This window comes from Theobroma cacao, chromosome 5, assembly GCF_053813885.1.
Source record: "Theobroma cacao isolate CCN51 chromosome 5, ASM5381388v1, whole genome shotgun sequence".
Lineage (NCBI taxonomy): Eukaryota > Viridiplantae > Streptophyta > Magnoliopsida > Malvales > Malvaceae > Theobroma > Theobroma cacao.
The window spans coordinates 36,275,021-36,335,968 of NC_142643.1; the positions used below are offsets into that span (position 1 = coordinate 36,275,021).

General features: G+C 33.5%; 8 protein-coding genes and 1 non-coding gene across 9 annotated transcripts; 8 read left to right on the forward strand and 1 right to left on the reverse strand.

The window, feature by feature from the left end:
• The first annotated feature begins 17,606 nt into the window (after positions 1-17,606).
• On the forward strand, positions 17,607-21,031 carry FBH4 (basic helix-loop-helix (bHLH) DNA-binding superfamily protein). Its single transcript, XM_018121125.2, has 6 exons — positions 17,607-18,676; positions 19,445-19,782; positions 19,901-20,071; positions 20,343-20,408; positions 20,487-20,555; positions 20,644-21,031. The coding sequence occupies exons 1-6, from the start codon at positions 18,244-18,246 to the stop codon at positions 20,713-20,715; spliced, it is 1,149 nt and encodes a 382-aa protein (XP_017976614.2). The 5' UTR covers positions 17,607-18,243; the 3' UTR covers positions 20,716-21,031.
• A 725-nt stretch (positions 21,032-21,756) lies between these two features.
• RABA4D (RAB GTPase homolog A4D) lies at positions 21,757-26,700 on the forward strand. The gene is made up of 2 exons (XM_018121132.2): positions 21,757-22,413; positions 26,073-26,700. The coding sequence occupies exons 1-2, from the start codon at positions 22,187-22,189 to the stop codon at positions 26,512-26,514; spliced, it is 669 nt and encodes a 222-aa protein (XP_017976621.2). The 5' UTR covers positions 21,757-22,186; the 3' UTR covers positions 26,515-26,700.
• Positions 26,701-27,647: 947 nt separating this feature from the next.
• Positions 27,648-30,383, forward strand: LOC18599054 (protein POLYCHOME). Its single transcript, XM_007028862.3, has 3 exons — positions 27,648-27,756; positions 27,883-28,285; positions 29,532-30,383. The coding sequence occupies exons 2-3, from the start codon at positions 27,902-27,904 to the stop codon at positions 29,907-29,909; spliced, it is 762 nt and encodes a 253-aa protein (XP_007028924.1). The 5' UTR covers positions 27,648-27,756; positions 27,883-27,901; the 3' UTR covers positions 29,910-30,383.
• A 2,898-nt stretch (positions 30,384-33,281) lies between these two features.
• Positions 33,282-36,138, forward strand: CYP712A1 (cytochrome P450, family 712, subfamily A, polypeptide 1). Its single transcript, XM_018121117.2, has 2 exons — positions 33,282-34,246; positions 35,267-36,138. The coding sequence occupies exons 1-2, from the start codon at positions 33,326-33,328 to the stop codon at positions 35,894-35,896; spliced, it is 1,551 nt and encodes a 516-aa protein (XP_017976606.2). The 5' UTR covers positions 33,282-33,325; the 3' UTR covers positions 35,897-36,138.
• Positions 36,139-36,260: 122 nt separating this feature from the next.
• On the reverse strand, positions 36,261-36,343 carry TRNAL-UAA (transfer RNA leucine (anticodon UAA)). Its single transcript has one exon. It is a non-coding gene; the product is annotated as a tRNA-Leu (tRNA).
• Positions 36,344-37,872: 1,529 nt separating this feature from the next.
• Positions 37,873-40,588, forward strand: LOC18599056 (beta-amyrin 24-hydroxylase-like). Its single transcript, XM_007028864.3, has 2 exons — positions 37,873-38,786; positions 39,620-40,588. The coding sequence occupies exons 1-2, from the start codon at positions 37,875-37,877 to the stop codon at positions 40,256-40,258; spliced, it is 1,551 nt and encodes a 516-aa protein (XP_007028926.3). The 5' UTR covers positions 37,873-37,874; the 3' UTR covers positions 40,259-40,588.
• A 402-nt stretch (positions 40,589-40,990) lies between these two features.
• On the forward strand, positions 40,991-43,286 carry CYP712A2 (cytochrome P450, family 712, subfamily A, polypeptide 2). The gene is made up of 2 exons (XM_007028865.3): positions 40,991-41,925; positions 42,519-43,286. Exons 1-2 carry the CDS (start codon positions 41,014-41,016, stop codon positions 43,128-43,130), a joined length of 1,524 nt encoding a protein of 507 aa, XP_007028927.2. The 5' UTR covers positions 40,991-41,013; the 3' UTR covers positions 43,131-43,286.
• A 4,925-nt stretch (positions 43,287-48,211) lies between these two features.
• LOC18599058 (3,9-dihydroxypterocarpan 6A-monooxygenase-like) lies at positions 48,212-50,356 on the forward strand. Its single transcript, XM_007028866.3, has 2 exons — positions 48,212-49,180; positions 49,362-50,356. Exons 1-2 carry the CDS (start codon positions 48,269-48,271, stop codon positions 50,010-50,012), a joined length of 1,563 nt encoding a protein of 520 aa, XP_007028928.3. The 5' UTR covers positions 48,212-48,268; the 3' UTR covers positions 50,013-50,356.
• Positions 50,357-58,158: 7,802 nt separating this feature from the next.
• LOC18599060 (3,9-dihydroxypterocarpan 6A-monooxygenase-like) lies at positions 58,159-60,566 on the forward strand. The gene is made up of 2 exons (XM_018121118.2): positions 58,159-59,161; positions 59,533-60,566. The coding sequence occupies exons 1-2, from the start codon at positions 58,259-58,261 to the stop codon at positions 60,172-60,174; spliced, it is 1,545 nt and encodes a 514-aa protein (XP_017976607.2). The 5' UTR covers positions 58,159-58,258; the 3' UTR covers positions 60,175-60,566.
• The last annotated feature ends 382 nt before the right edge of the window (positions 60,567-60,948 follow it).

Here is a 60,948-nt window from a genome sequence, read left to right on the forward strand (position 1 = left end):
ATTTTTATTCCTCTAATAATTTTTGCATCTGAGCATTCGGCTAGAATGTAGGTGTACACATCTATTTGAACTATATTTTCTTTTTAAAAGATTTTAATATATTTTTACATTATTACAATATATTCTTTTGTACATGTATAGGCAAACACTCTCTCTACATAAATTTTGTTTCTATTCAATATAAAGCAGAAAAATTTAGATCCACTTATAATTTTTTAGAGTTTACATTTGATGCACTGACAATTTATATTTTTTATACACTAATGATGCTACGTCATTATAAAAATAAATTTAAAATTTTAAAAAATTTAAAACTAAATATTGATATTTTTAAAAAATTGCATAAAACATAAATACGAATTTCTTTTTTTCTCTCTCTTTAACTCCCTTCCAACTATGTTTTTTTTCTCTATCCAACTCCATCTTCTTCTTCCATTAAGAAGAGATTTGACAAAATTGTGTAATTTCAAAAACACTAAGATAGTCAAGATTTCAAAGTAATTTTTATTTGTTGGTTCCAGTGATATATTTTTCAAATGATTTTTACATTAAACTTAGGATTACAGTATGATATTATTGTCTCCTTTCCAACAATGTGATATAATTCTCTCCTTCCCAACTAGAAGCTTTCATATTGAAATTCCAGATTTTAATCATCCAGAATTCTCTTATACATTTGAAATCCAGTAATTCCCACTTGAAAGATGTATTATCAATGCATGGTTAAACAATGAAGGAAAGTTGCTTCTTACCCGTTGTCCTGCAATGGACATTTGATGTAATTGTTTTTCAAAATACTAATATTTAATTTTAAGTCTTTAAAAGTTTTAATTTTATTTTTATAATGGCGTGACATCATTTGATGGATTTAAATGACTCTTATAATATGGCTCAAAGTCAAATTCTTTTGATGGATCTATTTCCCGCGTGACTCGTGACCCGTATTTTTAGATTTCAAGCTGACCTCCCCTCCCTTCAAAAAATTTTAAAGAGAGGATTCATGTTGTTGCTCATTTAATTAATCATACTCCCACCGAAGCTTTACATGGTCAATCCCCACATGAGATTCTATTGCATAAAACAATTCATCATCGTATTTTTGGTTGCTTATGTTATGGACATAATATCAAGATTAAATACAAATTTAATCAACGTGTCAACCCTAGTATATTTATTGGTTACCCCTTTGCTTAAAAATACTATATATAAAATTTATGATCCTAATGGCAAAAAGGTTTATGTTAATGGGGATATAAACTTTTCATCAAGACATCTTTTCCTTTTATCTTCCCCTGATCTTGACTTCTCTTACCCTAAACAATACCAACCTCCAACCTTATTGCAAGCATCACCCTCGGACACAATTGTCCCATCAGCATCCGTTTCCAATGACAACATTAACACTACAACCCCAACACCTCAATCACTTACTTTTCCTCAATATCTTTTTCCTTGCCGATCTCAACGACAACACCACCAGCCTTCCCACTTACAAGACAATCAGTGCTCTATTGCCATGTCGGCGCCATCTTCTTTGCCATTATGCTATTGCCATGTCTTCTCCATCTTCTTCGCTTATGCCTAGAGGTACTCTTTTTCCTCTTTCTTAGTTCTTTAGCTGTTGCCCATTAACTGCACACAGTTTCAGTCAAGCAATTAAGTTTCCCAATTGGAGAGATGCCACGCATGAGGAGGTCAAAACTCTTGAGGCTAAATACCAAACATGCTGTTTCGTTCCTTTTCCTACTGGTAGGAAAACTATTAGTGCTAAATGGGTCTTTAAAATTAAGAGACACTCTGATGATACCATAGAACGATATAAAGCTCGTTTGGTTACTTAAAGACTATAGCCAAATGTGAAGGTGTGGATTATCATGATACTTTTACTCCTATAGCAACTATTTGTGTGCTACTCACTGTTGTTGTTGTTGCATGTCATTGGCCTCTTCATCAGTTAGACATTCAAAATGCATTTCTTCATGGTAATTTAAATGAAGAAGTTTATATGCAATTACCTCTTGGGTATTGACGTAGAAGGGAGAATCTTCACAAGTCTTTATATATATGGACTTAAGCCAGTATCTAGGAAATGGTTTGCCAAGTTCTCTGCTACTCTTCTAAATATTATTTATGTCTCATCCCATGCTATTGACTCATTATTCTAGGAGTATCAAGGTACCTCTTCTATATTTGTGCTTCTATACTATGGGAGTGTGTAATTTTTCTTCCTACATCAAATGTATGCTGTTGTGTCAAATGTTAATAGATCTATCAGAAGAGACATATTTACTAGTGTAGCAGCGATATGTTACTTGGCAACTCAACTCAAGGTTGCCAAATGTGCATGAAACGCACTTGGGAACTTATCGTACAATCTAATCAGAGCAAGTCTAGCTTTAATGCTTCAATTATGGATGAAGACAAGCAATGGGGGTTAGAGGAACTTGTAAGACAAAAAGAAGTGTGACAGGCATCGAACGTGCTCCATCCAATAGGGCCACTTCAATGATTGAATTAGCAAGAACAACCAAAAAGAAATGTTTAAGAGCTGCGATGTCGTAGAGAGGGTGCTTGGTACCAAGGGCCGAATGACTTATTTTCATTGTCCCCATTCCTTGGTGTCAGAGACTGTCGCCAATAATTGACAGAGATCATCGGGGTACACTTCCTAGTGCTCTCTTCATCTATAGATATGAATTGTCCAAAATAAGGAAAGGAACGTATGGCTATGGAGGGCCTAAAGTTGTTGGTGATTGAAGGATTTTGTGGCAAAGATTGAAGTGGTAGTAAAATTGGAGAGACTTTGCACCTAAGCATTATATCGGATTTGGAGATCCAAAGTTATCCAAGTATGAAGAATGGATACTGTAGTAGTACTTTGGTAATCCAAATGAAGAGCCATAAAACCTAAACAGCACTTTCATCATCACCAAAACCAAAAGGCCCATTGACTAAGCACATCATGATAGTTTAATGTTGTTCTAATATAATATAAAAGTTTCTCTTTCAAGCTTTTATGGCACAATAATACTAATTTTAAACATTATTTTTAAAGAAATATTCTAATGATTATGAATTTAAGATTTCAATATAAAATTCTTCAAATTTGAATTTTAAAAAAAAAATGAAAGAGTGAGATTTATAAGATAAGAAACAGTTACCTCTTTCATTATATTATAAAAATCATAAATTTTTGCGATAAAATTATTTATGTTTTTAAACAAGAGGAGGTTGATACATAGTTAGTCATCCTTGCAGATCCTAACAAAAAGTTGTAGTCCTCTTCTTCGTTTTAATTGCTCTCAATATTTAGAATGTTTACAAGTTGTTTTTTTTTTCTCTCCTTTTCAATGAATTAACTTATTAACTCAAAGGCACATTTTCAATACTTGGACCCAAATTACACTTGTAGAGGTAATTACTTCAACTATTAAATTATAAGCGTTTTTTCAAAACGCCTACTATTAAACAATTCGAGCAAGAAACAATTAGAGTTGCCTTTGAGTTAGGTGTGCAATTCCCTGAATCTATCTGAAATAAGTACAACCCAATAATCTTTGAATACATAAATAATGTATTATTATTCATATATGTAATTTAAAAATAAAATTTTAATGCTGTTATTTTGTTATAATACTATTACAAAAGACAATTTAAACTCTATGAACTTTCAGATATGCCAAAATAAGTAATAAAATATACTACATTAAGTTCACATTTATGGGTATGCCAAAGCAAGCTTTCTAATGTCGAAGACTAAAGACAGCCATCTAAGCCTAATCTGAAGACGATTGTAAATGTCAAAAAAAAAAAAAAACAAAGGAAATTAAAATTAGTACAAACTTATTCTGAAAAGGCTAAAAAAACACTACCCTAAACTTAAAAATTAAAAAAAAATGTGAAAGTGTAATTTATATGATTCCAACATAATGCTTGTGAAGATGTATTAGATTAATACGCTCAATATGGATAAATCCAAGATGAGGTGAATTAGGTTATTTTGAAATTTTTGAAAAACCTTTTTAAATTTTTAACAAGGTAAAATCTCCTTTTTAATTCAAGTGCTCAATTTGAAGATAAACAAAGTAATTGACCTCTTAATCAATAAGAAAAAATTAAATTTCAAGTAAAAGTAAGAGTTAAAAAATCGACACGAGTATTTTATAAATGTTCGACCTCTTTGCTTATGTTCTCTCCTTTAGATTCACTAAGAAGTTTAAAATCCACTATTTGATCAAAGTTTAATACAATGCCTTTTATGGATCAAGCATAACCTTTCAATACAATGTTTTTTTATGGTTAAAGCACAACCATTTTACCTTTTCTATTGGTTAAGACATAACCATTTAAGCAAGTACAATAAGAGGAATATAAGTGCAACTAATATGCCTCTTAAAGGTTGAATAGAGAATTTGGTACAATGTTTAATGAAAATGTGAGAACTCAATAAATGTTGAGCTATAAGACTTTAAGGATTCAAGAAGAGTACAATGAGTTTAGAATGAGTTTTGGTTGATTCTTCTCTCTTGAGCTATGTTTTAAAGTCTTTCAACCTTCGTAAATGCTGAGGAGGCTTGTGTTTATAGTTGTTGAAGCTTCACATGAAAGTAGCCGTCCTTTTCTTCATTCAAGGCTCCAATGGTCATATTATATCGATATATATGTGGATGTATCGATCCATTCCTTTTTATTTTTGAATTTATGTTGAGATGTATCGATACATTTGTATATGTATCGATACATTTGAACTTTTCTGCAAAGGTTTTGATATTTTACTTAAAATTTATCGATACATTTATTCATGTATCAATACTTTTGACGCAGTGGTTTTCTATTGCATTTCTATTGATATATTTGTCAATGTATTGATAGAATGAGTTTGACTTTTTAGTTTTTGACTTTCTTCAAGAACATGTATCGATAGACTTTGAAATCTATCGATACTTGTCCAAAACCATCGATACATGAAGAATATGTATTGATAGATTTGGACTAGAATGCGTTTTTCAAAGCCTTTTTCATTGTTTTTCTTTTTCAAACTCATTAGACATCATTTGGAGATTTAAGAACTTGACATTCGAAGACTTGGATGAATTTTGATCATTTCAAAACATAAAATTAATTTGAATACTATTGAGCTAACAATCTCCTCCTTTTTCATATAACGAAAGCAATGAACAAAATTTGTTAACAGAAATCGATTTTCTTGACTTTTGAAGATCTAAGGATTATTTGTAATTTTGAGTCCTCCCCCTTAATTTAAGCCTTAAAAAAAATTGAAAAGTGATTAGATTTGGTAAAAAAAATTTGCTTTCTATTCTCCCCCTTTTTGTTATATAAAAAAGAATGACAAAAAAACGAACATAGGTAGAGAATGGGAAGGGAGATGTGCAAGATAACATATGAAGATATCAAATATAAATAAAGAGGTAGCATATAAAAACAGTAATAACAATGCATCAAAAGGAGTCACTCAAAAAATATAAAAAAGCAAAAATATGAATTGATTAAAATAGAAAGGTACGCATGTGTCCATAAGGCAATAGAAAGCAAATTACAAGCCAAAATCAATAGTCAAAGACCAAGTAACATCAAAAAATAAAATCTGAAATGACATAGAATAAAATGTTAGGAATCAGCAATGATGAAAATGAATGGAATATGGTCGTCTAGTCTAATAAGGCCAGGGAAGGTGAAGAGAGATAGGCCAATGTCCCTTGGGAGAGGCGCAAAGAGGTGGAGGAAAGTGAGCGCAAAATGCACTGAATTGCTTCTCGAGCAGTTGCTGACGATGAATTAACTCCTGGTTTTGTGCCTCCAAAGCATCTAGCATGTGAATGACACAAGCGACACTAGGCTCAGGAAAGGTATCCTCATTGCCTTCATCCCCAACAAACTTAAGTTCATGGATAGTTTCTTTCCAGACTCATGAGTTATTGACATACACAAAACCAAGCTTATTGATGTCTTGCTCATTGATCTTCATGTGCATTGCATGTTGCTTAGGGGGATCACACCTAGTGTTGATGCCCACGGAGTCGATGCTAGCACTAATGGCCATGCCATAGAGAAGGGTCTTCCTAAACTTGGTGATGATTTTTAACATGTCATCAAGTATGAATTTGGCTAGGTTGACACGTTGATTGGTTTTAATGCGATACAAAAACTTAAAATCCTTACTTTTGATGGTTGAGTAATTTGTGCCATGAAGGCAAAAATATGGGACATTATGAGGTGAAGAATGTGATCACAGAATGAAAGACGTTTGACATTCGTCGTATTTTTCTCACTAGTGGGTGGATAGGTATAGACAGTGGATAGGACCTCATTAGACATGACTCCCTCAACATAGTTCAAATCACCCTGACGGATATTGAGATCTAAGACAGTGTCCAAGGTGTGCTATGCAACTATGATTTTCTTGCCTATAACATAGGTACTGAACCTATCATTGTGATCTATGGGTTTGCTATTCTCATAGTCTTGAAATTTGGTGGCTGCATTAAAGTAAAAGACTCGAATGAGGTCGGTATAATAAGTGTTATTCATCAACAGATAATTTAGCCAATCTAATTCTCGAAGATTATCTATATATGAAAAATTAATGCTGGCAAGATATTGAAATCAATTACCCGACTTGGCTTGACATCGCGCTTAGGGTAGTCTTTGTCAAATTTGCACTCTAGGGAAGGATGTGAGAAGTTCGCTTGAAGAAACCATTATCCGGGTGTAATGTTGGAGACTGTGGGGCTGAGAGAAGGGAGACGCCCTAAAAGTGGAAGCCCGATTTCGATTGGCAGTGGACTTGGTGTGTTTGGGTTGGGATGCCATCAATTGAGGAATTTGGAGCAAAAAAGAATCAGTGAAGGGTGAAAATCAAGCTTGAGAAGACGTTTAATTGGCCAATTTAGCCAAAAAATCAACCAATTTACAGAATTCAGAGAAAGAGGAAGTTAGGGTTGGAAATGGGGAATTTGGGATTTTGGGCAAAGTATGGAGATTTGGAGAGAAAAAAAAGGGTGTTCGGATCAAAGGGAGGATGGAATAAACAATGCAACCGGTTTATATTTTGAAAGAAAAACAAAAAGTTACGGAGAGTTGAGAGAATTTAGAAAAACGGAAACTAAGAAATAGGGTGAATATGAACTGCAACTCTTAAAACCCCAGGATGTATCGATACATGTGGTTGTATATCAATACATTCGAGGTAGAATATTTTATTTTTAGCCACTAGACGAAATGTATCGATACATATGGGGATGTATCGATGCATGTTCTTGCATGTATCGATACATGTAACACAGGATTGTAATTTTGGCTACTAAACGAAATGTATCGATACAATTAAGAGATGTATTGATACATGTTCTTCATGTATCAATACACGAGTGCATGAATTGATAAATGGAGCTTGGTAGCCTTGAACAAATCGAATTTGACAAAAAAAATTGTGTTTTGGTCTAGACACTTCGTACAAACAAAATAATTTAAGGTTTTGAGTTGAAAACATTTGAAAAGAAGGCTTGGAATCCATGCAAGTGAATTTTGAACATTAAATCGACAGTTTTTGGAAGGAAAAACTTGGTTCACTCAACAACACTCCCACAAACTCGAAAAAATAGATGCTCATGGAATGAAATGCAAATGTGGTTGTATAGTAACATATAGATATGTAACTTAGTGATAAACAGATATGGCAATGTCATGAACATGTGAGTTTGTCGATGCACAAAGAGTATGCAAGTGTTATATGTGAGAACATTTCAACCATCTTCCTTAACTAGCACAATGTATGCTGAGAGGAAAAAAAATGGATTGATACATGCTTGTTGCACTGATCATTAGTCAAAAAAGGTCAAGAATCAAAAGTAGCTACCAATTAGTTTTTTTTTAATTTATATTGGGTTTATTAGAATGGTTCCTTATCAAGTGCTTTTGTGAATAAATCAACGAATTAATCTTTTGTACCTATATATTCAAGGATAATATCTCCTATTTGAATATGATCTCTAATGAAGTGATGCCTTATTTCTATGTGTTTAGTCCTAAAGTGATGAATAAGATTCTTTGTGATGTTTACGGATTTAGTTTTGTCACATTTTATGGAATCCATAGCTAGTCTATAATCTTCTAGCTGTTGTTTCATCCATAGTACTTGAGCATAGCAACTTTCGATGGCCACATATTTAGCTTTTGTAGTGGATTAAGCTACACTATTTTGTTTTTTTTAAAACCATGAGATCAGCATACTACCTAGAAATTGACATGTATTGGATGTGCTCTTTCTATTTATCTTACACCCACCAAAGTTGGCGTCCAAGTATGAATGGAGATCAAAGGCAAAACTCTTTGGATACCACATTCCTAGATTAGATGTGGCTTTTTAAATATCTAAAAATTCTTTTGACAACACTTAAGTGTGGTATGATTGAAATCTAACACATAGACCTACACTAAAGCTTATGTCCGATCTATTAGTAGTGAGATAAAGCAAAAACCAATAATAGAACTATAGAGTTTTTTGTCAACAGACATACCTTTCTCATCCTTGTCAAACATTGTTGAAGTACTCATTGGTGTGTGATATGTTCTTGTGCTATCCATACCAAACTTCTTGAGTATATCTTTTAGTATATTTAGCTTGACTTATGAATGCCTCATATTCTTTTTGTTTGATTTGTAGTCCAAAGAAGTAATTTAGTTCACCTATCATACTCATCTCAAATTCTCTTTGTATAGTTTTAGCAAACTCTTGATAAAGAATCTCATTAATAGCTCTAAAAATGATATCATCAACGCAAACTTGTACAATTAATATGTCTTTGCCTTTCCTTTTAATGAAAAGAGTTTTATCAACTTTCCCTTTATTAAATTCGTTGTTGATCAAGAATTTAGATAGTGTCTCACACCAAGCTCCAAGAGCTTGTTTTAAACCATACAGGGCTTTTCTTAATCTAAAAACATGATTTGAAAAAGTTAGGCTTTAAAGCTGGGTGGCTGTTCAACATATACTTCCTCATTAATTAACCTATTTAGAAAAACACTTTTAACATCCATTTGATATAGTTTAAAGTTCATATAGCATGCAAAGGCTAATAACATTCTAATCGCCTCTAATCTAGCTACCGAAGCATAGGTTTCATCATAATCTATTCTTTCCTCTTGACTATATCCTTTGGAAACTAACCTAGTTTTGTTTCTAGCTATGATTCCATTCTCATCCATTTTGTTTTTAAAGACCCATTTTGTACCTACAATTATATAATCATTTTGATTAGGAACTAGCTCCCACACTTGACATCTTTCAAATTGATTTAATTCTTCTTGCATAGCTAATATCCAATAGTCATCATTTAACGCTTCATCAATGTTCTTGGGTTCAATTTGTGAGATAAAGATAATATATTTACAAACATTTTGAACTTTAGATCTAGTTCTTACCCCTTGATTAGGATCAATAATGATTTTGTTCTCATCAACTTCTTTTCTTACCATTGGATAACTAGGCTCACCTTGTTCAATCATCAGTTCAATGTTTTGCTCCTCATTTTATGATGTCTTTTCATTTACTTTGGATCCTTCAATATTGAGATCAAGCTCTTTAACTTGTTCTTGAAGGATACCTACATCATCATCATAATGTTCTTTTCTAAAATGAGGATTGAAATCATCAAACAACACATTTTATTCTTCAACAACTAATATCCTCTTATTGAATATTTTATATGCTTTTGAGGTTAAGGAATATCCTAGGAAAATTTCTTTTAGTATCAAACTTACCTAAATTATCATTTCCATTGTTTAAAACATAGCATTTGCTACCAAAAGGATGGAAGTAATTAATATTAGGTTTCTTTCTTTTTTAAAGTTCATACGGAGTCTTCATTAAGATTGGTTTAACCATTGCTCTATTTATGATATAACAAGAAGTATTAACGGCTTCGGCCCAAAAGTATCTAAGTAAGTTGTTTTCATATAACATAGTTCTAGCAATTTCTTCTAAAGTCTTATTTTTTCTTTCCACTACTTCATTTTGTTATGGTGTCTTAGGAGCTGAAAAGTTATGACAATATCCACTTTCATTACAAAGTTGTTCAAAACCTAGATTTTCAAACTCTTTTCAATGGTCACTCCCAACATTTGTTATTTTATACCCTTTCTCATTTTCAACTCTTTTGCAGAAAGAAATAAAGGTTTTTAAAGCTTCATCCCTGTGAACAAGAAATAAAACCCAAAAAAATCTAGTATAGTCATCCACAATACTAAGCCATAACTCTTTCCACCTAAACTAGTAGTTCTAGTTGGTCTAAAAAGATATAAGTGAAGTAATTGCAAGGCTCTAATGATGGTTACATCCTTTTTAGATTTAAATGAGTTTCTTCTATGTTTGCCTTTGGCATAAGCATCACAAAGTTGATCATTTTCAAAATTTAGCTTGGGGAGTCTTATTACAAGATCTAAATATAGCAATTTTGAAATTGTGTTCATGCTAGCATATCGTAGTTTTCTATGCTATAGCAAACTATCCTCATTCTTTTTAGCAATGAAACATACATTGTTAGAAGATAAATTATCTAAACAAACAACATATATGTTACCTTGTCTATTGCTAACAAATAGAGTTTTATTTGTTTTAATATAAAAAAATGACATATTAATGATTCAAAGATGACTCTAAAGCCTTTATCGCAAAGTTGACTCACGCTTAACAAATTATGTTTAAGGCCATTTACAAATAGAGCATTTTCAATTTGAGAGGAGGAATTTTTACCAATTGTGTTAATACCTTCTATGTGACCTTTTGAGTTGTCTCCAAAGGTTACATTTTGTCCTTTCTTTGGTTTTAATTCCTTGAAGAACTCTTTGGTTCCAGTCATGTGTCTAAAGCACTCACTATCGAGAAACCACTTTCCTTTTTCTTGTGCTCTTGACTTTAAGCAAGTAAGCTCGTCCTATAAAGACAAAATCAAACTTTTGACTTTGGTATCCAAATTTTCTTGCGTCCATATGAGTTAATGTCTTTGGTTCCTTTTGGAACCCACTCCAATTTTACTACCTTACCATGTAGAGGCTTTGTTCCTTTTGGAACCTATATGCTTTTTATTTTCTTACCTCTAAAAGTGGTAGTTCTTAAGGGACAAGTATAGGTAGAGTGTCCTACTTTTATGACAATAAATGCATTTGATGGAAAACCCAAATTCTACATTTTCTTTAACAAAGAAGTTTTTAAAATGAGTTTTCTTTTGAGTCCCACCATAGCCTATTCTTTCTTTATCAAAAATGGCTCTTTATGTTTATAACATATCGTTTAATTTTTGTTGACTCGTGTTCAACTTTAAAAATGTAGCATACAAATTCTCATTCTTCCTTTTCAACTCATTTTTTTCAATTTTCAAGTCTTTGACTATGGTTTCTAGTTCTAATTTTGCCTTGATTAAGAACTCATTTTCTACTTTAAGCTTAGATATGATGTTCTTGTATTTCAATATCTTTTCTTTAAATTCAAATACTAAGTCATCATATGCATCTTATAGTTCATCAAATAAGTATAAGTCTTGATTTAAGGTGCATGAATTTAAACAATAAGAAATAGAGCATACCTTGGAATCCTCAAGTGCCATGAAGCAAAAGTTAGCAACTTCGTCTTCTTCATCTTGAGAGTCGTCACTATTGCTTCAAGTGGCCACCATGGCTTTCTTCTTTAAGTTTTTTGGGGCACTCTTCTTATTTGGACATTCATATTTAATGTGTCTCGTTTTCCTGCACTCATAACATATTAAGTGGTTTTTGCTATGTTTCTCTTTTGGCATGTCTCTTCTAGGAAGTCTCTTACCTTTATAGTTCTTTCTCATAAACTTGCTAAACCTCTTGGCTAGTATGGCTATGTCCTCATCTTCTTCATTCTTATCTCTTATGTTTCTCTCATCTTCTTCAATTTTAGACTTTAGAGCTATTTTTTTTATTGGCTTTCTTCTTTTCATCATCTAAAGTATTCTCATGTTTTATTGTTATCTCATAGGTAAGTAGAGATTTTATAAGTTCCTTTAGTTTGAAATCATTTAGATTTCTTGCTTTATCTATGGCTGTCACTTTTGGTCTCCATGACTTGAAAAGATTATAAAGTATCTTTTTGACTAATAGAGCATTTGGGAAGTCTTTTCCTAAGGCTTTCAATCTTGCAACTATGTTTGTGAATCTCTCATACATTTGATTTATGGTCTCATTTTCTTTCATCATAAATAGCTCGTAATCATGTGTGTAAAGTCCTATCTTGGTACAGTGTTTTTAAGCTGTGTTTTGAATGAGTTTTGGTTGATTCTTTCATCCTAAATAGCTCGTAATCATGTGTGTGAAGAGTATAATGAGTTTTGAATGAGTTTTGGCTGATTATTCTCTCTTGAGCTGTGTTTTTAAGTCTTCCAACCTTCATAAATGCTGAGGAGGCTTGTATTTATAGTTGTTAAAGCTTCAAAGGTAGTTGAGAGTGCATTTAATGTGAAAGTAGCCATTCTTTTCTCCATTCAAGGCTCCAACGGTTATATTGTATCGATACATATGTGAATGAATCGATACATTCATTTTTATTTTTGAAATTTCGCTGAGATGTATCGATACATTTGTATATGTATTAATACATTTGAACTTTCCTACAAGGGTTTTGACATTCTGCTTAAAATGTATCGATACATTTATTCATGTATCGATACTTTTAAGGCAGTGGGCAATCTGCTACATTTCTATCAATAAATGTATCGATAGAATGAGTTGGACTTTTTAGTTTTTGACTTTTTTCAAGAACATGTATCGATAGACTTTGACATCTATCGATACTTGTCCAAATGAATCAATACATGAAAAACATATATCGATAGATTTAGATCAAAATGCATTTTTTAAAGCCTTTTTCATTATTTTTCTTTTTCAGACTCATTTGACATCATTTGGAGATTGGAGAACTTGACATTCGAAGACTTGGATAAATTTTGATCATTTCTTTTTGTCATTTCAAAATATAAAATTGATTTGAATTCTATTGAGCTAACAACATGTTTGAAATAATTTATATAAATGGAAAGAAATAGATACCAAATCAAATTCCACCTTCTCTCTTAACATTTTGATTTATTATAAAATAGAATAAATAATAGATAAATATTCACGTGTAATTCCACTAAACAAAAACAATAGATGAGGATGTACTCAAATTTACTTAAGTATTAAAATAAGTTTGTGGTGAATAAAACAATTAGGATAGAAAACATGAGAAGATCCTAAAAAGAAGGAGAAAATGAAAGAGGCAAGTGGGCATTGGAGTGTGGTTGAATTGGTGCCCAGGTATCTCTCTCTCAAAAGTAGAAAAAGGAGAGTTGAAGCCAAAGACCATAAAACCAAGAGATATTTGCTTAAATTAGAACAACTTTTTATAATCCTGTTTGGGAGATATAAAGCCCCAAAAGTAGAAACGAGTCTGGTCTTTTAGAAATGGCATTGAAGCAAATGCCATCTCACGTGTCTTTGTTTCCCTCCCCTCAAACACTACCCTTTTACTTAACTTTAATGGGGGGCCTTCCTTCAATGTCCCCCCGAGCTTTGTCTTTTTTTTTTTTTTTTTTTCTTTTCGCTTTATAACGCAACTGGGGACCACATTGAACTCATTCTCATTTCCTTAATGACGCTTAGATCAGATTCTAAGATTATTCAAGTGATGCAATTACTTCATTTACATTCTCATTAAGTTTTACTCCTTTTTATTTTTTGACCCATTATTACTCTCTACTTTATTAGGAGATCGTTTAAAAAATGTTAGCTCTCTCCTAATCTCGTTTTTTCTTTAAAAGGAGAAATAACCATAGGATAATAAGCTAATGCTAACATCCTTTGATATATTAACAGCAGGTTTGGAAGTGCCACACATTTTGGTGGAAGCCTTTCCTCATCGTACTTGTTACAAATCTTATATTAGTAAAAAATGAAATGAGTCTTGAAAATATAAAAATGAATTTTTTATTATTTATTAGATATATTTTTTGAGTTGAAAATATAGACCTCATGATTTATAAGTTTACTTAAACTATAATTTTAGAATTTAAAGTCGTACAAATTAGACTTAAGTTTCGGCCCATGATAGTACTCCCCTCCCTAAATGAGTCTAATGCCACTGCAATTACGAGTGTTTTCGGCCCGTGACAATACTACCCTCCCTAAATGGGTTTAATGCCACTACAATTACATAATATTTGATAGGAGAAAAATAAGAGTACATTTCCTATAATATACCTAATTAAATTACATTACACTGTTTGTTTTATAACAAACCACAATAATAAAAAATTACAATGCAATCACATTACAACTAATGGATCTAATGTGATTGCAATCCAAAACTAATGTACTTAGATTGCATTGCACTCTATAATATTATTAAAAACATTTTTACTTTTTAAATTTGTTACTTTGTTAAAAATATTTTGCAATATTATATTTTTTTTATATATATAGATTTTAAGGGATGTCTTTTTATTATTCTCATTAGTCATAGTGACTATCAAAAAAATTTATATTATCTTTTAAAAAAATTAAAATAAAACATATAATATAAAAAATTATATTAAGAAATGAAAATAAAATATAAAAGATTATAATAAAAATAAAAATAAAATATATGACATTAAAAATATATTTAAGAGATGATATTATATAAAAATTAATAATAAAAAAATACAAGTATATTAAACTTATATTTTAATAAATAAAGGTAATTTTAAAAATTAATATTATATTTTCAATAAAGTACTTGTAAACAAAACATTGTAATATTACCTTCTTTGTATTTTAATCATTACTTTGCTTATATACCAAACACTATAATATTATCTTCCCTACAATTACATGGCTTATAATCACTTTACTTGCAATCACATTAAGGTAGTGTTTGATACTTTACAATGTAATGTGATTAGAAATAATGTGATTGCAAGTAATATGATTGTAGGGAACATAACATTGTAGTATTTGATATATAAGCAAAGCAATGATTAAAATGCATAAAAGATAACATTGCAACGTTTGGTTTACAAGTACTTTATTAGGAATGTAATATCAATTTTCAAAATTATCTCTATTTATTAAAATGCAAGTTTAATATACTTGTATTTTTTATTGTTAATTTTTATATAATATCATCTTTTAAATATATTGTAAATATCATATATTTTATTTTTATTATAATTTTGTATATTTTATTTTCATTTTTTAATATAATATTTTATATTTTATTTTAATTTTTTAAAAAGATAAAATAAATTTTATTTACAATCACCATGACTACTAAGAATAATAAAAAAGCCATCCTCGAAATCTATATAAAGAAAATAAATTATAACATTATAAAATATTTTTAACAAAGTAACAAAGTTAAAGAGTAAAAATGTCTTTGAAATATTGTAAAGTGCACTGCAATCTGATTGCGTTAGTTTTAGATTACAATTACATTACATCCATTGACTATAATGTGATGGTATTGTAATTTTATATTGCAATAGTTTGTTGCAAAACAAATACTGCACACCTATAATCATGTTGCATTATAAAGTACTAAACGTCACCTTCACTTTAATTTATTTTCTATAGAGATGAGAAATTGTTAATTTTTTCATTTGTTTAATCATAATAAATTTGAAAAACAAAAAATGAAAGAAATTCTCTTGCAATTTCTCTAGTAAATCCTATCTTTTTAAAAACAAAAATTTTGATTTTTTTTTCAGAATACAATTAAAATAATGTAATGACGTACAAACACATATGTACAATGAACATACAAAATTAAGTAATTTACTAATTCAATGATTATACTTTAAAGTTTTACATTATAACCAAACTTTCTAGTTCATATAAGATCTTTTTTGTTTTCTAAATTTCTATCATACTTAGATGCTTCCCTTACCCTTTCTTTTTTCCATCCAAAATTCTAATTTTCTTCAGGGATTCTTGCATTTAAGAAAGCAAAAAAAATCTTTCTCACACCTTTGACCTTCAAATTTTAAGCAAAGACAATTAGGCACCTCTAAAGAAGATTAAGATCTATCACTCCCCATTAATGTCCAAAGTAGTTGTAATTGATGTTTTAATACTATAAGAAATATATAAAAAGAATACTTGACTTTTGTCTGATTTTATTTTATTATTTTACTCTGAAAAGATATTATTTTGTCCATCCACCTATATACAGTTGTGGAACAAGCATAAAGGCATGAAGGATTGACCAATCACATGCACAATAATAAAGAAATATTTTTATATATAAATATATAAAAAATAGGATCCAACATCCATGTCTAATACAACTGAAATAAAATTTTTATGCTTTTTACCCTCTTCTTGGTCAAAAAATACTTTGATTCTAGATTATATACCAAAGTACCTATCTATTAAACACATGGTAGATGAATCTCTGGCCATTTAAGTGTTTTAACTTCCTAGTTTAAGCTGAAAGTTGCCTTCTTTTTTTTTTTTTCTTTTTTGAGAAAGGGAAAAAGCAACAAGAAAGACAAAAACAAAATGGAATGGCAAGTTGGTAAATCGAAGAGCAAATGAGTGGTGATGATGGAAGCTGAGAGTGGAAAGACGGCGCTTGTTTATAAAAGTTGTGATGGGATGGGATGGGAAGGAAGGAAGGAAAAAGGTGAAAGGGAAGGGAGGAGGGGGAATCAGATACGGCATAAATCAGGCGCTCACGGGTGACGTCAAGGCGTTGTCACGGACCAATAGCTTTCCTTTCTCGTGTGGCTTCCGCCTTATCCCCGTGGTTTCTGTTCCACCGCGCAACACTATGCCCGATGTTTAACACTCCCTTCCACCCTTTTCCCATTATTTTATTCCCCGCTGTAACGACTCCTACGACTCCTATTTGTTCGGGGTCCTTTCTCTTTTTCACTCCCTAATGTTTAATCCTTTCATGCTTATACATTTAACTGCATTTCATTTCAAACAATACTGTAGTAATTTTATAATTTTACCCAAAGTATTGAAACAATATTCTTCAAAGTCTGGGGGCCTCCTCTGTAATTCTCTTGTGACAATGGCATCTTATGATTAGGTCAAGTCATTTTATGTTGCACTTTGCTTGTTAATAATGTATAGTCCGAGGGTAGGACAGAGAAAAAAAAAAAAAGAAGAGAAGAGGAAATTCCTTACACCAAATTGTTGTTTCTTTCCTAACAAACGGTGGGTATTACATTGAGACTTTGATTAGTATTGAACAATTTAGAATTTGAAAAAAAAATTCATAGTTATGTTGAATAAAATGCTCAAGCTCAACTATAAAATGATTTTGAGTTTAATTCATTAATCTTAAATAGATTATACATAATTATATATATATATATATTTAAATTTAAAGAAAGACGGATTCGAACATGTTCAATTTCATTTATCAAATTAAAATATGTTATATATATTGTGTAAACCTAAAATAGTAAATAACATATGTAATTTCAAATTTTTACAAGATAAAAAAAAGAGAAGTTTTAAAATGAAAAAAAGAGAGATTAATTTGGTAAATGGAAAGGGCCAAATACTAAAACAAAAAAAAGAGTAGGTGTAGATGAAGGGAGAAGCTTGGGTGTGATAGCGCTCCCTGTACTTTTCCATTGTCTGCATTCAACCCAAAAGCGAAGAAGAAGATAAATATCGCCTCCTTTCTTCTCTCTCTTCCCTATTGCTATCAACACCGCTCTCTCTCTCACACGCACACATTAGATCTTCCTTGCTTTTGGTGCTGTGAAAAGCAAATCTGAGGCTCTTGTTAATCTTCGTTCCTTCTCTTTCTCTCTCTTTCTCTTTCGCTCTTCTTTCACAAAATCTATCTTTTTTTTTATCTGATCCAAATCTTCAAAAACCTTCAAGTTCCATTTATTTACGCTTTCATTTTCTCTTTATTGGGTTTTTTTTTCCTTTCGCTTGTTAACTTCTTATATTGGGAGCTTGGGATTTAAAGGGCTTGAAAAAAAAAGCTGCTTCTTTTAGTTGCTTCTTCTTCAAGATCTTATCTCTCTCTGCTTACAAATCAAGCTGAAAATTTTCTCCCTGGAAATTGATGCTAAAATTCCCTCAGAATTTTCCTCTTGGTTTTAAAGGACGTCGACTTGAGCTACGTAGAATGGTTCTCTAGCTTAAAGTTCTTTGCAGAAAAAGATATAACAGAGTAAAACAGCGCAGAACAGGGGAAATATAAAGGAAGTTTCAATGGATTCAAGTACCCATCAAAGCTATCAAAACCAAAACAACCAGCCCAATTCAGGGTTATTACGTTTTCGTTCAGCTCCAAGCTCTCTTCTCGCTAATTTCACCAATAACCTTGATTGTGGGGTCAATAAAGGCAGTTTCGAGTCAGACAGATTGATATCCAGATTCATGAATTCAAGCAGCGGCAACAGCGAAATCGAGGATAAATCTGGGACAGAGGTCGGTGTTAACTATGCGAATTCGCAGCAGAGTTATTCAGGGTTACCGCCTCATTATCCGAGGCAGAGCTCTGCCGCGAGCTCCTCTGCTATGGATAGCTCATACGAGTTGTTGGGAATGGATCATCACAGTCAAGGGAAACCGATTACTTCAAGTCTAATGAGACAAAGTAGCTCGCCTCCAGGGCTTTTTACCAACTTGTCTGTTCAAAATGGTGTTGTTCTTGTTCTCATTTATGATTATCAGTTTTTTTTGTTGAGGTTTTTAATGCTTTTTCTGGGACATTTTTGGTTGGTAGTTTAGACTTAGTTTTACTATTTTGGCAGTTGTCTTTCTTATCATTTACGATTAGAGAACGACCTATGCCCATTAAACTTTTAAAGTTAGCATTTTGGTTGTGCTAGATAGATTTGGTGTTGAAATATGGATCTAGCAGCTGATAATAATTAAGCTTTTTGTAAATTAAAATATAGACCACTCAGTTAATTTGGTTGCTTAGTCTTTACTAATAGTTAGATTGAGTTTATACTAATATTTGATTGGGGAATTTTATTTCACGTATATAAATCAATAATTTTTTTTTCTTTTCTTTTCCCCACCTTATGTGGTTGCATATAAGCTAACCAGTGAAGCTCTTATTGGTAAGAGAGGAGATTTAAAGAATTCTTTGATAATTGTTTTTGAATTTCTGGTTGGTTATGGAGGAACCAGAACCAGAGGTAAAAGAGAAGAAAATATAATCCATTCTTCTAAGAAAATGGATTTAAAATCCTATAGGTCATGTAGAGTTAGAATAGCATGGGATTGGCGACTTAGATTCCATTAATGCTAAATTACTGTCCAACTTTTAAAATTTCGCATAAATTTTCTCACAAACAAAATATTTAATGGAACCTGGACATTTGAGGTTGTATTGTGAATCCATTGTTTGTAATGTGAATCCAGAAAACTTAGTACTGAAAATGTCTTCAGTAAATTGCAGGCTATGCCAGCATGAAAGGTCTGGGAAACTACTGTGGGGTTAACGGTACTAATGGAGAATTAAGTCCATCTTCAAACAGATTGAAGAATCAGATTTGCTTCTCATCAAGACTACCTTCTTCCTTGGGCATGTTGTCGCAGATTTCTGAAATTGGCAATGAAAGCATTAGGACTGATGGTCCTGATGATGGCAAACTTGGAAATAGCAACAGTGATGCTCGATTCTATGGCACTGGATACCAATATGGTTCTTGGAATGATTCTGCACACCTCACAAAGAATTTTTCTGGCTTGAAAAGGGCACAAGATAATGACCGGAAGTTCTTTTCCACTAACCAGGTATAGATTTGCCTATCAACTCTAGCTTTTCTTAAATTCCTCAAAAAAGTTATAGCTTTCTTAATTAATTCTCTGTTGCTACATCGATTTTAACTTTTGAGTGCTTCTTTATCAATAGAATGGAGATCTTGGAAATTGTGTTCATGTATTATCTCACCACTTGAGTCTGCCGAAGACTTCAAATGAGATGGTTGCCATGGAGAAGTTTCTACATTTTCAAGATTCAGTCCCTTGTAAGATTAGAGCTAAGCGTGGTTGTGCTACTCATCCTCGAAGCATTGCAGAAAGGGTAAAAATCCCTACATTTCAAACCTGTTATATTCCTGCTCTTACTAATTGCCTCCTGATCGGATATCAAGCGATAATTTCAAATTTCACTGTATTTTATATGATAAGAGACCAAATTAGAAATTATCAAATTATTCTAATACATATGCAAAAGCAAACGAATATAGAAGTATGCTTACACACACAGGCAACTTGAGATTTTTGTAGCTACATTGTTTGTACAAAATTTGTCCATTTCATAAAGTGGAATATAAAGGGTAAATTACTTTCAGGTGAGAAGAACCCGGATCAGTGAACGGATGAGAAAGCTACAAGAGCTTGTCCCAAACATGGACAAGGTATGATTTTTTCCTTGCGGTTTTGGACAGAAAATTCCTGTCTGTGAAACTGATTGTTTCAGGGTTTCATGTTGGCAGCAAACAAATACAGCAGACATGTTAGATTTGGCAGTGGAGTACATCAAGGACCTTCAAAAACAGTTCAAGGTACCAGAGGAGAGCCTAATCTTCGAACTAAACATTCTTTTCTGGTACTCTTTTTTCATCTTACAGTTGCAATGATATTCTTTTGCAGACGCTTAGCGACAATCGTGCAAACTGCAAGTGCTTACATATACAGAAGCCGGTCCCTAATCAAATTGTATGATTTGCTTTGGCGTCTGTACAAAGAATAGGGAAAGTAACGGAGAGAAGGGGACAGAATTTTGATCTGAATCGTTTATCTTTCTGATGTGCTGAACCAAGTATAAAGGAAGTTTTAGGTTTTTCTTTTTGCCCTTTTGTGATGTAAAAAGTATGGTTGCATTTCCACCACAAGATTCCAAAATCCCGTAAGCTAACAAAGCTTCCCACTTGAAGATATATGGAATAAAGAGAAAGTTGTATAGGACATGTTTTTGTATTGCATTCCCCATTATCATTTCTCACTTTGAAATGTGATTCGGTTAGTTTTCAAGAGTCAATGATTTTTAGTTGAAATTCCCTTTTTAAGGTGTGGCTAGCTTCTATATGTTGATCATCCCACGTTGGGTAAGGCATTAGTATGGCCCTGGAACCAACCTTATCCTCAAAGGACGCTATTGAATGCAAAACCAGTTGCCCGATCTGACGAATTCCCTTTCTTTATGTTGCGGAAAGAGAGTCATGCAAGGAAATAGTCAAGGAAATAGATTCTGTCAAAAACGATGAGCTCGGAAACCAATCAAATACTGTTTAATTTTTCAATGTATGCGCATATATATTGATTTCTATATAGTACTATATATTTCCTAGTTGTGTGTTTGAGTTTTACTAGTCATTTCCGTATAGTAATATCGTATTGATTTTTATGTATCATTTAATTTTAAAAGTTGTGTTAAAATTCTTTAGTTTTTATTTTCTACTTTCATCTTCTACTCATTTTATCTTTAGTTTCAAATTTTGAACTTAATATTCTGTAGGAGAAAAATAGTTTTCTTTCATCTTTTAATTTTTTTAATCTTTAATCTCAAATTTAAACTCTTCTTTATCATTTTTTAAAATAAAAACCAGGATTTTAAGATCATTGGCAATAAATAGTTAATATTAATATTTTTTATTGGCCAAAGAGAAAATTTACATTAAAGACAAAAAAGAAAAAAGAAAGGTAGGCTCATGACATGAAGTTTAAAAAGGATCCGCACCAAAATTGGGTGTCCATGCAACACACCAAAACATTTCTTCTAAAGTCGCAATAGGCAAAAACCGTTAAATGGGTCCCGCACTGACCGTTGGTGTTGGCTTTCTCCTTCACCTCTTAACAGAAAGCCTTTCAATAAATCCACCATGAACAGAAGCCTCTGATCTTTCTTCCTCTTCCTCCTCCTTCCTCAAACCCTAACCCTAACCCTAATTTCCTGTTTTCCATCGTCACCTCTTCCCACTGCCCCACAATTCGCCCTTTTTCCCTCCTCCACATTTTTGTCTTGATCTTATGATAGTGCCATGCAAAGCTTCATTTCTTATGTTTACCAGATCCGCATGATTAATCTTAACCGCCTTTTCTGTGTGATTTAGTTATTGTGTTTTATCATCGAAATAACCTGTGGGTTTTGAGTCGTGGATCAATTCGAGAGGGGAATTTTGATTGGGTGGTGACCATGTCAAACTTTTATGGGGATTACAATCAAAAGATTGATTATGTATTCAAAGTGGTGTTGATAGGCGATTCAGCAGTTGGAAAATCTCAGCTTCTGGCACGTTTCGCGAGGAACGAATTCAGTGTGGATTCAAAAGCCACAATTGGCGTTGAATTCCAGACTAAAACACTTGCCATTGATCACAAGACTGTTAAAGCACAGATTTGGGATACTGCTGGCCAAGAAAGGTAAAAGTTTTTCTTATATATGCCCGAAATTTTCAATTTGTTAATTTCCATAATTGCTAGATTTGATGGAAAGAAAGAATTAGAGTAGAAAATGCCAAGGGATGATTATATTTTGTCTTTTTACCTATCCAAGGAACAATTAAATAATTAAGCAGAATGCGTTTCATCATTTCAAGCTAAGAAAATTAGGAAAATATATACATTGGAAGTGAGGTAGAACTGCGTCTATGATGTAGGGGGTGGAATAAGAATAAGACAGGAAAGTAATATCTTTATGCATTTTGTAATGACGAATTAGTGGTGCTCCAGGCCTCCAGCCTATTGCGACATTCTGGAGATGATGATATATTGGTTGGTTGAAGACCACTAGTCGAAGCCAAGAAATTTGGTAGCTTGAGATTTTCTAATTATTGGTTAATGTGAGGCAGATCTTTATGTTGCTTCCCTTTCAATCAAAGGAGTAATGACAATGGTAAGATTGTTTAGTGTGGACTTAAGTGTTAGAATTTCTATCAGTGATTTGATCCTAATGCTGGTTTGAAATCGTAAAGTGCAATAATATAGCAGCTGAGCTGCTAAGAAATACCACTTTCCAGGTTTTCTCATGTTCTGGGCACTCTAGGAATGGTTTTAGGTGGAATTTAACAGGAAAATTCTTGGTCCTCCAATAAAGACTTAAATTGTTGGTGTCATTGTTGTTGAAGGTACAGAGTCATTTTCTAACAATTAGAGATCCTACAACGTTTTCAGCTGAGAAGAGATAATGAAATGCAATGGCCAGTCACTGATGCTGTTGTGCCTTTTTCTGACAGTTTCCCTAGTTATAAGCCCTTGTTATTCTCTTCCACCCGGACAAAATTTAAATTAGAAAAGAAGAAGAAAGAAGCAAAGAACTATTTGATCCCCTCCAGTAAAACATCAAGAAACAATGAGAATGAAGACCTTCCAGAAACATGTTGGAGTGTTGTTTCCGTCTCTTATGGTTACAATGCCAACATTACAGGAATTAGTGAAACAGTTTCCATGTAATTTATGATGCTAATAAGCTTTTCTTCTTTCATTTATGATGGCATGGTACTATAGTTTTCTCAAGAGTACATCAAAGTTACTGCTTCAGTATTTTCTGACTTTGTGAATTGTTTGTTTAAACTTTATGGTTTATTTATTGGGCTGGATTTGTTCATCAAACAAGCACATAAAAAGGATTGCAGCCTAGTATCTTACTGTCCTGGGATCTTAATTTATAGCTGCACCATTTTACTCAATCTTGAACCCACTGCATGATGATTACTGTTTCTTGTGTCTATGCTTTAACTTAGGGAAAAGTTTGATTTTTACTCTGCAGAATCCCTCATGTCATTAGGTAACTCAAATTACCTTTACATATAGACATAGGCAGTCTGGCTCGCTCCCTGAATTTCAGTGATATGTGTTTCCATTCATCTGCATTGCCAAGTTTCTAACAAGAATATCATCTTGCTCCTCCATGACATTTGACAATCCTTATTTCTGTTTCCTTCTTTGTCTTGGTCATGAGCATTCCATCTTTTCCATCAATGGTATCTTCATTTTGAATGTAAACTCAGTTATAGTTTTGATAGCTCATTAAAATTCTTCCTGAATATATTTCCTCATGAGGGATAGGGGATCTGATTAGAATGAAATCTCTTAGAAGTGTTTATGATAAAAGATTCTACTTGGTCTAGTTGTAACCAGGCTTGTTATTCTTGTCTCCTACATGATGCTAGTTTTGAGATGTGTGATAAATTTCCTTCCATTTCACCTGAACAACACCAAAGTCTCATCATTGAGTATGCATGCCACAAATTATGCTGTCAATACTCACACTTTTCACTCTTACATACACTACAAAACAAGAGAATGACTTTCAAAGGCTGCCCTAGCATTCCAACTATCAATTTTATTTAAACCAAAAAACGTCTCTATAGTTTTTCCGAGAGATATACTACAAAAACTATATACATGATATTCTTTGAGGTCTTGTATTCTTGAGATGCTCCTTGAATCTGTGCAGGACCATGAAAAATTTTCTGTTTGCATCTAGAAAGTCTAACTGAACTGTGCATACATCCTTTGTATCTTTGGCAATCTCCTTTCCTCCTATTTATCCTCAAGATTGCTTTGTCTTATCCAGAACAAAAGCCCATTGAGAAATGTTAAAAGCTCAGATGAGTTGGCCACACATTTTTTCCTGATATTTTGCTATGCAATTCAATTACTGAACATCTATTTTGGGTCACTTAACTGCCATTGTGGTAGCTATCTGCTATTTTTGTGTATGACCATTTGCACAAGCACATGCATGCATGTATTATCTACACTCTGCATATGTGTCTTTTTACATGGATGTCTATACACGTTTGCATGCTTGTATGTTTTTATATGAATGTGCCAGTGCCTCTCTTGGATAATATACTCACTTCCACTGCAAAGCCACTCTCTCCACTCCATTACTTGAGCACATGGTAGAGCACATATAGAAACTCAGGTTCCAATCGTGCAGGAAGTAACAGAAGAATACTGTGTTTTGTTATTCTTATAATTGACTTGCCAACAAAATAAGCATTGTGATTTGGTTTGAAATTGTTTTGCTTTAGTGAATCTAATAGCCCTGAATTTATTGAAAAACAATAGAAGTTTTCCTGTTAGACTAGCACTGAACAAGATAAGCAGAATTTTATAGTATGATATTGCTTCTTTCTTTCATTTTTTGTCTCAGTCCAATGGCCTTAAATTGACTGGAAATTTTGGTGATATCGTAAATTGTTAAGCATTTGATGATATAGAGAATTTTGGCACCTGAAGGGAGAATAAAAATCATAAACAAACACTTGTGCACAACAAAGTAGGTGATAGAATATTGCTAAAGATTCTTGTCATTTTTGCATTTTATGTTGCCGGAGAGAATTGCTGTTAAGCTAATGTTCATGAATCTGGTACTGTCATCTTTACTCAAGCAGATTGATGCTACATTGACAAGCATACTTAGTTCATTTTTTGAGATTTCTATGGCAGTTCAAGCAAATCAATGAGATTGTCTGATAGATTTATGACTATTTAAAGTGAAAAAAAGTGAGTATTTATCTGAAAAGATCCACAAGTTCTGCAGGAATCAGATTGAATCTATAAAAGAACCCGTCATTCTTTCCTTTATGCAGTATATGTATGCTGGCAAAATTTCATTATCGGTGATGCGCATTTCATCCAATATAATAATGAATTGCATCTTATTAGTTCATTCAACAAAAATGAAACGAAGAAATTTGATTGATTAATTTGTTTTGCATTTTCTTCCCTTACCCATTGATGATAACAATTACTTTGCTTTAGAAGACTAGGCACATAGTAAGTAACAATTAGAGTGCTAATCTTCTTTTTTGACACGGTGATCATAGAGCTCGCATATACTATGAGAACCTAGTTAAAATTAAATCGTTTTCTCTGACATCTGTATAGTTGCTTTGGATTCACACAGTATTTAGTCATTTTAGTGTGTATAGATTAAGACCAAAGTAACACAGCAATGCCTGATGCATTTACAAGCTCTTGGACTGTGTTTGTTGCATCAAGCAATTGCATTTTATTTCCTTCAAATTGAATGGTTTGCTGAAGGCTCCTTCTTTCTGTTCTCCTATCAGGTATAGGGCGGTGACAAGTGCATACTACAGAGGAGCAGTAGGAGCGATGTTAGTGTATGACATGACCAAGCGCCAATCGTTTGACCACATGGCAAGGTGGCTAGAGGAATTGAGGGGGCATGCTGATAAGAATATCGTAATCATGCTTATTGGCAACAAGTGTGACTTGGGAAGTCTGAGAGCAGTGCCAACTGAAGACGCACAAGAGTTTGCTCAAAGAGAGAACCTGTTCTTCATGGAGACATCAGCACTGGAATCCACCAACGTTGAAACTGCATTTTTGACAGTTCTAACAGAGATATATCGAATCATCAGCAAGAAAACCCTTGCTGCTAATGATGAGCTAGATCCCAATGGCAATTCAGGTCTTCTTAAGGGAACCCGGATTATTGTTCCCAATCAGGAGCTGCAAACAGAAAGGAAAGGTGGCTGCTGTGGATGATCCTAATTCTAACAGGCCTGCTTTTTTCTTTTTTTCCAAACTTTGTTTTGATACTTTATTTTTTGCCAGACTTTTTGATTTGTTAATTTAGGTTCTTTTTTGTAATTCTTAAGAAAAGCATATCAGTATTTTTTAGGAAAGGTTATTCATATTCTCGGGTGACAAGAATGACGTAATGTTGATTAATTAACTTAGTGTGCGTATATATTAATTTCAGCAAAGTTAACATTGAGGTGAATGATAATATCATGGAATGAGGCCCATGTAGTCCTACACTACTACTACTATTACGTTCAAATTGGCTCTGTATGAGATGGAATAGTTGTCTATTTTTATACATTTTAATTCTTTCTTAATATTTTTCAAATATAATAAAAAAATTATATTAATAAATTCATGTCAAATTTATTGTCATCTTTCTATTTATTCTTCTTTTTTACTTTTTTTTTTCCGTAACAGAATGCAATTAACTTTTCAAATTGACATCCCTACACTAAGTACAAAATTTGAAGAAAATTATTTAGTAAATATTTTTTTAATTTATAAATAAAATTTTAAAAACAAATAAACTTATCGAAGCATCTAAATCAAATGTAAATATATACAATTTTTCAATTTGACAAGAAAGTAGTTCTTGAATTCAAGATTATTTTTTTATCACGAGGAACTAATTAACCAATTAATCTAAAGTATCTAACTCCATAGATATAAATGAAAACTAAATTCATGTGAGCTTTGAATTAATCATTATACTTAACACCAAACCAAAACATAACGTATAATTTTAACTTTTGATTTCCATAAGATTTTAATTTATTTTTATTTATAGTGGTTTTTCATTCTTTTTTTTGTTTTTTGTTTTACTATTAGTAATTTGTAATTTATGTTTTCGTTTTCCTAGTATCATTAAACTATCGTTAGGGTGAGGGCAAAAGAGTAATCTTAGCAATCAAACACGACTGCGCTTAAGCGCCTAAACTCAAAATTTGAAAATTAGAAAAAGCATGCAAAGCGAAGGAACCCATACTTGCACGTGCCAAACATTGTCCTGAAACCACCTGGGAGTGGGATGGGAACTCCTTTCCCCCTATAATACCGCCCATTTTTCATTTTGAAAAATTTGCCAAACTCGCCTCTCCCTCAAACAACAGAGCGCTCTCTCTCTGTGTCCCCTTTTATCCTCTGCTCAGAGACCCTTCATCACCGTCAAACCCTATCAAGAAAACCCCATTTCTTCTAGAGGTAAATAAAACTAACCCAACCCCTTTTCTCAGTCTTTCTTGCTTTCTTTCTCGTTTTCCATCTTTCTTGGAAATTTCTGATACCCATATTCGTTTTCTTGTTTTTTTTTTCTTTTTCTTTTTTCAGTCAGTTGAAACTATATGCAATGGCAGATTCAAGAGACAGAATCACGAGAGCCGTTGATATAGCAGAAGTCTTCGCTCGAAGACGGTCTGGGCCTTTGGGAATTCTCTCGGATGAAGCACAGGAGTTGTTAGCCTCTCCTGTTCAACGACCGGTTACTCGTAGGCCAATGGGTGTTGCTGTGACTACTTCTACGTCGCGTGGGGGAGGGCTCCGCAGGGGTAGCAGTTTTGGGACCCCAAGATCCGGGATTAGAATAGGCCGTAATCTTTACCGATCGCCGGCTCCGGGACGAGAGAATGCTCCAATGGGTGTCATGGGGCGTGGAAGGGGTCGACTTACGGGCAGTGTGTTACCTTCTTGGTACCCAAGAACTCCTCTCCGTGATATTACTGCTGTTGTGAGGGTAATGCTTACTCTTTCTCTCTCTCTTTTTTTTTTTTTTGGTGATATGTTGCTTAAGGGTTTTAATTCTGTATTTTGATCTCTTTCTTTGTTTTTTATGTTCACTGCTAAAGGGGGAAAACATTGATTTGTTTTTTTTGAACTGCACTAGTTACTTTTGCCAAGAGATGCTTGCCATAATAATTATTCAACCCCTGATTTATGAATTGTCATGGTTCGGGCTTCATTTCCTTTTGGTTGATATTTTTAGGTCGTTTATTGAATACTTTCATATGCAATCTGATTGGTTTTGGTAGTTATTGTCTTTTTTTCCCTTTATTTCCAATATGTTTAATGATTGCTGAATTTTGTATTACCATAGAAGTTGCTTGCTTGAATGAGCTCGATTTTACTTACTCAGGTCTGGGTTTTTATCCACTTGTTTACTGTTAGATGTTCATGTAATCGTCTTCATTTCGTCAAGTGTATCTTTAGGCTCCCTTTGTACTTCTTAACAACCCGTAGTCTATAGCTACAGTCAGTAAGGGTTGTCTAGTTCTCTCTGCTTTCTAGTTTCTAGTAGTACATGGATTCATACTGCCAGTTGGTCTATATGCTATGTAGATTTCAGTCTGATATATTTACTCCAGTTGCTGTATTTTTTATTTTCGTTTTTTTTTTCTGATTGTTGGTATATGGGTTTCATCAGCTGTGTTAATGAGATGTCCATTCATTACACTGCCCTGTTACAATGTCATCCTTTCAAAAAACCATATTGGTGCCCTATCCTTTCAGCCAAAATGGAGAGCTTCATGTCGTACATTGGATTAGGCGCTCAACTTGAGCTCCAACAGAATGGCCAGAATTTATCTTTGTTTTCTGTCTGTCAAAGTTGGAAAGAAATTTCTCATTTCTTTTGGTTGTTTATTTTGAGGACAAGCCTGATTAGCTTAGGATTTGTTGGACTGTATAGGATTTGAGCTGAAATAGGGTATGTTAAGATAATTATATAAATTATTTTGTTAAGAGTTATAATACAATACTATTACCTAGTTAGATTACAATATCTAGTTAAAAATTATATTATAATACTATTGATTAGATAGAGATAGATTATGAATAGGATTAGTTATATATATATATATATTTTTATAATTTTATAATAGAAGAGTTCTCGTCTTTGTAATATGGTATTTTTTTTTTTGTTGTTTGACTTGGGGGTTTTCTTAGGCTTGCTGAGATAATTAAATTGATGAGAATTTAACCAGGCCATTGAAAGGAGGAGAGCTCGTTTAGGAGAAGGCGAACGCCAAATACTTGAGAGCCCAACGTCGCAAGATGAAAGGGTTCTTAATTCAAATTTATCATCAGGTGTTCAACTCGAGCACAATTTCTCCACTCCAGCTTCAACTGCCAGAATGAAGCCTTGCCCTCAATCAGTCCGTAATGTGTCAAAGATTTTGCTTAATGTCACGAATCAGAATGGTGAGGAATCAGAGATTCTTACACCCCAAAAGAAACTCTTGAACTCAATTGACACTGTAGAGAAAGCTGTGTTGGAGGAATTACAGAAAATGAAGAGGACTCCCAGTGCCAAGAAAGCAGAAAGACAAATGAAAGTCCGCACACTGATGTCAATGCGTTGATGTTTAGCGCATTATGCAACCACTAGGATTGGGAAGACAGCATCAGTTAGAACAACTGGAAGGCTAGAGATTGCAAGCCACCTTGCAACGGGAAGCTGGCTAATCATCCTCTGATGATATGTTTACATTGTTGAACTCGGATACCGGATAGCATAGATACTTTCTATCTTCTTTTACAGTTCGACATATTACTAAATGACTCACTATAGGATCAGGTGTCAATTTTCCTTCAATCCTCGCTGAAGGCCCTGGTAGAAGATTGGTAAGCAATCTTGTTTCTTCTCTCCATTTTTTGAAGGGACCAGTGTAGGAATAGAAGGATTTGTTTCAAAATCATGTAGATATACAACTTGTTTGGACTTGCCTCACATTTTTTCTTGGCTCTATATTCATGTTACCATCACCATGTACTAATGAAGTGTCATAAGATTGGATTTTAACAAGAATGGATCTATATTCATGACTTTTCTTGCATATTGAAAAATAGAATAATGATAAAGCTGTTATGTATTTCATTAATTTTCTGAAAGTAGCAGGAACTGGTTGTTAATTAAAGTTGAATATACCCTTGACCTGGCCTTTTGGATTATTCTAACATGATTCATAATATGGTCAAGTTCAACCTGGAAATCTATTGGCCACATGTCCTGTTTCTTTGATAAATAATGGAGTTTGAGTATGGTTTTGGGTGACGCAAAGGGTAGTAGGAGGGGATGTGGGTGTGGATGATGGCCATGGCAGGGTGTCATGAATCTTATATCAAAATGGGATGGGATGGAGTTGGGTTTTAGATTTATAAATAGAAGTCTATTTTGATTGAATATATCTTTTGGTTGAAAATGTGAATTTGTGACAAGTGTTATCATAGTTAAAATATAATCTTTCTTCTTTTGTTGGTATAGAATATCATTAATTTCATGTTAATAAGAGATTAGGTAAGTCAATTTTTATTTAGCAAACATGTTTTTTGAATTAAAACGTGGACAAGTGACACATGGTATTTTCTTTTTCTTTTTTTTAATTTTTAACAATATTTTTATTTTTTTCTTTTATGTATTTTCTTATTTCGGGCTTACCAATCCAAGGTCTAATAATTGTGGGCTTTATCCAGAGTAACAGATTGGCCTTCTAACTAACAGGGTTTAAACCCAATTAACAGTTAAACCGTAGACTCAAGTTAAAATAAGTCCAAATAAAACAAGTTTTAAAAACTTAATACTCTGAACTAGACTAAATATCGATAATCATTCAACTTGAAACTAAAATTCACACTAAATGACTCTATACAAAATGGAATGTCTACCCACTTTGCTGGTTTCTTTTTTCTCAATTAGTAATTTTACTTACTAAAATTATTAAAATACCTTGAATTTCAAAGTTAACATATATTTCTTTACATGTACGGGTATCTTTATAAATTTATTGGGGTATATTTATTTACATAAAAAAAAATTGAGTAATGCTCTCTTTGTTTTCAACGAAGACTTTTTCAATTATTTTGAATTTTTTGCTTGTTAACAAATAGAATGGAAATCTCGTAAAAATATTGATTTTGTCATTTTGTTGTAAAATTATTGCATGGTCCCTGATGATGGAGTATAAAAGCCAAAGAGACTAGAGTGGAACAGGTCAGATAATTGAAGGTTAGTACATCATTTTTAGGCGATGGGGACTATTTCTGCGTAATGCACGAGGGCCACTGCAATTTTCTTTTGTTGTTAATTAGAGAGGACCACTCCAAATCTCCATTTGCTTCTCCCAAATTGCCATACCAAAGACAAATATTAAGACTTTCCTAGTTATCAATAAAACCCATATTTCCATTTTTCTTTTGGCAACAGATAACGACCAAATTTGTAATTCGTCCATGGTCCCTGCCCTCAGTCTGCCTCCATGTTTGTCATATGCAGGGAGCAAACTTTGTGGAACAAGATTCTCTCCTAACAATTTCAAGGACTTTTTTGAGCATTGAAAAACTTGATTAAATCATAAACGATACCGGATGAACCAAGATAATAAAATGGGACGATTTTAAAAATAAAGTGTTTTCGAAAATAACCATATTTTTAATTTTAACTGTTTTTATTCAAGAGAAAATTTTTTTTAATAAAATTATCTTCAATGAAACTTTCTCATATTCAAGTGCACATGTTGAAAAAAATGTTATTACACGTAATGTTGGAAAAAGTTGTTACACACTATATTTAAAGTGTTTAACTCTAAAAGTTTATTTTTTAATGAAATACAAAGACATAGACCAAATTACATGCCATGTTTAAAAAAAAATGTTATTACTCTTCATGTTAAAAAAAAATGTTGTTATACCATGTTAAAAAAATGAAAAAAAGTTGTTATACGTCATATTTAAGGTATTTAATTTTAAGAGTTTATATTTTAGTGAAATACAAAGATAAAGATCAAGTGGTTTAAATTGGTTCTGTGAATATAAACTAATAAACTCAAAAACATACATTAATGTCATATTTGCTCTTTGGTCTGTAGATTGAAGAAGATATGATGAGAAATAGACAGAGAGAGATGACAATGGTGGTAAAATTAGAAAGAGTTGAATGGCGAGAGAGAGAAATCGAGAGCACAACAGACAAAAGTGGGGGAAGGAAATTGATAAAATTAGAGAGAACTAAATGACGAGAGAGAAATCGAATGCACAAATAGATGTCGGAGAAAGAAATCTAGAGGAGAAATTTTTTAATTTGTCTAAAATAACTTAAAGAGTATTTTTATCAAATCATGATAAAATTAAATAAAAATAGTTAATTTTGTATTAGAGGCTATTTTTTAAATGACCTTATGAGGTTAACAATTTCTCATAATTTCCTTTAATAAAATAGTTGTATATGCTTATATGATACATCATTTGTTAATATAGATGTCCATTTAGGATTTGATCATGTAAATAAATCAATCACACTATAGCTTTGTTAATTAGAATATACTCAAAGTAATACTTATCATTAATACTAGCATGGACTATTTAATATATATATATATATATATATATATATATATATATGTGTGTGTGTGTGTGTGTGTGTATTATATAAATCCTAAACTATACCGGATGAACCTAAATAATAAAATAGTTGCATATGCCTATATGATACATCACTTAAAGTTTGCAATTAGGATTGGATCATGTTAATAAATCAAAGCACAATATAGCTTTCTTAATAAAAATATACTCAAAATTAAATAATTCTTGTCATTATTTAGTGTATACATGCATTAGGACGTGTTATATATTAATTATTTATTTATTTGATGAAAGCGATGGAAATGGAATTTATTCATTAATTATTAAACGCAAAAATTAGGGATGAAACTCTATAAAAGCATGTTAAAAGTCCAGCATTTACAACACTAAGAAAAAGAGAAACAGCCCTTTCCAATTTGCCATGGCCATCATATCTAGTGACATTCTCTATTACCCTCTCTTTTTGATTTGGTTCATCACTGCTCTCCTAGTCCACTCTTTAATCAAAAGATTCCTGAAGCCTTCTCACAGCCGAGTTCCAGACCCACCGAGCCCCCCTGCACTCCCATTCGTCGGTCACCTCCATCTAGTCAGCTCCGTCCTACCCAAATCTTTCCAAGCCCTAGCTGGACGCTATGGCCCTCTCATGCAGATCCGTCTGGGTGCATCATCTTGCGTTGTTGTATCCAACGCCACGGTTGCAAAAGAAATCTTCAAAACTCAGGAGCTCAATTTTTCTTCCAGGCCCGAATTCGGTTCCTCAGAGTACTTCATTTACAGAGGCTCAAGGTTTGTCCTGGCTCAATACGGTGACTACTGGCGTTTCATGAAGAAACTTTGCATGACAAGGCTCCTGGCCGTCCCTCAACTAGACATGTTCACTGACATCCGAGACCAAGAGAAGGTCAAGCTCGTGGAATCCGTGATGAAATGTTGCAAAGAACGGAAGCCCTGTGATTTGAGCAGCGAGTTAACCACCCTGACGAATAATACTATCTGTAGAATGGCAATGAGCACACGCTGTTCGGGGAACGATAACGATGCTGCTGAGATTAAAGAGTTGATTCGGACATGTTTGCAGCTTTCAGGGAAGATAAGCGTAGGAGATGTATTGGGTCCTCTGAAGATATTGGATTTCTCTGGAAACGGCCAGAAGCTTAAGGCAGCGTTGCTGAAGTATGACCGGCTGGCGGACAGGATCATCAAGGAACATCAAGAGGAGGCGATGAAGGGTTTGGATAAGAATCAAAGGAAGGATCTGTTGGATATTTTGTTGGAGGTTTGCAAAGACCCAACTGCTGAAGTGAAGATTTCCATGAAGGACATCAAGTCTTTCTTGCTGGTAAGTTCTCTACCTTCTGCTAGAGATGTAAACATTGAGCAAGCAAGATAAGTTGTTAGATTAGGACTATGAAAAAAAATTCCATTTTTCTTTGTTGTATTTAATGTGGTTTAAATTAACATAATAACTACTATTTTGTTTGGTCAATTAATTTAATTCGCCTTTTAGTCATTAATGAAAATACTCAAATTAATCCCAAACCCAAATCAAATCACATGATTAACGTTATTATTAGTTAAATCTTGAATAAAATTTAAATTGTTTTTAACTAAAAATGAAATAGCTAGATAGGCTCAAAAGAATCAGTAAAAAGCATTAAACATCTTTTCAAAAATCTTGTAAGCAAACTGAATAGAATTTCGAATTCAATTGGTTTTTGAACTATTTACTTTCATTATTCATTTTTGTTTAGTAACTAGTTTGGTTCAAGTCTGTTTTTCGAGTTTTGAATTGAATTGATTAGATATTATTAAGTCTGATTAATTTGATTAGATTGAATTTATTAGTTATATTAATAATAGATCATTGGACTTTAGGACATAAAAATAAGAAGAAGTGTATTACAACCCATGATCTTAGGTATAAGGTGAATTACACAACTCTATAGTTAAGAAATTGTACAAGTTAATTAAAGGTGTAATTATAAATATAACATTACTTGAATTCGACTCATTTAGAAAGTAAAAACTCAACAATCATCAAACCCTTAACGTGAACCCCATCAAATTTTATTTTCAAACAAATATATTTGACTGATCATAGACTAATTAATTTCCATCCACTTTAGATCAAATGGTAGATATATAAATTAAATAGACTATACTTAAATTTATGAATTAATTAACTGAATTATATCCCTTGTGTTTTCAAGGCAAAATCCTTGACTAACTTGATGTATACATGAGCACGTAAATACTTTTATAGAATTCACACAATTTTATGTTGTTAATTAAGTCCTATACATTCCATGCTATAAACAAATTGATTATGTATAACTGATCTTTGAATGCGGATGATAAGGATATATTCATGGCCGGAACTGATACATCCTCCGCAGCCATGCAATGGGCCATGGGGAAGCTCATCAACCACCCAAAAGCCTTTCAGAAGCTTAGAGATGAAATCAATTCGGTCGTGGGGCCCAACAGGCTAGTCAAAGAATCCGACGTCCCGAATCTTCCTTACCTCCGGGCAGTCGTAAGGGAAACTCTACGGCTTCATCCTTCAGCTCCCTTGATCATCAGGGAATGTGCTGAAGATTGCAAGGTCAATGGCTTCATAGTGAAGGCCAAGACCCGAGTTTTAGTCAATGTCTTTGCTGTCATGAGGGACCCTGATTCATGGACAAATCCTAATGAATTCGAACCTGAAAGATTCCTGGAAAGCTCTGATGAAAGAATTGGAGAGCATCAAATGGAATTCAAAGGTCAAAACTTTCGGTTCCTTCCTTTCGGGAGCGGTCGGAGAGGATGTCCCGGAGCCTCCCTTGCCATGTTGGTGATGCATGCAGCTGTGGGATCCTTGGTTCAGTGCTTTGATTGGAAGGTGAAGGATGGGGAGAAGGTTGATTTGAGCCTAGGATCAGGGTTCGCTTCAGAAATGGCTCGTCCACTCGTGTGTTACCCTATTGCACGTTTTAACCCCTTTTGAGAAAACATCATGAAAAAGTTCAAACAAATATTAATAGGAGCTTTGTGTTTGGAAATTAGTATTTCTTTTCCAACTGCCTACTTAATTTTTTAGTTTAAGTTTCTGAGTTGCAAAAATTTCAGTTGTGTATGTATAAAGGTTGTGTTGTGTACGTTAAAATATAAATTATTGTGTTTATCAAAAAAAAAAAAATTGTGTTTTTTATTATATATATGAAGAAAGAAAAAGTGAGAAATGAAAGTTTTGAGGTAAGAAAGAAAATTACTTATTATTCTATTTACGTACTCAAGATCATATGTACTTTAAAAAAAAAAATCATCTCGATTTGGCAAACAAGTCGTAGCTTAATTGATGCAAAAGCCACTGCAGGCTGTGGGGTTCGAACCCACGCGTACTTATGTACAGAAGATCTTAAGTCTTCCCCCTTAACCTCTCGGGCAAACCTGCCGTTGATCATTGAATCGCTTTATTATAAATTTAGCATAGGAAGAATCCAATTAATTATACCAGTCACTATTTTAGTTTTACAATCTCTCGTATCTTTTTATACTGTTTATATTTTTGGTTGATTTAACCATTGGATTTCATATTCTATTTACGTAGATCATGCATACCAAATTTTAAATTAATTAAAAATATCTACCTAATTGTTTGATATAATAAAATTTTGATCTTAATTTGAATATATATAAAAAAAGACAATATTCATAATTGATATGATAAAAATATCGGACTGATAAGAAAATTTACATATATATATATATAACGAGCCCAAGTAGATTATTAATCTAACAGTTGGTTTGCTAAAATATTAATATGGTACTAAGTTATAAAAAGAATAAAATACTAATTAATTGTATATTAATGTAATTTAATCCCTCCTCTCTCTCTCTCTCTCTCTCTCTCTATATATATATATATATATATATATATATATATATATATATGTATGTATATACTGCTAAAAGGTGTAAAAATATGAACTAGTAATTAAGTTTGGAGATGAGAGCTTCAATTCATTGACTTTTAAAAAGGGAAAAACAATTCATACATATAATAAATATATATATATATATATTAACATTGTACGACCAATTATTCATGGTTTCACCCGCGAGTTCAGATCCTAGGAAATCAAAAGTTAGTGCTCGGTTCCTTGAATCAAGAAATTAAATATTGAACCAAAAATCAAGGCGTTAAGAAATTTGAACTCTAACATTGTTGTAATTTATTATTATAATGTATGGAAGCTATGAACTATGCCCAACCAATCATCGAATTCCCCTTCAAATAATCTTCGTCGACTTGCAACCCCATGTCCTAGGGAATCGAGATTCAAGTGAGTCAATTGCAAGCTGTAATTAACAAACTATCACAGTCCCAAATCATGTACTTGATATGATTTTAGTATATTGGGGGCATGTGACTGCATGATAGAGTTTCATACATGCATAAAGTTTGATAAAACAATAGCTTTTTTTGGGTGAAGATATAATTAATTCCTTATGTTCTGAAAAATAAAATTCAAAATTTTTTTATTTGAGAGAAGACGAGATTTAAATTCTATTAAAAAAGAAGATAAATCGCATACCAATTATTGAATCAAATGTTAAAAAACAAAATCATTACTCACTAATTGATGATAAATAATTTTGTAATTTATTTTGTCTTTACAAGGACATTTAAATGGTTATTGGTATTTAATTGAAATTTTAATTTGAAGATTAAAGATTTAAAGTATTGAAATGTGAAAGGTGAGATTTATGAGATTAGAGATCGGTTACTTCATTTTATGACTCAATTTATTTAGGTATGTACAAAAAAAAAAAAATTCATTCAAAAATATAGTATTAATAAATTATTGAAATATTATACTATATGGCGATGATAAGAAATATTATTTATGTGCAAGCCTTTTATTACCTTTAATACGATGAAAGTTTATATTTGTCTTTCATTAGCAATAGCACCTGCTGCCATGGCCACAAGCACTAGGTTGTTGCATTATAGCAACCCTTTCTTCGTTTCCATTATTTCAATTATCATCGTTTATTTGCTCATCAAACTATGCACAAAACCAAAATCCTCCGTCCACTACCCTCCCAGCCCTCTAGCACTGCCCATTATCGGCCATCTCCACCTCCTAAGCTCCTCATTGCCCAAGTCTTTCCAAACCCTAGCTCGCCGTTATGGCCCCCTCATGCGCATACACATAGGCCAATCTATCTTTGTTGTTGTTTCAGATGCCGCTGTGGCGAAAGAGGTCCTGAGAATCCATGAGGGTGAGTTCGCTTCCAGGTTTGAATTTGGTCCAGCTGAGTACAACATCTACAAAGATGCTGGTTTCATCACCAGTCCTTATGGCACGTATTGGCGGTTCATGAAAAAGCTTTGCATGACAAAGCTCTTTTCCGGGCCACAGCTGGACAGGTTCAACCACATCCGAAAGGAGGAGATTGTGAAGCTGCTGAAATCATTAATGAAGAGATCTAGAGAGGGGAAATGGTGTGATTTGAGTGCGGAGTTAGCCAGCTTGACCAACAACTTGATATTCAGGATGGCAATGGGCAAGAGATTTTCAAAGGATGGGAATGAGGCTAACGAGATGTGGAAGTTGGTGGTGGAGATAATGGGGCTTGCAGCAAAGCTAGGAGTCAATGAAGTGCATGGTTTGTTGAAGAAAATTGACCTTTTCGGAAATGGGAAAAAGCTTAGAGAGGCACTTGAAAGGTATGATAGGCTAGTGGAAGAGATCATCAAGGATTATGAAGAAAATGGGTTGGATATTGGTGGGGGAAATGAAGATCTGATGCATATTTTGTTGGAGACTTATAGAGAAAAGAATGCTGAACTGAAGATAACAAGAGATCAGATCAAGTACTTCATTCTTGTGAGTTCTTAATTAGTTATATGTAATTGATTTGTATTGAGCTACATATGGTTAACAAAAGCTGACTTTTTTGGGTTGTATAGTTGCATTATTCTATCATTAGAGAAAGGAAATTACAAGTGATATATACACACACGCAACTTTTATTTAGATTTCAAAGCCGTTTTCTAGCTAATTTTCATTCTTTTTCTTTTCTTAAAATTAATTAAGCTAATTTCTTTGTGTCAAAATTTTGGTCAAACAATCTGCTATCATAATCATTTGTGAGTAATTAAATTTTAAAAATTTAAGTTTTTGATCCATTGCTTGAAAACTCAAACTTTTAAAATAATTGAGTGGTCTTTTGACTCGGGTATTAGTTTTGAGATTAATCTTGATATTTAGTTACTAATTCTTCTTTTCTGTTGCTTTTTTCTGTTTTTGCATGCTATTCCTGTTTTGCTCTATGAATTTTCAGTTAAAACTGATGCTTTTTAATGTGCAAAAAATAAAATCAAAGAAAAAAAAATGAAAAATAAAGTCTAGCTAGCTGGGATAGTTTGTATCATTTCCATGTATGAGCCATAAAGGGGAGAAAGATAACCATTTGCATGGTGTATCATTATGAAGTATAAAAGATGAGTAAGACAACAAATTTGGGAGAGGGAAAGTTATTTTTGGTTTTGGGAATGGTACGTTTGATAGCTACTTGAATCCAATTCCACTCTTTTGCTTCGAGCTAGGGAGTTGTTTAACTATTTTAACCAAGAATAGAGCAGCAATTAATTGTTACTTGAACACCGATTTTTGGAAAAGAAAATTTTTTATTACTAATTACAGCAAATATGTGACAGGAGTTGTTTATTGCTAGCATCGACACTTCATCCGCAGCCATACAGTGGGCCATGGCAGAGCTCATCAACCATCCGAAAGTATTCAAGAAGGTAAGGGAAGAGATTGATTCAGTTGTGAAGTCCAACAGGCTAGTCAACGAGTCAGACGTGCCAAACCTCCCTTACTTGCAAGCAATCGCCAAGGAAACCTTGAGGCTGCATTCTCCGGTGCCTATATTTCATAGGGAATGCACCAAAGACTGCAAGATCAATGGCTTCGACCTCCAGGTCAAAGATAGAGTCCTGATCAATGCTTACGCTATTATGCGTCACCCGGAAGCGTGGAGTGACCCGGATAAGTTTCTTCCAGAGAGGTTTTTGTACAACTCATCAGGAGAAAACAATGGTGAATATTTGATGGAAATCAAGGATCAGGGTTTTTGGTTCCTTCCGTTTGGGGGTGGTAGAAGAGGATGCGCTGGTTCCTTGCATGCTTATCTAGTTACGCATGGGACAGTTGGTGCCTTGGTTCAATGCTTTGATTGGAAAACCAAAGATGGGGAAAAGGTTGATATAAGTGTTGGGTCAGGCTTTTCCGGCGCAATGGCACTTCCTATGGAATGTTATCCTGTTTTACGTTTTGATCCATTTCAGAAATGAAAATGGTAAAAGTAAAGTGGAGATTTAAAGTAGTATGTTTCTGAATGTTCCAAGTATTGTTGTTGGCAATGTGAAGTAATTAAATAAATGCTTGCAAGCTCCGAGAGCTTGCATGGATTTGGGTTTGGAAATGTCTGGGTTATCAAATAAGGTATTCCTGGTTTCCTAGGAATACTCTCAAAAAGTGTAGTAATCTAGGACATAGGAAAAATTGTAAGCTTATATTTGATTGGAACACACTCTATCATTAAATCTGTTTCTTTTTTTTTTTTTTCTCTTGAAACAGCATTAAATCTATTTTCTGATGCAATGAACAGAGTCATTTGCATATTCTGTTTTTTAAGCATACTCTTCTTGTTCTGCTTGCCAAACCCAGGGTTAGGTTTTATTTATTTGACAATATTTAAATATTAAGCTAACGCATCCAAGAAGAAGAAGGCACCGAGGAGGGGCAGAGGATTTCTATTTCCAAAATTTCTTTATTTGAATGATTTATCTGGATTAAACTTTAGGCTCTTAAGTTAATAATAAGATTATAAAGTAAGAATATACATGGAATAGATTAGCACTGGAAGGAGAGCAGGTATCCATTACACTTGATAATTAATAAAATTGTGGTTAAACGGTGGGTCGGTGTCTGTCATTTCTTGGATTAACAGTGTCTGCCTTGATAGCCAAGTCCAATTATATATGTCTGATACGCCAAGCTCCCCATATGCAAAATTACTTCTCTCCATCTGCCATACCACAATTTCATGGCGCCTACTGTCATGGACTACTTCTACCATTTCTTAATCCTGATCATATCTACTCTTCTGCTATGTTTCTTGGTTAAGTCTTTCAGGAACTTCAAGTCCAAAGCCAAGTATCCACCCAGCCCTCCAGCTCTACCCATTATCGGTCACATTCACCTGTTAAAATCCGGATTACCTACATCCTTTGAAGCTCTTGCCAACCGATATGGTCCCTTAATGCAGATACGCGTTGGAGCTACTAATTTTGTTGTTGCCTCGGATGCAAAATCAGCTCAAGAAATATTGAGAACGTTTGACACTGATTTTGCCTCCAAGTTTCAACCTGGTCCGACAACTTACCACATATATAAAGACAGTTCATTTACTAATGCTCCTTATGGTGCGTATTGGAGGTTCGTGAAGAAATTATGCATGACTAAGCTGTTTACAGGTTCACAGCTTGATCGGTTTATCCATATTCGGGAGCAAGAGACAAGCACGCTCTTAAAATCGCTGCTGAAGAGGTCTAAAGAAGGTGAGCCATGTGACTTGGCTGAAGAGCTAACAGCTTTGACAAATAACATGATTTACAGAATGGCAATGGGAAGGAGATGCTCGAAGAATCCTAATCAAGCCGCGGAGATCAGAAAATTCATAACAGATAGCATGAAATATGCGGCAAAGTTTCATTTTGGTGAAGTGTTTGGTCCTTTGAAGAAATTGGACCTCTTTGGAAATGGGAAGAGGCTTAAAATGAGTCTAAAGGGATATGATCAGCTGATGGAGCAGATTATGAAGGATTATCATGATAACGAGTTGAAGAATTGTGAAAATGATCAAGAGAAAGATGTGATGGATATTTTATTGGAGACCTACAAAGACACAAGTGCTGAGGTGAAGTTGACTAGGGATCAGATCAAGAACTTTTTCATGGTAATTATTTCTTGCATAATTTCTTATTTCAGAAGAATAGTTTCAGAATATTGATTAATGTTCAAGTTTAGTTTCAGTTGCAGTTGATAAGCTTAGTCATAGGCTAAATCTTATTATTGAGTTCAAGCTGTCTTTCAATTATTTAGTTAGCAGAAAGCTCAACTTCAATCCACACTTATCAATTTAAGTCATGGTCGCTAAACTAGGACTTTTTGTCCTTTTGTTTTCCCTAAGATCATCTTATTAATTTAGCAGCAACCAGGAGCTCTAATTCATAGTGATTTCAATCCATTTTTTTTTTCTCTTTTTGTTATGATAATATCAATATTCCACTTCTGCTTTAAGCCTTTGACATATCAAATGTAATGATGAGATTTCATCTAATCTGATCAATTTCTGCCATACGAAACACCAAGGTAAAAAAATATTAATTTCATTTTGATGGTTAATTAAGTTGGGGAGGAGTGACCGTAACTCAAGACCTCCACTGATTTATTTCTTTAGAATATCAGTGCGTTGTTGTGTTACTGCTATTTATCCTATCATATGAAAGCAACAAAAAAATGCTGATTGAACATTCATGTCTGATATAGGAACTATTTATGGCTGGTGTGGATACAACAGCAGCAGCAATACGATGGGCAATGGCAGAGCTTATCGATCATCCCCACATATTCAAAAAGCTTAGAGAGGAGATTGACTCGGTTGTGGGGAAAAATAGACTAATCAAAGAATCTGATGCCCCAAAACTCCCTTACTTACAAGCAGTAGTCAAGGAAATCCTAAGGCTACATCCTCCAGGGCCATTACTCCGCCGACTTTCCAACAAAGATAGCAAGATCACTGGCTTTGATCTCCGGGAAGGGACTAGGGTTTTCATCAACGTCTACCAGATAATGAGGGATCCAAATATATACAAGGAACCGGAAAAATTCCTGCCTGAGAGGTTCTTAGGCAACTCTACTGAAATCAAGGGTCAGGATTTTCATTACCTTCCATTTGGTAGTGGAAGGAGAGCTTGCCCTGGTGCATCACACGCTATGTTCGTGATGCATGCAACCATTGGAGCCCTGATACAATGCTTTGATTGGAAAGAAAAGGATTTGGAGAAAACCGATACTGAACTTGGGGCCGGTTATTCTGGGGCATTTGCACTCCCCCTTGTGTGCTATCCCATTACCCGCTTTGATCCTTTTGAGGCATAAGTCCAAGATTTGATAACTTGTTTTGTGTAAAGTTGTTGATGCTAGTGCTAAGGGCAAGGAGCTGATTGGAGCAAATTATATACCTTACCCTATGAGTTATGTGTCTCACTTGTAAATTTTAATTAAGGGCACATCAGAAACTGTAAGTTGAGTGAATTTTTCTTTCACGTCTATCACTAGAGTTTTAATTAAGAAGGTCACCATATTAAGTTTGAAGAGATATTAGTGTAATTCCGAAAGTTAATCTTATACTACAAGGTGCATTAGATAATAGAGTATAACAAAATTAAATTAAATTCGAAAAATTTGTTCAGCTTGTTCTAACCTGAACTTGATTTGATATTAAAATAAAAAAAAAACAATCAGACGAATCCAAAATAATCTAAATATAAAAACAACTTAAAGTTCATTGATCCAAACTCGAAATAACTCAAATTTGATTAATTTGAAAAATTAACTTGAAATGATCCGAATTTAAAATATCTATTCAAATTTAATTCAATTACATTTTAAAAGAAGTCAACAGCTTGAATTTAAAATGCTTTTTTTTTTTAAATTATGCAATTTTATTGCTTGATGCCCAAAGAAAAAATTCCTTGGACTAATTAATACAAAATACAAAAAGGAAATAAAATAACAAAATAACCCCTAAGAATTAAGAACCGGATGTAGGGATCGGAACCATCTCCCAAGCCTTAGACACATCAAACCCAATCAGAGTACAAAGAATCCCAAAATAGTTGATGTCCTAAAGCATAAAAAAGGTCAACAACTTGAATTTAAAATGATTTAAATCTATATAAATCAACTTTCAAATCCAAATAATTCAAATTTAAGATGAATCAAATTTGAGATACCCGACTTGAATCCTATTTGTCCAATTGTCACCTCTACTAGATGGAGTATATCAATATTACCAAACACAACTAATACAAACCGCAAACTAGAAAGAGAAGAGTTAATACTTCTGTTTTTTTTTTTTAATTTGTAAGATTTAAGGGTATGATTTATATTGTTATATTACATAAATATATGAAAGCTATTATCTATTATATATTATATAATTGTATCAAACTTGAAGACATATTACGCACTCAAACATTTAACTCTTTGGTTGGTGCATGATTCCTCTACTTAAAGAGTATGATTCAAATTTTTCTTCCCCAAATAAAAAAAAAAAAACTTAAAGACATCATACGGGGAGATGAGAACATGATGAAAAACTTTTAATTTCATTTGTTGATATTTTTGTTTTTTTGTAAAATAATAGAAAAAATGTAAAAAGTAAATAAATTAATTAAAAACAAAAGACAAATGTAAAAATAAATAAACAAATTAAAAAAAAAGACAAATGAAGAAAAACAAATAATAAAACCATCAACCAACAGAGTTTTTAATAAGTTTCGATTTTTGGATTAGTTTAGGGTTTAATGGGTTGTGAGTTTAGGCTTGGACAAGAAAAATGGTTTTGGCTTTTGGATGTTTGGGTGGATAAAATTTTCTTTGATTAGTTCTTATCGTTTCCTTTGCTCTCATTTACATTAATGAGGGATATTATAGGTCAAATTTACATCAGTGTACTATAGATTCATATAGTTTTTTATTTAAAATAATTACATATTTTATCTGTAATCTTTAATATTGATTGGTTTATGTTTTATTTTATTTTATTTGTTTGTCCATAAAGAGTAAATATTAAAAGTACCAATCAAAAGAAGAGTTAATTACAAGCAAGATATGGTTCAACAGCCCAACAAGCTAGAAGGACAGAAATCCAAAATTCATGTTTCCAAATCTCAGAAAATTATGTAAAGATCGAATAATTAGACGGCAAATGTCTTATATGATCATCATTAAAAAGACGAAGACATTAAATAAATCGAATAATGCAACTCTGATTACGTACGTCTGTAAAGATTTTCTGGACCACTTTAGACTCCATGGACCGCTAATAAAGCTTATGGTAGCATAGCATATTTTATTCAATCGTCTCATTCATAGAAGAAAAATTCGAGAAGCTATGAAAATATATACGAATTAATTAATTAATTAATGACCTTAGGAATTATTTAAAACTATTGGCAATTATTTTGGTAGTCCAAAAGCTTTTGGCCAAATTAGTTCCTTTCGTCCTACATTACATCAAACTCGAATGCATCTTCACTAAGCCATGCCAACCAGCACATTAGCCTTACAATTAGATTGATACATTTCCATTATGGCCAAATCATACCAAGGGGACCATGCATGCGTGACACATACAATAATTAAATTTTAAAAGAGTCTTTGTATCAAAATTGTCATTTTATCCAATTAATGGTTCACTATATCTCTTTTTTTAGAAGAATATTTTCCCTTCCGTACCAAAAGAAATTAAATACCATATCAATTTGGGACCAGTGTCATTTTCTCTACAGTCTTAATTAATTGATGACTATGCAACGCATTGATTGCGACAACTTAATTATGTAATGCTCGTATGAGAAATATAAAGTTTTCATGGCACATCAAATTAAACTCCAAATAAATGAAAATTTTGCTTGTAGTCAATTAATTAATCTTCAAATTATTAAATAATGTAGGTACATCATGTTTATATTTTTCCAATGGAAGAAGTAAACAAGATGACGTGTGTGTTAGAAAGAGAAATTGACAGGAGTTACATCAAATTGAAGAATATTGTTTTTATGAAAGGATTAGCTATAATTTCTCTATTTTAAAATGAATAATAAAGACAATTTCCTCTCACCAGAAAAGTTTTGATGTAGTTCCCAATGGTCATTTTCTATCAAGATTGACATATATAATAAATAACATATGACGTCGGGACATTGTAAAAATACCTTAGTATTATGAAAAATATTAATCGTGATGAGGTTAGAAATTCTATTAAGATAAATAATTAATTTTAATAAGATTGAAAATCCTACTAAGGTGAAAAATAAAAAATTTTGTTATATATATAATTCTTAATAATAATAATCTAGTAATATATTCTTGTATCAACATCCTTGAAAAAGTTTAAAGTAAATTACTTTTAGATTACTTAATTTTTTTAAAATTTTTATTTTGATCATTTGATTTTAAAAATGAATATTTATAAATGTTATTATTTTGATTGCTCAACTATTAAAAGATAATAAACCAACATAATCATGTTGTCTTTATCAAGTGACCATATTCAAATAATAATAAAATTATTTAAAAATTTTTTTAAAATTTTTAAATTTTTTTCTACGTGGACATATCCACATGTCAGCAATAGTTGATGTGAATGGTGTCCAAGTGATAAGAATAGTTGACATGAATGGCGATGTAAAATGCAACCTAAAAATTAAGGTAAAATATTTAGATTCTCTTAAGTTTTAATCAAAATTTACATTGATTGATTAGTTTTCAAAATAAATGATAAATTCAAAAATGTAAACATCATTAATAGAAAATATGAAAAAACTAAAATATCTTTTTTTCTTTTTCTTTTTTTTTCTTCAAACAATGTGACCGACTAATATGCTCCCATTCATTGGCCGACCACCCCACGGCATGTGCTCCCCAAGGGATGAGAGCACTAGATCTGGTGCTCTTATCCCTTGGCTTGAAATTTTTTTGTAAAAAAAATATATATATATATATATATATAATAGTAATTTTTAAAAGTAATAAAGGGTAAAATTATCTTTTCAATATTACCACATTATCAAATTAATGTAAATACTAACGGTTGACTAATGGCTGGATCTTTGTGTCTAGCGAAAAATTTTTTTTTGGATGGAGTGTCCATTTCGAAAACTAATGAACTTATGTGAAATTTGGTCTAGATATTTTACCCTAAAAATTATTATTTTATAAGATTGAGTAATAAAAATAATAATATTTATAAATATTGATCTTCGAAACATTGTTTTCCAAAATTAAGTTATAAAAAAAAATTTAAAATGAGATTATTTTCAAATTTCAAGTAATGAAAGTGAGCTTTTGAGAAAGATGTAAATAAATAAGAAAATCTATTTGTTCCTCTACACAGTTCAGAGTCAACAAATTCATTAGAGAAATCTACATTGGTCCCCGATTAGCATGCTTATTTAAATTTTTTTGTACAACATGAATTAATTAATAATAATTATAAAAAGCAGATCAAATGTAATTTGGCTATACATAAGCCGAAGGGGCTCGATCCTTTAGATTTGAGTAATGACACAAGCATATCCATGATCAATATATAATATCGAATATTGAAACAAATAAAGAAATGATCTATATATGCTTTTGAAACTGTATGAAATAGTGATATAAAAAACCATCTAGGCCTTGAAATTTGCCATAGCAACTGTATTTAGTAGTCTGACTGACCCTAATACTTTATTAATTGCATTCTATATACAAATATGGAATTTAAAAAAAAACCACATATTGTTATTTACTTGTGACAGCTTTAAATTTCATCTCTGTTGGAGGAAAAGATCATAATCTAACATGTAGTAAGTAGCTATGAAATACCTATTTAAATGTAGAATAGTGGTGTCTGTGAGTAGATAAGGTGGGAAATTAAGTGCAAGAAGAGATTCAAAAATTACATTGAAACTCGCCGATATGAACAAGTAGATCTGATCATGAGCCAGGCAATCAGCCTAAGCCCGCAAACTTAGCTCGTTTTGATCAGTCTGAGCCCGAGTTTGGGCCATCAGATATTGCTATTTATTATAATAAAAAAATAATATGCTTTAATTAAAATTTGATTTATAAAAAATACTTTCCTTGTTTTAATCTACAAGAGGTTTGGGTGTTTGAGCAAATATTTGGACAAGTCCTAAGGTTCAGGTTCTGGTGACCATGGAAAAGCCTCCATAAACAAGTCAATATTAGACTTTCTATTATTTTATCGCATGGTTACTTTAGTGGTGTAGGTTATGCATGCGCTAGTTTAGAAAAAAACTGAATAAGTACTACATATACATAAAGTAAACATCAACATTATTTCACATAGTCCAAACGTGTGGAGTCCAATGAATTTCGAATTCCCTCACCAGAAAGCAAATTGTTCTACGCTTAGTAGAAAATCCTTATTTATATCATCCCTTCTTTTTGTCACCCTGTCATAGCTCTTACCATTAGTCAGTCATCTTTCAGAAAGTTCAACTATGTCTGCTTTAGGAGATCATGCTATACTTGTCACTGTATGCCTAGCAACCATCGTTTTGTTCTTAGCCATCTTTGCAAAGACCCGTGCAAAGGGTCGACGACCACCGAGCCCTCCAGCCCTACCAATCATTGGACATCTCCACCTTCTTCGCCCTATACCTCACCAAGGTCTTCACAAGATCTCCACCCGCTATGGACCAATAGTATCCTTCTACCTTGGCTCAAAACATTGCGTCCTTGTTTCCACCCCGGACATAGCAGAAGAATTCCTGAAAACTAATGAAGCTTCTTACTTAGACCGCCCTAAAATGGCCAACTTCGATTACCTTACCTACGGCACATCCGATTTTTCCACGGCACCTTATGGACCACGTTGGAAGTTGATGAAGAAGCTTTGCATGTCCGAACTTCTGGGGCCCCGGACACTGGAGAAGCTCCTTCCAATTAGGCGTGAAGAGAAAAGGTCCTTCCTGAAAATGACCAAAAAGAAAGCTGAAAAAGGAGAGCCTATTGATGTTGTAGCCGAACTTATGACCTTGACAAATAACACAATATCCAGAATGATGGTCAGCTATCGATGTTCTGGTGATGAGAACAAAGCTGACGAAATAAGGAAGATGATGAGAGAGATGAACGGGCTAGGCACAAAGTTCAATTTGGCAGATGTTATTTGGTTTTGTAAGAACTTGGACTTGCAGGGTTTCAGGAAAAGACTAGTAGAAGTTCGCGACCGTTATGATACTATGATGGAGAGGATCATAAAAGAGCATGAAGAAGAGAGGAGGAAGAGGAAAGAAATGGGGAACGAAAGTGATACAGTGAAAGACTTGCTTGATATTTTGCTTGATATTTATGAAGACGAGAGCGCAGAGGTCAGATTGACCAGGGAAAACATAAAGGCCTTCATTTTGGTAATGAATACTTGACGCAAACTCAAGCACATAGCTATGCAGATTTTATTGTAATTATTTCAGATAATTTTATTTATATCAAGATCAAATAACATAATTCCTTCTAATTTCAAAATTAATAGTTTTGAAATGAAAAAACTGGAGAGTATACAAATTAATTTGTATGGTTTGAACTGCACAGAATTTATTTGGGGCTGGCACAGACACATCTTCCACAACTATGGGATGGGGACTTGCAGAGCTAATCAACAACCCAAATGTTATGGAGAAAGCAAGACAAGAGATTGATTCTGTGGTTGGAAAGAAGAGAATATTAGAGGAATCAGATGTTGCCAACCTGCCTTACCTCCAAGCAGTAGTAAAAGAAACACTTAGGCTTCATCCAAGTGGCCCATTCATTGTAAGAGAGTCAACTAAAGCCTGTGTTATTGCTGGTTATGAAATCCCAGCAGATACCCGTCTCTATGTTAATGTATGGTCACTTGGAAGGAACACAAAGCAGTGGAAAAACCACCTAGAGTTCAGGCCAGAGAGGTTTCTTAACAGCGAAGAGTGGCAAGGGAAGAGCCAGTGGTTGGATGTTATGGGACAGGATTTTAATCTTTTGCCATTTGGGAGTGGAAGAAGAAGCTGTCCTGGAGCTTCACTAGCACTAAGCATTGTCTCAACTGTCCTTGGTTGTATGATACAGTGCTTTGAATGGAAGCTAGGGAATGGAGGAAATGGTAGAGCTGACATGGAAGAGACGGATGGAATGACTCTTCTTAGGGCTAATGACTTGCTTTGTTTCCCTGTGGCCAGGCTCAGTCCATTTCCATCTGTTGAAGAATAATACTTAATCCGGGAAATAAATTTGCTGGAGTCATTGGCGGGAAGCACCAGCTTTGAAGGTTGAAGAAGACTCTCAGATGCAAAACATTGATATTCTCGACTTAAGAAGCTGGTTGTCCAATGCTTATATCTTGAGTCGTTTTATTGTTTAATGAGTGTGCCTAAAACGCTCTTAGTTGTGTCGTTTAGTTTTGTTTTGTACTTGGTGGTTCTATACGCACCATTAGAGTGCCGTTTTGATATTTCTTTTATTGTCTGTTGTAAGGCCAATGGCCGTGTCTGTTTCTTCTTCAATTTACTGTTGAGCCACTCCTTGCTTTGAGTGCCGCTCCTTCCTAGATCCAATTTAGTCTCTATAAACTAAAATCTAGGAAATGTTGTTATTGTTGAAGTATAAATACAAATATGAAAATGAGATTCATGCTTCTTGGATCATAATTTCTCTTCTCAAATTTTCTATCTATTTCTTTTGCTTTGTTTCTCTTTGTATTTCAAATTTCTCTCATTCTTTTCCAAAAAAGCTTTTGTTCATTCTTTCTTCAATTGGTATTAGAGCTTTCAAATGATCTTAAGGGACTGTGTTTAAGCTTCATCATGACTTCTGGCTTCAATTCATCTACTCCTCCAAGACTTATTGGAGAGAATTACTCTTTCTGATGAGTGAAGATGGAGTCATATCTCAAAGCCTTCACTCTTTGGGAAGCTGAATATGATAAAAACCAGTTCAGACGAGAGCTAATCTGACTATTGCTCAAATTTGACAATTTGAAGAGAATAAATTCAAGAGGTACAAAGCTTTGTCCTGTTTGCATTCATCCTTATCTGATGAAATTTTTGCCTGGATTATGCATTTAAGAACTCCTAAACAAGTTTGAGATTATTTAAGGGATGAGTTTTTTCGAAGTGAGAGAACTAGGCAAATTTAAGCATTCAACTTAACTTAAAAGTTTGAAATGCTTAGAATGAAGGATAATGAAAACATTAGAGACTTTTATGGAAAAATGATGGGACTAGTAAACCAACTTAGGTTGCTAGGGAGGGAAATTACTGAGGAGAGATTGGTGAATAAAATGTTAGTTAGTTTGCTTGAAAAATATGAATCTAAGGTTTCTTCATTAGAAGATTCCAGAGATCTTGCTCAAGTAACACTAAAGGAACTCGTTAATGCACTAGAGGTTCTGGAACAGAGGAGAGTTTTTAGGCAAAGAAGTGCAGCTGATTTTGCCTTAGTAGCTAAAACTAAGAATGTGAAGATGAGTGGTAATAGCTTCAAAGGTAGTGCAGCTGATAAGAAAAGCAAAGGGAAGAATTTTGGGGAAAATAGACAAGGAGATAAAAAGAAAGAGTTTCCACCATGTTCGCACTACAAGAAAACTAATCATACTGAGAAGTTTTGTTGGTATAGACCGAATGTTATATATAGGGCTTGTAATAAAAAAGGACATGTTGAAAAAGTATGTAAGAATCGCTCTAAAGTGAATGCAAAAGCTGCTGTAGTTGAACAAGTGAAAGAAGATACTGATGAGGTTCTTTTTATGGCAACAATTGGAGATGATTAAAGTAAAACCAACATTTGGTTGCTGAACAGTGCTTGCTCACATCATTTAACAGGTAACAAGTCTCTTTTCACTACTCTTGACACCAGCTTTAAGTCAAAGGTGAAGATTGGAGATGGAAATTATCTAGATATACTTGGGATAGGTGTTGTCAATGTTGATACTGTTTCTAGAAGTAAGAGCATAATTAGTGTGCATTATGTGCCTAGTGCTAATCACAATCTCCTAAGTGTGGGACAATTAGGTAAGGAACATTATGCTTTACTGTTTAAAGATGAAGTATGTATTGTAATATATCCAAATGGTGATGAATTGTGCACTGTTGCTATGAAAAACAATTGTTATCCTCTCAATTTGGCTAGTATTGCTCGTACGTCCTTGTATAATGAACTGGATATGTCAGAGATATGGCACAGGAAATTTGGTCATGTAAACTATAGTTTCTTGTCATTTATGTCTTCAGAGAATTTGGTGGAAGGCTTACTTGGTATCACAAAACCAAATAAACTTTGTTCAGCTTGTCAATTTGAAAAGCAGTCAAGAAAACCTTTTCCTAAAGTTAATAGATGGAAGTCAACTAGAAAACTTGAATTGGTTCATATTGATTTAAGTGGACCAACGAAAACCCTTTCGCTTAGTGGCAACAAGTTTTACATAGTCTTCATAGATGACTTTACAAGGTATTGTTGGATACACTTTTTAAAGCAAAAATTTGAGGCTTTGAGCTATTTCAAGAAGTTTAAGGCTGTTGTTGAGAATTTTTCAGGTCAGAAGGTGCAGAATCTAAGAACTGATAATGGCAAAAAGTATACTTCAGCAGAGTTTGAGCAATATCTTGAATCTTTGGGAATTCAACATTAGCTAACCATTCCATACAGCCTTCAACAAATGAATATGCCAAAGGTATTTTGGGCAAAAGCTATGAATACAGCTATTTACCTTCTAAACAGAGCTTATGCCAGAGTTCTGGATAGTAAAAACCCATATGAAATGTGGTTTGATCATAAACCAAGAGTGTTTCACCTAAAAACCTTTGGATGCATATGTTATGCTAAGGTTCCAAATGCTAAGAAAACAAAGTTTGATCCATAGTTTGTTGCAGTAGTGTTGGTTAACTATAATGAAGTCTCAAAAGGCTATAGGTTGTATGATCCTAAATTGAATAAGGTGTTTGTAAGTAGGGATGTGGTGTTTGATGAAGATCAAAGTTGGAATTGGCCTAATGCAAGAGCTAATCAGTTTGATTTCACTATTACAGTTGATAATGTGGTATAGTAGAATGATTTGGATAATGACTCTAACTTGGAGGATGAAAGTAAAGTTGTAAGAGGCACAAGGAGCTTAGTAGATATATACAGTAGATGCAATGTTGCTTTGGTTGAACCTTCAAGTTTTAAGGAAGCAAACTCAAAAGATCATTGAAAATTAGCCATGAATGCTGAAATGCAGATGATTATCAAGAATGGAACATGGACACTTGTTGACAGACCTGCTGACAAAAACATTATTGGAGTTAAATGGATTTATAGAACCAAACTAAATCTTGATGGTTTTGTAAATAAATACAAGGCTCGACTAGTGGTTGAAGGCTATGCTCAAGTTTATGGGGTCGACTATATGGAGATTTTTTCTCAAGTGGCCAGACATGACACAATAAGAATGCTTACTGCTTTGTCATCAAATGAGGGATGGAGAATTTATCATCTTGATGTCAAATTAGCTTTCCTGAATGGCATTCTTACTAAAGACATTTACATTGAGCAACCGGAAAGTTATATGCAGTAAGGGTCTGAGAATAAGGTATGCAAGCTTATTAAGGCACTATATGGCTTGAAGCAGGCTCTAAGAGCCTAGTATACTCGAATTGATGATCATTTCAAAGATCAAGGGTTTCAGAAAAGGATAAATGACTCAACACTATATGTGAAGAGAGAGAATGGTATTGTTTTACTCATTGTAACACTTTATATTGATGATCTTTTGATTACTAGTTCTAAAGGTAAATATTTGACTGAGTTTAAAACTCAAATGAAGAAGATGTTTGAAATGACAAACTTGGGTGAAATAACTTATTTTCTTGGAATGGAAGTTATACAATTTGCTAGTGAGGTTTTTCTGCATCAGAAGAAATATGCAAAAGAGTTGCTTAACAGGTTCAATATGAGCAGATGTAAAGCTGTTAGTACTCTATTATGTACAGGTGCAAAGTTCAGTAGAGATGATGGTGTTGATAAAGCCAATGGGCAAATATACAACAGTATTGTTTGTTCTTTACTATATTTGGCTGCCACAAGACCTGATATAATGTTTGCAACTTGTTTGCTGTCAAGGTTCATGTAGGATCCTTCAGAGATTCACTTTGCAACAGCTAAAAGGGTTTTGAGGTATGTGAAAGGAACTGTGGATTATGGTTTAGTGTACATGAAGCAGAAGAGCAGTCAGCTGGTAGGCTTTTCAGACAGTGATTGAGCTAGTTCTTTGGATGACTCCAAAAGCACAAGAGGTTTTTGTTTCTTATTCGGAAGTGCAGTGTTTTCTTGGAATTCAAAGAAGCAGCAGGTGGTTGCTCAGTCAACAATTGAGGTAGAATATATTGCTTGTGCAACTGTTGCTAATCATGTTTTATGATTAAGGAAGCTACTGATTGAATTGGGATTTAAGCAAGAAAAGGGAACTTTGATTAATGTTGATAAGTTGTTAGCAATTGCAATTGCTAAAAACCAGGTTCAACATGGTAGAACAAAACACATCAGAGTCAAGTACTATGCTCTAAGAGATGTTGTAAAGGAAGGCGAGATTGAATTGGTTCATTGCTCAACCAATGATCAGTTTGCTAATATTTTCACCAAAAGATTGGGAAAGGAGAGATTTGAATGTTTGAGATCTTGTATTGGAGTTCACCATATTAAGAATTAAGGGGTTGTGTTGAAGAATAATACTTAATCTAGGAAATAAATTTGTTGGAGTCATTGGGGGGAAGCACCATCTTTGAAGGTTGAAAAAGACTCTCAAATGCAAAACAGTGGCATTCACAACTTAAGAAACTGGTTGTCCAACGCTTATATCTTGTGTCATTTTGTTGTTAAATGAGTGTGCTCAAAACGCTCTTAGTTGTGTCGTTTAGTTTTGTTTTGTACTTGGTGGTTCTATACGCACCATTAGAGTGCCGTTTTGATATTTCTTTTATTATCTGTTGTAAGGCCAATGGCCATGTCTGTTTCTTCTTCAATTTACCGTTGAGCTGCTTTTTGTTTTGAGTGCCGCTCCTTCCTAGATCCGGTTTAGCCTCCATAAACTAAAATCTAGGGGATGTTATTATTGTTGAAGTATAAATACAAATATGAAAATGAGATCCATGCTTTTTGGATCATAATTTCTCTTCTCAAATTCTCTTTGTTCTTTTGCTCTGTTTTTCTCAGTATTTCAAATTTCTCTCATTCTTTTCCAGAAAAGCTTTTGTTCATCCTTTCTTCACCATCAATCTGATTAATCAAAATGTGGTTATGTCATGTATTATATGCTTTTCTGTTAGAAACATTTTCTGGACATGTGTACACCATCAATCTAAGTCCATGTATCAATGCTCAAAAGTCTTAATTCCTCTGCAATCTGGATGTTTTTATGTTGATGGTAATATTTAAGTTGACTGTACAAGAGTTTGAGAAGACTATTATATTCTAGAATAATGTAAAGTGTGCTACTATGATCCAATATACACCGTCTGGATAAGGTGCTCAAGATCTGCAATCTGTATTAAGATTACATTTGGTGATAAATGCTATCAGTTTGTTTGATATGTAACTACTTTCTTTCAGTGAAGCAATATCATCTCTTATTGGGCTAAAGCTTAGCTTGTTTATTATACTCTCTTTTTTTTTTTAATTTTCAATGAGAAAATGAATCTTTCTTCTCTCCTAGCAGAAGCTGTTAATTCTTTTACATCCTTAGGCAGCCAACTGTGTTTGACAGGGGAGAACGAGCATAGTCCTGTTTCTTGAAACGTGAAAGTACCAATCAATTAAATTTTGAGGGATACAGACTGCTATGTTTTATGTTGCTGCTGGAGTATAATGGCAAGTCTTTAAACCTGAATTTTTGTATACCAAATGATTCAATTTATTTTTGAGTTTTGGTACTTTTTTTTTTTTTCTACTGCAGCAGATGCAGGATTTGTTTCTCCCTTTCCAACGAGTACTTCATTCTGTTTCTGGTGGCTCACCTATTTTAAAATACTGTAACTAAAATGTGGACATGAAGTGTCTAGCCACCCATTTGTAATTGTCAGTATATTCAGTGTTCCCAAGGTTGTCATCCATTAGAAAAGAGATTTTCCAACCTCTCATGGTTTCATCTTCCGTTGCACCCTGCAACATCTCAAAGGTTATATCTTTTTATCCCCTGTGAGAATCCAATAATTTCTTGTGGTTCAGGTACTGTTAGGAAATGTAACAGCACTATAGTCTGTATTATCAGTGTTATATTTTTACCCTGAAAGGATCAAGAAGCTAACTATGTCTCTTGTATGTCCCTTCCAGTACAATATTTCCCAATATCAGTTTCTATAGTAGAATTAGGTGAGACTAATGCCAATGCAAATAATGGCGAAGTATCAAACATGCAAGCAAAGGTAATTCTAATCTTAAGTAGGCTAGTCAAGTTTAGTCACATGAAAAGTTTATGAATGTTTAGATGGCAAGAGGAGCAGCAGAACTAAAGGAAAGAAAGAAGATCAACAAAGATCAAGGAAAATGCAGGATCTGCATTTCTCCTCAATTTGAGAGAGAAACTTATTCAAGTGATTCAATTTTTCTTTATGGTATGGCATTAACAAAGTGAAAATAATATTTCTATCATTGTATGTTTATTCAACATATTCATATGCAGCATGCATCCGAGTATTTGACTCATTGATTGGTGCATGATCCTTTATTTAAAAAGTAAGTTTAAATCATCGTTCCTCTAATTAAAAAATGCAAGAAGTGAAGTAATTGGCCTCTAATACTTCAGCCATGTCTAAGTCATTCAGTCCGCGCTGCAAGACAAATCTTTAGCTTTTTCATTGAGGGAGATAAGAAACCAACCTAAAGGCCAATTACATGACCTGTGTAAGGAAGACGAGGCAAAATAAAGTAAACTATAAACCCTTGGATAACTTTGACGAATCAAATATTTTTGTAAATAAATCCTGGAAAATGATGTGAGAATGGAATAAAATCAGCAAAAGCACCTACTCAAATGAAACAACTGATATGAATATCGAAGAAAATACAATTCTGCATACGATAGAGCTTCTGTCATATGTAGTTTTCAAATATCTCAAGGACCACTGCTGTAGGCCTTCCCACCAATTATCCATATCTGATGCAGGAAGAAAATGACCTCCATCCAAGGGAATCATATGAATCATGACCGCCAAATTAGTCCACTTCCATCATATAACAAAATATAAGTAACACGACTCATCATGAAATAATATATACACATCAATTTTGGCCCCCCTTTCATATAGTACGATATTTTTCTAAAAGAAAATTGCAATACGATTCAGTATGCCTCATCATAATCCAAGAAAAATGTACATACGTCATTGCCATTATAAATAATGTAGTTAATATACAAATGTGTATTATGACCACTCGACCGGAGAATTTAAGGTTTCATTTGTCTTACAGCAGGCATCACCTTCATTTAATACTATAGAACGCAGAAATCAGAACTAAAATTATAAGCATTGAAATAAAAATATTTTTGATAATTTATTTAAATATTAAAATGTATTAAATATTTTAATAAAAATATTTTATGCATAAGATTTTTTTTTAGCACCGAACAGAGTTTTACACTTATTTGCATTTAAAGGCTTTTAAATTTTAAAATTTATTCATTAATGAGGTGACAACCTCTTTCATTGATAGCGTATTGGATCAATACATTGACTTTAGGTCAGATATAATCCTAATTAATAACTAATTTGAGTTAGCTCAATTAGGACAGAAAGTTGGAAATAAATTATCGTGGGAACAACTTTGTTCCAAGTATATATTAAGCCCTTCAATTATTTTACACTGGAAGGACCACATAAAATACGAATGGGATTGCAATATAAAAATGCATGTTTCTGCATTACGTATTATGAAAATCAGTACGAATCTGAATAGGCAGGTTTAAAGGACAAATTAAATAAATGAAATGAAATACAGGACCAGATGATCTTAATACTTTAACTTCAGAGGACCATATAAAAGAGGACCACTGCTGAAAACTACTTGTTTTTTATCTTGGCTCTCTCAGTCATCTTCAGGTTAGGAGAAAGATAATCATCCAAACTATATATAATAATCTCAGATTTTGGAAATTCAGGGAAATGAGGAATCCAATTGCTTCTGCCTTTCGCAACACTAGTCACTATATTTCTAGTGTGACAGCCTATGAATCTGAAGGAGAAGGTTCCACAGCTGAGTTAAAACAAATCTTGCTAACTCTAATGGCAGCTTTCACATCTCTATTTACAATCAAACTTGTGGGGACCATAAGTAAAGGAGGATCTGCCCTGGATGTGTCATAAATTTCGTGGTCCCCTTACCTTCCTGCTACAAAATTATTTTGATAGAAGAACACTGCTTCTGGCTCTTGTATAAGAACATCCGTGAAACCATTTCTTGCAACTCAAATATTTTCTTTGCATTCAACCATGGTTGATTCACAAGATTACATCATTGTCTTCCTTATCTGGTTAATAACCATCATCTTTCTCCGAGCTATCCTCAGCAAAAAACGAGGCAAAGCTCATCTTCCACCAAGCCCACGTGCTCTACCAATTATTGGACACATGCACCTCATTGGCCCTATACCTCACCAAGCTCTTACCAAGCTCTCAAACCGCTATGGACCTTTGATTTATTTCTATATTGGATCAAAACCTTGTGTGCTTGTTTCCTCTCAAGAACTGGCAAAAGAAGTATTCAAAAATCATGAAACTACTTTCCTAAACCGGCCAAAAATGGCCAATCTTGATTACCTCACATACGGCACAGCTGATATGGCGATGGCACCATATGGACCCCTTTGGAAGTTCATGAAGAAACTTTGCATGTCTGAACTTCTGGGGACTCGAACATTAGACGAGCTCCTTCCAGTCAGACGTGAGGAGATGAAGCGATTTGTAAAAATAATACAAGAGAAAGCTGAGGCAGGGGAGGCAGTTGACATTGGAGTAGAACTGATGAGGCTGACAAATAACATAATATCAAGAATGTTGCTGAGCAAGAGGTGTTCAGATAAAGAAGACGAAGCCAACGAAGTGCAGACGTTAGTGAAAGAGATGAATAATCTTGGCACAAAGTTTAATTTGTCAGATTTACTTTGGTTTTGTAAGAATTTAGACCTGCAGGGCTTCAGGAAAAGGCTTAAGGATGTCCGGGACAGATATGACATCTTGATGGAGAAAATCATATTGGAGCACAAAGAGGCAAGAAACAAGAATGGAGCTGGAGGTGACAGAATCAAAGATGTGCTTGATATTTTGATCGACATATCAGAAGATGAAAATGCTGAGATGAAATTGACCAAAGAAAACATAAAAGCCTTTGTTATGGTAATGAGCCTTTGATGCACATGTGCATAAACTCTTACATACGCATACTGCATACACGTAGACAGACACAACATATATAACGCACACATGCATAATTTAGTTTGATCATGAATAGTTTCAATATTAACCATAAGATAAAAAAACAAACTAATTGAGATCATTACAGTGTGATATATGGAAATGCTTAAATTTACCTTGTCCACTGGTAGATTTCTGAACAAACAAAACATAGCTCAGAATTTTGTTAGTCAATGAAGGGAAGAAAATTAGAAATAAGAGATACGAAAGATAATTAACGCAATCATATTTAGCATTATCAACTATTAATAGCAGAGGATACAAGACTGACATGCAAGATATGAAATTTGCAGAACTTTTTTGGGGCTGGGACAGATACATCTTCCATTACTATAGGGTGGGGAGTATCAGAGTTAATTAATCATCCAAGTGTGATGGAGAAAGCACGTAAAGAGATTGACACTGTGGTTGGAAGGAACAGAATACTAGAGGAATCTGACGTAGAATATCTCCCATATCTCCAAGCAATAGTAAAGGAAACTCTAAGGCTTCACCCTGGGGGACCATTAGTTGTAAGAGAGTCAACAAAAGATTGTATCATTGGCGGTTATGAGATTCCAGAAGGAACCAGGCTCTTTGTCAATGTGTGGGCTCTTGGCAGAGATCCAAAGCAATGGGAAAGCCCCCTTGAGTTCGTACCAGAGCGATTTCTTAGTGAAGAATGGAGGCAAGGAAAAAACCAATTTTTGGATGTGAGGGGACAGCACTTCAGCCTATTGCCATTTGGGAGTGGAAGAAGAAGCTGCCCTGGAGCTTCACTAGCTCTACAGGTTGTCCCAACAGTCCTTGGGATAATAATACAATGCTTTGATTGGAAGGTTGATGGAGAAAATGATACTATTAATATGGAAGAAAAGGCTGGAATGACTCTTCTTAGAGCTCATCCCTTAGTTTGTTACCCTGTGGCTAGGCTCTCTCCATTTCCATCAATTTGAGTATTCTGATGCGGTTTGTTGTCTCATTGCAAAAATACTGGTTTTTTTTTCCCACTGCTAAGGATGAAGCACTCAGTACCTCGTGGCTCTGAAACCATTGGTGACTGAGCCTCAAGCATACTTGTTTTATCCAAGTCTGTTGCATAAATTGCAATATCAGTAGAATTATGGATGTAAGGTGCTGATTGTCAATAGTTGTAGCTTCTGTCCATATTTTCTGTTCTCATAATTTGGGTAATCTCTTATGACTAGGCAAAGTGGCAGGGCGTGTGCCTTTGTTGTACCTTTCTGTGGTGTTTAGAATTTGGGTAGGCTTGTTTCTGTTTCTTCTTGGAAGTTTCAGTTTGCTAAATCACCCATAATTAATAAACTTGTGTATCTTATGAGTTTCATGTGTATGTGTTGTATCCCTGCAAGCACATTTCTTCACCGTTTTTGGAGGCCTGTTTGGTATAAAGAAAGAAAAGAAAAATACAATGATAAAAACTGTTCTCAAACATGTAAAATTCATGCTCCGCCCTGTTGAGACACAACTTTTTTAATTAATTTTTTCAGATAAAGTTGGTTTTCCTTTTAACTAACAGCATCCATTATTGTTAATGTGGGAATGTAACATAGAATTAGCTCCAAAGACGTGTTCATCTTTTTCTCAAAATGAAGGGTAATCCAATTGGTTAGATTTATATAGTTTAAATTATATAATTAGTCCTCGTGCTTTATAAAAAATGTGAATTTAGTCCCTATATAATAATTTGTACAAACCGAATCTTTATA

Excerpts from the sequence above, each read along its gene's own strand:
- FBH4 (XM_018121125.2), top strand. The coding sequence starts at position 18,244 with ATGGATTCAAGTACCCATCAAAGCTATCAAAACCAAAACAACCAGCCC. Across the intron at positions 20,072-20,342 it reads CTCGAAGCATTGCAGAAAGG|GTGAGAAGAACCCGGATCAG; the intron begins GTAAAAATCCCT and ends AATTACTTTCAG. Across the intron at positions 20,409-20,486 it reads TTGTCCCAAACATGGACAAG|CAAACAAATACAGCAGACAT; the intron begins GTATGATTTTTT and ends TCATGTTGGCAG.
- LOC18599054 (XM_007028862.3), top strand. The coding sequence starts at position 27,902 with ATGGCAGATTCAAGAGACAGAATCACGAGAGCCGTTGATATAGCAGAA. Across the intron at positions 28,286-29,531 it reads ATATTACTGCTGTTGTGAGG|GCCATTGAAAGGAGGAGAGC; the intron begins GTAATGCTTACT and ends GAATTTAACCAG.
- LOC18599058 (XM_007028866.3), top strand. The coding sequence starts at position 48,269 with ATGTCTGCTTTAGGAGATCATGCTATACTTGTCACTGTATGCCTAGCA. Across the intron at positions 49,181-49,361 it reads ACATAAAGGCCTTCATTTTG|AATTTATTTGGGGCTGGCAC; the intron begins GTAATGAATACT and ends TGAACTGCACAG.
- RABA4D (XM_018121132.2), top strand. The coding sequence starts at position 22,187 with ATGTCAAACTTTTATGGGGATTACAATCAAAAGATTGATTATGTATTC. Across the intron at positions 22,414-26,072 it reads GATACTGCTGGCCAAGAAAG|GTATAGGGCGGTGACAAGTG; the intron begins GTAAAAGTTTTT and ends TTCTCCTATCAG.
- LOC18599056 (XM_007028864.3), top strand. The coding sequence starts at position 37,875 with ATGGCCACAAGCACTAGGTTGTTGCATTATAGCAACCCTTTCTTCGTT. Across the intron at positions 38,787-39,619 it reads AGATCAAGTACTTCATTCTT|GAGTTGTTTATTGCTAGCAT; the intron begins GTGAGTTCTTAA and ends AATATGTGACAG.
- LOC18599060 (XM_018121118.2), top strand. The coding sequence starts at position 58,259 with ATGGTTGATTCACAAGATTACATCATTGTCTTCCTTATCTGGTTAATA. Across the intron at positions 59,162-59,532 it reads ACATAAAAGCCTTTGTTATG|AACTTTTTTGGGGCTGGGAC; the intron begins GTAATGAGCCTT and ends TGAAATTTGCAG.
- CYP712A1 (XM_018121117.2), top strand. The coding sequence starts at position 33,326 with ATGGCCATCATATCTAGTGACATTCTCTATTACCCTCTCTTTTTGATT. Across the intron at positions 34,247-35,266 it reads ACATCAAGTCTTTCTTGCTG|GATATATTCATGGCCGGAAC; the intron begins GTAAGTTCTCTA and ends GCGGATGATAAG.
- CYP712A2 (XM_007028865.3), top strand. The coding sequence starts at position 41,014 with ATGGCGCCTACTGTCATGGACTACTTCTACCATTTCTTAATCCTGATC. Across the intron at positions 41,926-42,518 it reads AGATCAAGAACTTTTTCATG|GAACTATTTATGGCTGGTGT; the intron begins GTAATTATTTCT and ends TGTCTGATATAG.